Source organism: Salarias fasciatus, chromosome 23, assembly GCF_902148845.1.
Source record: "Salarias fasciatus chromosome 23, fSalaFa1.1, whole genome shotgun sequence".
Taxonomy (NCBI): domain Eukaryota; kingdom Metazoa; phylum Chordata; class Actinopteri; order Blenniiformes; family Blenniidae; genus Salarias; species Salarias fasciatus.
This window is the reverse complement of record NC_043766.1, coordinates 19,155,630-19,216,577: the sequence shown is the minus strand read 5'-3', so window position 1 is coordinate 19,216,577 and position 60,948 is coordinate 19,155,630. Positions and strand designations below refer to the sequence as shown.

At 39.8% G+C, this 60,948-nt stretch overlaps 1 protein-coding gene across 3 annotated transcripts; it reads left to right on the top strand.

Annotated features, from left to right (window-relative positions):
- Window positions 1–6,665: 6,665 nt before the first annotated feature.
- On the top strand, window positions 6,666–25,390 carry LOC115381682 (guanine nucleotide-binding protein subunit alpha-11-like). Of its 3 annotated transcripts, XM_030083234.1 has the most exons (9): window positions 6,666–6,814; window positions 7,120–7,311; window positions 13,213–13,397; window positions 14,708–14,862; window positions 16,730–16,858; window positions 19,320–19,449; window positions 20,060–20,213; window positions 24,017–24,236; window positions 25,008–25,390. In XM_030083234.1, the coding sequence occupies exons 2-8, from the start codon at window positions 7,161–7,163 to the stop codon at window positions 24,220–24,222; spliced, it is 1,110 nt and encodes a 369-aa protein (XP_029939094.1). In that variant the 5' UTR covers window positions 6,666–6,814; window positions 7,120–7,160; the 3' UTR covers window positions 24,223–24,236; window positions 25,008–25,390. The 3 variants fall into 3 exon arrangements, with proteins under 3 accessions (XP_029939094.1, XP_029939093.1, XP_029939095.1); XM_030083233.1 differs by having other exon boundaries at window positions 24,017–25,390; XM_030083235.1 differs by having other exon boundaries at window positions 6,678–6,814; window positions 7,123–7,311; window positions 24,017–25,390.
- Window positions 25,391–60,948: the final 35,558 nt, after the last annotated feature.

Here is a 60,948-nt window from a genome sequence, read left to right as displayed (position 1 = left end):
ATGCAATTTCAAGAGATACATCCACCCAGTGAGACACCCAGAGAGGAATCCCCCCCCCCCCCCCCCCACCTCCTATAACTAATTCGCAAAAACTTAAATATGAGAAACACGGTGAAGATGAGGGCAACATAAGCAAAATACATCCAACGATCTGACGGTAGGAACTATCAAAATACAACTGTCGCTTGCATCCCGTGAGAAGAGATGTGAGATCGCCATGTGACACCTTGTGGACATGTGGAGTACGTACACGAACAAATGGGAGTTTAAATCGAGTGAACTACCGCTATGTTTTTAATAGTATAAAAAAATAAAAATAAAAAAAGAACAATGCGTGATTTTCTTTTTTCATTTTCTAAGTCGTTTTCACTTACTGCAAATTCAAATAAATCACATCTTCAATTAAATATGGCTATTTAAATCTTAGAGGGGTACAACATGTGAGACCGCAGTTTAAATTTAGTCAATTCCTTAGTCAACCTTTAAATGTTTAAAATATTTATGTCTGTAGTTGATTTAATTGAGTTAAGTGGCTGGAGGTGTTGTCAAATGAGTTCTCCTGAAGCTGTCAAAAACAATTAATGTACCTCAAAAGAAAGTTCAACGTCAACACACTATGGCATGCTCATCTGGAAGGAAAATCTAAAGCATGAATCATGACATTACAGCCAGACCGGCCAGCCCACATGTCGCAACTCAAAAAGCCTCCACCCTCTGATATGACTGCATGGCATCTTTACTCGTTCATACTGGACACATTCAACGAGCCAAAATAATATCCGTAAGCAGTAAGACATCAGTCATTTTGTCTGTCTGTCTGTCCACATTTTCTACAGCTTTCAGACATTAAAAATCCATTTAAATGATCGACAAAGCATAAACACACACACACACACACACACACACACACACACACACACACACACACACACACACACACACACAGTAAGAACTGTTTAAGTGTGTAGCAGCTACAAAATTGGTTCCTGGTAATATGTCGGGCTCCTCTTCTGGGTCGGGGTGGGGCCCTGGCCCTTTCAACCCAGGGGCTCTGGGCCCTGTCTGTCTTGGCCTTGCAGCCTGTGAGGAGCCTGCTGGGATCCGGTGCCCCTTTTGCTTCTAGCTGGGTTCCTCCTGGCTAGGGGTGGTCTTCCTTGCGCTCTCTGCCCCCTGGCTGTGGGCGCAGCCCTCTGGCCCTCACAGAAGGTACTGACACTCAATAGTCCTGTACCTTTAGGGAGGCCTAGCTGGTGATGGCCGTAACAACTCTGATCTGAGATCTCAATATGATGGAAATGTGAAACTGAGGTGTGAAAAACAAAAACGGTTAAAGACATGTAACAGTAAAAGTTGTTTTTAATACTTTTTACCTGACGTGAACAGTGACACTGAACTGTGCTTGAACATTATTATTGCTGAATAGCACTTTCTGTAAACAAATTACTGTGAATTGAAGTGAACGGTATTGTAAATGAGAATCTGTTCACATAGAACTTACCTGTTAAAATATAGATTTTGTTTTTTTTTTTTTTAAGGAAGCTCCACAGTGGGCTGCATGTTCTTTAGTGTGCTAGTTGTCAGATTAATCATTGATTATCTTCTGTCGCTACAACAGCAGCACAGCAACGAAGTGCGGGTGACAGCAGCTGCTGCTGAACATATCAGAGACAATAAATCAGGACCTGCAGAACAGGCCTAATTATACTGTGTGTGTGTGTGTGTGTGTGTGTGTGTGTGTGTGTGTGTGTGTGTGTGTGTGTTACTACAGGAAGTGCTTTGAATTCACCTCCATAAGGAGGTCATCACTGCATGTTTGATTTCCCGTAAATGAAATATGAGGCTGACACTCTCCGTTTACCATTAGTCAACGCCCCGTCTCTATGAACTGCCTTGTCTGCATTTCTTTCATTTTCAAGAACTTTAATGATTTCCTTTGCTGCCTTTGTAATGTGTTGTGTAACACTTCTCAAATTCTGATTTGTTTAATTGTTCACAATTGATTCAATTTCAATTGATAACATGAAAAAACATTTCTGGGGCCAAATCATAAAGGAAAGCTAAAAGACCATAAGTACATTATAATAACAAAGCATTTTTGTAACAAACTTCTCAAGGTAATAAAATAATAACTAATATAAAGAATTACATTAGCATTATCATCCAGGTTGGCCTTTTGGTTTCTTTATGTGGGTTTGTAGCTTCTCCCTGTGCATGGGTTTTGTCTGGGTACTCTGTTTTTCTCCCACAGTACAAAAACCTGCCTTTGAGGATAATTTCTGATTAATGATTAAAGCTGTCACTAGCTGTGAATGTGAATGCTAGTGAAAGTATGTCTTTGTTTCACTTATCTGCAATAGAGTGGTAGTGAAGCAGGGGTACTCTGCCTTTGAATATGAGCAGCTGGGATGGTTTTGGGCTCCTTCGAAACCTCAATTTGTAAAAATCAGTACAGAAGATGGATGAAGATGCAGGACTGTGACTTTTAAAACAGATTAAAATCCCAAACACTTCCTCTAATTTGGTGGTGCGGGGTTAAATTAGCAACTACTGTTTGAGGCCATATTTTCACTCTTGTGCCCTCAGTCCGTATCCTCCACACAAGCACACAAATCAAAATAATGATATTACTTAATGGTCTTATTTCAACTGTAGGATCGAGCCACCTATTTTCCACAGGTCTGCTAAAAACTGAGAGTAAAATAAATAATTTATTTGGCTTAGCAGCACTGGTTAACTCTGTTACCCAACTGAATAAGGTGGACTACAGCACATTTGTCAAACTCCGGTCCTCAAGAGCCAGCATCCTGCATGCTTCATGTCTCTTCCAGCTGCAGCACAACTGATTGCAATTAGGGGTGCATTTTTAGGCTATTTTCCAAGCTTGACAACAGGTTGGCAGAATTTACATATTGCCAATGTGCCTGAATGGGATTTCTGTGGGTGCCCCATCTTCCTGCCATGGTTCAAAGACATTGATAGCTTTATGGTGACTAATGGAGTGCATGAGTGTGTGTCCCTTTATAGTCCTGTGTTGGCTATATGCCTTGGGAATATCCTTTTTTCTGTCATTTGCTGGAATAATCACCAGCTCATGAGCCTATGGTCTGGGTAAAATCCTAAGAAGAATGGACAGTAAAATCCAGGAAAATTTAGTTTTCCACATGAAGATGCCGCATCTTGCAGCATTTTTGTCCATGTGTGACTTTTTTTTGTAACAAGTTATAAAAAGCAAAAAAACAACAGAGACAAACATTTATTTATGTGAAGATTCACACAAATACAGCTCTTAATTTGAGAACAAAATAAAATTATTGTTCTTAATTCAGCAAAGGCAGCAGTACATGTTTTTATCGACTTGCCTCTGTGCTGTCCAATCTGCCGTAAATACTAAGATGAACAGAAAAATGCAACACTGGATATCAACAATGCAGTGCAACAATGCAATACATACAACATCAATGGTGAGAGTGGAAAAGTTGTGTGTTATGTATCTCCCTTGAGAAAGAATTAACCTATGAATTTAACCACTGTAATGCTATTATAACTTCAGTTCTCTTTGCTATTACATAACTACTTTCTTTTCACGAGATAAACATCTCCTCAAATATCAGTCACACAAAACTACAACAATCAAGAGGGGAATTTTTTTTCTTTTCTAAGTTTTATCAACTTTATGAAACTGTAACAGTAGTCGCTGTTTTTGTTTGATTTCCATACCTGCTTTCTAGTTTTGTATTGCATGTTTTTTCCTGCTCACTGTGCTGCAAAACACAAGCAGGTCCACTCACCATGCAGCCCTCCTTTGCTCTTTCACCTTACCTTGTTCCCATGGCAATGCAGGGCTCAGGTGATCTCAATATATCTGAAACCGCGGCAGGCTGAACAAACCGGTTCTGCTGCTCGGGACAAAAGAATGACATCCAGATCGCAGCCAAGAAGGAGTGACAGAATACCTACCGAACAGTTCATCTCTCCTCTGAAGCGCTGTCGCAATATTAAAAATCACTTTGAAATTACTGAGAGGATTTGTCGTGTTTGCTTGTTTCTTCAGATATGTTCACAAGTATTGTTTCGCAATCCATCATATGACCTGAATATGTTGAATTCATATTAAAGATTAATTCAATCAACACGATTAAGACGAACTGCTAAAAAAACATGCAGACTTAAGTTTCTAAAATCCACAGTAAAGCCACTGATTTATTCATTAGAAACTCAAGCATAAAACTGGAACATTCATTGTCTCCTTTATAACGTTTTATAAACTGTGCGTGAGGCTGTGATTTAACTCGAGCTCACCTGAAACATGAAGCAGGAGAAGCTGCACTGTGCCCAAAACAAGCAGAAACCTTATCCGCTTGCGAGACGCACTTTTCCAAACCTCCATCAACCAAACAGTGCAAGACGAGATCTACATCCGGAGTAGTCACTTCAAAATAATGTTTATTGTGCGCATTCAGACACATCCTCCCCCCAAAGCAAAAAACAAACAAACAAACAAACAAACAACAACAACAACAACATAAAAAAGAACTAATTTGAAAAATACTATAATGTAAGTAGTGTTTTGCGGATACTAGTAATTTTATTTATACACATACTCTACGTTGCTATCTAAAAATTACAAGTCACTGCTGACTACATCCAGATGTTTTATCCGAAGATGATCAGCATTTTTGTCTTTACTCTTTTAACAGAGGAATCCCCATATGATATTTGTTCACTAAGCAATTTGCCATTGGGTGTGTGGAGCAGTGGTGAGCAGTGGTTGAGCAAGACTTGGGATTGAAGGTTGAAAAGAAGTTTTTTTTTTTTTTTTTTTTTTAAATGCAGACAGGTTTCCATTCAGCTCTCCGTGCAAGATGTTTTAACCCCATCAGGTCCCCGGAGTGCCTCAGTCAGAGTGCCCACCTCATCTGACAAATAAGAAAAAGGGATTGCCTCAATGGGGTTCATAAATTATGAGTAGTTTTGTTACATATTCCTAATTATTTGTCATGTGTTTTAGTTATAGATATTTTATTTATGAAACACATTTCTGAGTACTCTTTTCACCTTTGCAATATAGCAAAGCAAACAAAATACTATATAAGAGAGAAATGCTATTCTGGACATTCTATTACAACAGACTTCGAGTCAAAATTTTGGATTTATGCTTCTCTGACCCAGTTTCATCTGCTTGCTGTATGCCTGTCATGCCACTAAAAGCTCTGTGTTTTGTCAATATATCAGCATACCTTTTGTTTTATACAAAGCATGATGAATGATAGTTGCAGTATGCTTCAACCTTCATTATGTGCAAATCCTTATTAAACCAAAAATATGAGGTATTACTTGTAAAATAGTGTTGTCTCATGCTGTGGTTTCGACTGTGCAAACATTGCTTTGTCCTACCAGATAATGTCAAACTTTGACTTAGTTACAAGACTCACGATTATTTTATTTACTTTGGAATAATACACACAAGGAATGTTTGGTGCTGTGTTACCAATGAATCACACACACTTGTCAGTAAACTATTGTTGTTGTGACATTCATGGATTAACCTCCTTAACATATTGTACCTTTTGTCAAAGTGTAATGAGCAGCATTGGATGACTTGAACAATGACAATGTGAGAGTTAGCAACAAAAAATGATTTGCTGTATGCTATTGGCCAGTCAGCTGTTAGATATGTGAAGGGAGGAAAGTCCAAAACAACAACAACCAATGTGCTTGAAATGTTTAAGTAAAGGTTCTGAATATGCTTTCCCCTTCTATTTATATTATGAACTTTTCTTTACTTTTTAGATTCAAACTGTCAACACGGTTCCCCGGATGCTTCGATGGCAGCCTGCTGCTCCTATAGAACTGGTCAAATGTGATAATTCCCTGTTAGTAGTGCTTTGCTCTGTTTTTATCATCCGTTTCATTCTTCCATGCTTATATTATTCAGAGTTAAGCCTTGTACATATTGTTATTGAATGTGTCACTTAGCATGTTTTATAATTGTTTTCAATTTATTATATATTCTATTCTATTCTATTCTATTCTATTCTATTCTATCAATGCTGTAAAAAAATCACTCTGTGATTACACAAAAAAATCTCTATTTTGTTCTAAAACCATAAGTACCAATGTACCAGCACGCATAAAGGGCTTCAGAAAACGTAGGTTTTCCCTCTGTAAACAACAGGGACTTGTTTCAACAGGAGAGTTTTCAGATCATGGACTTAAAATCCATCTGAAGGGAGCAAAGATCAACATCGTGGTTCTTAACACATAATATATTATTTTTTAATAATAGCATTTATCCGTCACAGATCTAGATTGAAGATGGATGGATGGGTGGAATATTTTCCTTTGCCTTTATAACGACCCTGCGCGCCTGACGTGGAAGCGCGCTCTTTTATTTTGTTAGCAGGGAGGCTGAACTTCCGTCGCGCACGCGGTATTTTGCCGCTGCTCTGCCGCCGGGGCGCCCAGAGCGCATTCCGGCCGGAGAGAGTTTCCAGCGGATCACGGCGACAGCACATTCCTGCGTGTAGGCGCGGCGGACGGCAGTTCGGTGCCGGAGAAGGAAGAGTCCGACCTCCGGGCCAGCGTGACCTAATGACGGCCGCCTGCCGGGGCGCGCTTCTGTAGCTGCTAGCCGTTAGCCGCAGGTGGAGCGGCGGACCGCGGAGGGGGGTGGGTGGGGGGTGGGGAGTGACTCTGTGGGAATAAATCAAAACAAACATGGGCCGTGAGGAGCGGCCGGAGCTCGTACCTGCCGAACTTCAGGGAGTGTGACACCCCGGGAGGAGGAGAACCGGAGCCGCGCTGCCTCCCGCAGGTAACCACCAAACTTCTGAGCCAACTTTAACTGTCGGAGCGACAGGTGCTGTTAGAAATCCCTTCGCTCTGTGAGGCGTGAGTGTTTTGAACACTGTAAATAATATATATATCAAAGTAGCGAAACAGCTTATTTTATTAACATATAGTTTTTTTTAACACGGTTTGCCTGAATCTTTAAGAATATTTTTTCTCAGACCTGAGAAGCCCATCAAGGATCGAATAGGAAGTCAGAACTACTGGACATCAAATGAAGGCAGAGCAGCCTGACATCCAGTTTTCCGTCTCCCATCATTATCAACACAGCAGATCCTTCTACAGAGGCGTGATTTGTGCGGGTCTGGGCCATGGCGGGCTGCTGGGGGTGGTGTCACCGCACCTGCGTGTGCTGTCTGTCCGAGGAGGAGAAGAAGAGCATCGCTGTGGACAAAGAGATCCGAAGAATCCTCAAGCAGCAGAAGAAGAAGGAGAGCAGCCAGGTGAAAGTCCTCCTGCTGGGTCAGTATCTGTGCTTCGTTACACACCACCTATGATGATAAGGGGGGCATAAAATCACACAAAAGCCTACAACTGAATCATTAAAAAAGGCAGATTAACACTATGACCGAAATCTGACAACACCCTGTAAACAGTACAAATCTGCCGGGCCAGTTTGGTAGCCTGCAGCCAAGTTACTAAACTATGAAAGGCATGTGTCACCCTGTGAATATGCAAAGAATGAACCACATTTGGGTTGGTTATACCTGACTAATGCACAGCCCAGAAACCTACAAGCCTACTTCAGAGGCTTGTCGACAACTTTGTCATGATCTGCAGCAGCATTCCCTCTCAAAGGATTTTTGCTGCTTCATGGTGAAGTTGGAACTGAAATCATTAGTTTTTTTTAATTAAATTTATATACCAACAATAAATCTTTAAGGTGTTCCTTAACCATGTTTTCATACATCCAAGCATAAAACTTTTCATTCAATTCACGGGCCCCAACTCTGGTTCTGTATGCAAATCACTGAATTAAAATCAATATTTTTATTTTTGGGCCACATTGTGGAACAATGATCAGCACTGATAAATCACAGCAAAAAGGTCTTGGGTTCAAATACTACCCAGGGCCTTTCTGAGTGGAGTTTGCTTGTTCTCCCCAGGTGGGTTCCTTCTGGGCACTCTGGCTTACACCCACAGTTGAAAAAGATGCAAATGAGGTTAATTGTTGACTGTAAACTGCTTTTCTACATGTGCTGTCCCTGTGACAGACTGGGAAATTGTCCAGTGCACCCCCCCCGTGATAGTGAAAAGGACAAGCAGGTTAGAAAATGGATATATGGATGGATCTTTATTGTCATCATACATATGATGAAAATATTAACAGCTGCTGCTGATCTGTACACCAACACAAGCCAGACCAAACAAGAATAAAAATCAAAATAAATGTGCATATAAAATGAGACGGTATCAAGAATTACAAATGCAAAAGAGATATGACACTTCATTCAAGCTTGTTGTTCTTTTGTCCTTTTCAAAATTTATTTTCTTTACGGTTATACTTATTAATGGTGAAGATTTCATATGAGCTCCTTCTTTCCTGTTCTTCACAGCCAGGTCTTATTTCTTGTAATTCTGTATCCATCCATCCATCCATCCATCCATCTGTCTTTTATACCATTGAATTCTGTGCAGAGTTGCGAGGAGCTGGAGAAAATCCCACCTTATTATAGGCAGTTTCAGAATACATCCTGGACAGGTGACCAGTCTATCACAGTTTAAACACAGAGAGACAGGCAACCACACATGACCACATTCACCCCTAGGCGCAATTTAGGGTCACTAATTAACCTTGCATGCATAGTTTGGACTCTGGGAGGAAACCGTAGTACCTGGAGAAAAACCACACACAGAACATGCAATCCCCACACAAAAAGGCCGGTCGATGTGGGGGCCCCGACTGGTATTTACACCCGGAAAATGTCGCTGTATGGCGTCTGAAGCAACACAATCAATTAAAACGCCTCTCACCCCGAAACCTTTAGACCATACTGATAAATGCAGCAAGAATTGGTCACAAGTTTATGAATGTATTTTACTCAGCATTTACCTGCTCTACATGTATCCAGTATGGTTTTTATAGTTTTTAGCATTGTTGCTTCACAGTGTATATGTTCCTTGTTCGAGCCTGCTTTTAAACAGAGCTTTTCCCTTGTGAAGCTTTGATGTGTTTTTTCTCGATGTACTCTGCATTCCTCCCTCACTCCAAGTACATAGATGATGGGTCATTGGTAACTCCAAAATTGATGTGATGAAATGGTGATCTCCTTGCTTTATCCAATCCGACTGGAATTTAACAGCTAAAAACTGGGAGGACGAATCCAGTAGAGGAACTTATACATTACACAGAAGAATTTTTTCCTGAAATTAATCAGAGAAATATTTGTTTATTTTTTGTACAGTGCAGTGTGGACTGCCTTTAACTGCATTTTCTCTGCGCTGATAGGCTTTACATTTAGCAGTTTTTTAAAGTAGTGCTGGAACAACAGTTTTAACTCATTGATTACTGTAATTATTGCTGTAATTAAGCGCTTAGTGGTTTTGATAAACCCAAAACCTCAAAATTCACAATAAATAAAACACAGAAAACAGTTCAAAATTTTCACTTGTACAGAAGTGAAAAAGACATTTTAACCTTCAAAGAATAATGTATCGGTGAACTTTTTAAGGGGCAGTGTAGTGTTTAGCACTGTCATGCCACACTGAGAATATCCCTGGTTCCTCTTTCAGGGTGTGACATAATAAATGTGAATTAACCAGTTATATGAGTGGCAATAGGATTTGCTGCAGTGCTTTAATGATACCTGGCTGAGCCACATATTCTCATTCCTAAAATGTAAAAAAAAATAATGTTTCACTGGTGATGGAGGGCGTAGAAAGATATCTTTATCCATATTTTAACCTCATACCAATTAATACGCTGTAATTGCTGGAAAAATACTAATATTTTAAGGTGTTTCATGTTGATGTAATACATTTAGCAGTGCAGAACTGCTTCATTTTGTTAAATTTTTAGCTCTTCTTATCATTTCTCCTTGAGTTTGAAGGGCTTTAATACAGTTGGTCCTGAGGTTTTCATGGCCCTTTTTTAATCAAGAGTTGCACATCTCTCATTCAAATATCAGTATGATTCCATTCACAATCAACTGTTTACATGCAGACAAAAGACAAACTGTAATATTTATTCAGCATGTGTTTTTTTTTCATCATTCATGAACTAAACAGATAAGACAGGATGTGTCAGGATGAGGGAAAACCCTGCAATTATGTCAAACTCCTGTAAACAACAATATCATATTATGGCCCTGACTTATTTCCTGCTTCACCATGTAGGAACAACAGGTGTGTGTGTGTGTGTGTGTGTGTGTGTGTGTGTGTGTGTGTGTGTGTGTGTGTGTGTGTGTGTGTGTGTGTGTGTGTGTGTGTGTGTGTGTGTGTGTGTGTGTGTGTGTGTGTGTGTGTGTGTGTGTGTGTGTGTGTGTGTGTGTGGAGACTGCCAATAAAACCCTCTCTACATAATTTTTAATGTCGATTGGTAGGAAAGGGAAATGCGGAGCTTGGGAATTAGTGCTGAGAGACTCCAAGTATCTTAGTATCTAAGTATTCTTAGTATCAAAGGCATTTCATGAATTTCTGGTCATGTGGGAGCAAAAAGAAAGATTAATTAGTTGAAGATAATCAGATTGTACTGTTCCTCAGTTACGATCGCAAGGGTGTATTTCCAATTTCTCCTCTCTTTCAATATATCATCAATACATCTTTGAGCTGGACACTGCAGACCAAGTTCCACCCAATCACATGATCGCACCTTGTATGGCAACTCTCAGCAGTGTTTCTTTTTGTAAGTGTGTGCATGAATAGGTGAACGTGACTGATCGCATGAAGCAACTTGAGACTGCTGAAGTGGTGAAATGTGCTTTATAAGAAAAGACCTTTTTCTAAACTGTGATAACCAGGTTCACATCTTATTGTGCCCTGACTGAACCTGGCGTACTGGGTTTTACTTGCTAAATAAATGTCATTTTGTGGGTGAAAACAGTGTTTTGTTAGAATAAAATGAAATATTAATGTCACGTGAAGTCAAAACCTTTCAAAAATATGAAAAGCACTAAACTGCTTGAGAGGATCTACATGCTTTACATAAAAACTGTGTTAGCCTCTCTCGCTGATATGAGGAGCTGGTTCCACACGAGAACAGCCATACAGGTGAAATCTTTTCCTCCCATTCTTCTTTAAGTAAACCTGGGAACCTGCAGTAAGTCAGCACTCTGAGAACAAAGCATTCTGCTGGGGTGATATGTGACGAATAGCTCTTTAAGATGTGACAGAGCCTAGTTTTTCAGAGTGTTACAGGTTAAAAGAACAATTTAATTTTTATTTTTATTCTAAATTTCAAAGGAAGCCAATGAAGAAAAGCTAATGTTGGACTGATATAATTTCCCCTGCTAGTTCCTCTCACTACTCTTGCTTCAGCAGTTTGTATCAATTGACAACTTCTTCGCCAGTTATTCAGACAACCTGATATTAGGGAAGTACAGTCGTCTACCCTGTAAGGAACAAATGCAGCGAGCAGTTTTTCAGCACCTCTGAATCAACATGTTCCTGATTTTATAGACATTACACAGAAGAAAGGAAAGAGTCCTACAGACTTCCTTAAAGTGGGAGTCAAAGGTTCTGGTTGAAACTTATTCCCAGATTCCTCACAGTGGTCCTGGAGGTCATACTGATATGATCCAGTATTACCATTTGGTGCCCTAATGTTAAACAGGCTTGTGTGCACCTGTGTATCCATGAATGAGTTGGTCCTGAAAGGAGTTGTGGTAGATTGACTTTCATCAAGGTATAACTGGTGAGAAAGTTTGTGCACCTGTCACAGTGGAATTTGTAGTTGAACACAGTGATTTGTATGTGTCTAGGTTCGGGGTTACATACTCTCAGTTGTGTTTTTTGTGATTATTTCTCTCCAAAAATACTATACAACGTAGATTTCAGTGTTTCCGTCACTCAAATCTTTTTTTGCCAATAATACCGTTGTAGACTTTGTGCCACATTAATACTCAGAGGCAATAAAGCAATATTGTCTTTAAATAGCTGAGACCAGGTGTGAAGTCAGTGACTCATTATTTTCTTGTTATTTAAAGAACATAGAGGACATATAGTGTCAGGCAAAAATAGACTTGAGGCTCACAATGCTGAGACACGCAAAACCTTTCTCTCAACATTGCCGGGATTTTTTTTTTTAAGCTGTAGCATTTTTTTTTCTTCAGAAAAACTATGTTAATTAAATGCAAGTAGCAGTACCTTTGTGTCACCGTTTCCACATTTAGCTCTCTGGTGGGTACAGGGCGGGTGTGAACGTGCATAATCAGCCTGAGGAGCAGAGTCAACCAACTCCTCTGTGTTTCAGGGTTTTTATTGAGTTGGACTCTGATTCTGAGCAGAAGGAACAACAGACAGGAGTTTTTAAAAGTTTTTTTTTACACAGTGACTGGCCATCCTAAACGCCAGCCGTTGCTTCTCTGCCGCATGTCAAATACACTAATAAAACACCATCATCCGCAAAAAACATTGAAGTCAAGGCCTGGAATAACAAGTAGAAATCAGTCAGAAATAACAGACAGTGGTACAGTGGTTCGAACCTCTCCCTCACAGTGAGACGGTCGTGGACTTGAAATGTGGGCCATGTCTTTCTGTGTAGTGTGTTTGATCTCCCCGTCACTACGTTCGTGTTCTGCAAGTGCTCCGGTTTCCTTCCACTGTCCTAAAACATGCAGATGTGCTTAAACCGGTGACCCGTCTTAGAAATTTAAAGCAGGAATAAACTTTAGTTTCCTAAAACTATGCCTGTAATATCAGGTGGAGACACTCGGCTGTGAAGTGGTGTTTTCATGATAATAAGATGTGGGAGTCACACACAGACTCAATTGCTTTGCTTGGTATATTTCCATATTTATGACACAGTGTATCAAATACTGATGATGTTCAACATTGCTTAATGATCCTCATTAGTTCTGAGACATTTTGATGACGGTGGTTATCTATCAAAAGTTGAAGATGTTCGGTAGTACATGGCATAAATATGATTCGCATTATAAATGACCACATCTTACTTTTCTTATTTATATAATGAAGTTGAAGAATTATCAAACTGTCAGAGTTTTTTTTTTTGTTGGTAAGTGGCATGCATGTTTTACCATTTTAAAAGCACTTTTAAACTTTTTTGAACTGAGGCAGCAAATGAGAGATTCTGTAAACTCCAGAATGAATCAAGAAAAATTCCAAAGCTGTCACGATTGGGCAGGTGGTTAGTTGTTTGTTGTTGGTAGGTATTGTTTTAATTCTTCCTATTTGCTGCGTCAGGAACTGGAGAGAGTGGAAAAACCACCTTTCTGAGACAGATGAGGATCATCCACGGACAAGGCTTCTCCGAAGAGGACAGGAAGGGATTCGCCAAATGTATCTACCAGAACATCTTCACTGCCATCAAGGCGATGACGGCAGCCATGACCATGCTCAAAATCCCCTACTCGAACCCAGAAAATGAGGTAATGTTACATACAGGCTGCACCGAATTCACAGCCTGTGTGAGATGAAGATGCCCTTATAAACATTCAGGTTGACGCAGGTGAGCAGGCGTCACATCGAGTGAAGTCGTATCAAATTCACTGTGTTCACACAGCAAGTTGTATGCTTTAAATAACTGTGAAACACAGAGTGAATCGCTGAGCCAGGAAAATGTCAGAGAAGTAACTGAAAGAAGAACTCCTTCATAGACAACAAATTTTGCTGGTTAGTAAATTCTGCAACTAATTATTGCCAATAGTGAACATTTGTTTGAGACCTAATTTATCGCTAATGTAATGAGAATTTATCGTAATGCATGTATAACCTGTCAAATGCTAATACATTTTATTTGTCATGTTTTATCATTAAAACTTTAATGTTAAGAAGTTTTAAAGAACTTTAAAAAAAATTCAGCAAACTGCTTGGTCCATGTTGATGGTTCCACTTTGCTCATTTGTTTTGAAGCTGAAATATTCCCACACAAAAATATACATAAAGGTGAGCTTGCAAAGTAAAGCAGCGGGAGAAATACTGAAGGCACTTCAGGCTGAAGAGAGATACTAATTGTTCAAAAAGAAAAAAAGAGTGTATCAAGAGAATTACATAGAAAATGGCTTCATAGAAGCAGTGTACAAACTTAATACCTGAATACCTCCTTTGCTCCGAAAAACTGGGGAATGAAGGTTTTACACTGTAAACTGAAGCAGTGCCAGTCCACCAAACACTCATCCTCAAAGAAAATTAACCGAACATTACAGAATATAACTAAGAAACTGTATTTCACATATTGTGTGTTATGAAGTCCCGCAAGCCTTTTCCTGTTGTTGTCACGTCTGCTTGGGTTTACAATTGTGAAAACTTGGGTCCCTCAAGAAAAAGGTTGAAACACTGCTCTCTTCCACCACAGACCATCAGCATGTTTTATTAACCAGTATGAGATGATATTGAAGCTTTACGTCATGATTATCCTGGCCAAAATAACTGCGATCAGCAATATTACCATGACAATCATCATAATGTATGTGCAACTGTGAAACTGTTAACCTGAGTAGCACTGTTTTCACAGGATTGCACTTCAACAAGTGAGGGCGACATGCAGCTCTCTGAACTCACACATATGAAGATTGTGACAAATTCCCAGATTAACAGTTATCCTGATGGTAGAAATTCCCTGTGATCAATTAATCTCTCATGTTTTCATCACAGTAGGCCTTGAAATTGTATATCGTCCCACCTCTACTCAGCACATGGTAAAGTCTCTTCCCATCAACCATCTCTTGCTGTTTTCCAGATGTATGCCAAGTGGGTGCATGAAGTGGAGACGGCGCAGGTCACCCACATGGAGCGCGGATTCGTCGACGCCATCAGGCGCCTCTGGGCAGACTCAGGGATGAGGGTCTGTTACAGCCGCCGCTGCGAGTACCAGCTGCTGGACTCCACAGAGTAGTAAGTGGCTCTGTTGTGTCGTTTGTTTACGTCTCTGATTAAGCAGCATCACATATTAAAGCACAGATATTAATTTAAAAAAAACTGATATATGATATAAACTTGTACTGCTAGTGAAAATATTTTTGAGCGGAGAAATTAAAGTTTCTAATAAAGATATGCTCCATGATAGAACTGAGACATTGATCACAATATTCTAGTATAGTGAAATATCAATAATTATACTAAGCAAGAAAAGACTGAAGAAATGTCATTTAAAATGTGTATTTAAAGTGTTTTTTTTATTTAAGACTAGCTGATTAAAAAAACGTCAAGCAGGTAAATTAAACAATGAAATATTTTAAAGAGGAAGGTAAATCCAATAAAAAAATCAACACTTTTTTCAATTAAATAACTATTAATTAAAAGACTAATTGTAGTACTGTATGTTTCGAGCTTTCCTTCAAATGTTAAACTATGCAGATTCAAATGTTAGATGATAATAGAATCAGTCAGAATCGATCAGTTTTGAATCATTCAGTAGTTTTCTCGTGCAGGCCAATAGAGAGAACTCTAGTTGGTCTCTGCTGTCCATACCTGACATATTCTGACATATTGAAGGATGGCTTTGGACGTTTTCAGAGAGCTCAGCAGTCTGTGGACCAAACAATCGAGGGCGCCTGTTCATATAACTGTTTAGAGCTAAACCACAAACACACACAGGCACACGAGACTTCAGTTTAATTCAGAGTAACCATTTAAACTACCAAACATGTCTTTACTTTATGCTGAAGTCAGAGTACCTGTAAAATAAAGGCCAGTGAAGTGCAGGACGCACTGGGATATTTTTCCAGCTTTAAAGGTGCCTTAAGGAGTTTGCACATTTTTTGCGAAACAGCGCCCCCTGCAGGCCTTGGGTGTAATGCAGCTTAGTGAAAAACTTGTCCCTGTGGCTTGCGTGCACGGAAGAGAAGAACTCCTTCCTCGCTCGTTTAGTAGCGCTCAAGTAAGATTTAAGTTTCTTTTACCTGGTGGAGTCTGTGCTGGAGCTGTGGCAGTGCTAGAAGCCAGTCTGTTCTTACTTTCTGGAAGCTCCTGCTCAGTTGTTTCACTAAGCATCTGGCGGAGTAATGGCGGACAAAGCGAAACTTATCCAGCCGGAGCGTGCATTACGTCATTCCTTTCAAATTCTCCCCAAAAAAATTCTGGTGACCGGCACTGCAACTTTCAAGTGACAATTTAGCGCTGTTAGAGGTACTTGTAATGAATATGTCAGGGCACATTGTACACATCATTAAAAATGTGTAACATATTTATGGTGGAAAATAAGTATTTTTAAGGTTGTAAAACTCCTTAATGCACCTTTAAACTGAAAAATTAAGTTTTTCCAGACCAATGGCAGCTTCAGTAATCACCACAATTCTCACTACAGAGTTTCCCCATTTCTCTGATTTGAATGTCAATGAACACATTTAAGGCGTGAGGTTTGAGATCCAGAGTAAGTTGCCACAGAATAAAGCATGGGCTCGTGCTGCCAGTTTCTCTTTTTTCTATCCGTGTCCTCTCCTGTGTTTACTCTGCAGCTCAGTCGTCAGTGTGTGTATGATAAGGGAAAGGCAGTCAACATTAGCTAATGACAGCTTTTATCCACCGGCCATAAAACTGGTCTGTGCGCAGGTTGATGTGGACTCACTTCTCTCCCTTGTTGTAGTTTTAATCACGGTTTTTCTTCCATCATCTCTAACTCATTGTGCTTCTTGTGTTTTACACCAGTGCGGCTCAGTTTGAAATAATGTGTTGTGTTTAAGGAAAGGTCTCCTGCCATGCCATGAACAGGTTGTTTTAAAACTTTTCTTTCTTTTTCCAACTGTTATTTCCTCTACCCCAGCTATATGAGCAATCTGGACCGCATCTCAGCCCAGGACTACATCCCCACCGAACAGGATGTTCTACGAGTTCGATTCCCCACCACGGGCATCCATGACTACTCCTTCACCATCCAGAATATCACACTAAGGTGACCACTTCTCAGATTACAGGGGAATACATCCAATGCCAGCACTATTCACCACTCTGCATCCAAACAAGTGCGAGCAGACAAAGCAAACACATTTCTGATTGCCATAGTGCAGAGAACCTGCAGGGTGTTTCAGTTTGGACACGCGGACAGGCCGCTAACTGCAGCATAATGCACTATGACTGCAATGTGACTTCCGAAGCACATTTTTAAATGAAAATGGACAACGGAAAACAATTTAAACTAATGAGAGAGCTTAATCGCCTTATTTTTGCAGTGATGTACACAAGTGTCAGGCTGGCGCAATGTAATTCTACTTATAAATCATCTAATACCAGAATTAATGTGTCTGATTGGTTTGAAATATATCCTACAGCACAGGGGAAAAACAAACACACAGCCAGTGTTTATGAACTGCTTTCTGTGTAAAAACAATAAGATCTCTTGTAAGTTAAGGTGTTCCCCCCCACAGAGCATCATAGAGTGTTTGTGGATTTATATGAAGAGCCTGAAGGATCCGAACCGGACCAGATTCTTCCGAAAACTGTGATCAGCTGTACTACTAATAATTGCTGCTATTTTGAAGGTGTTGGCTGCTCATATGGATACATTAGTTGTGGACGTATTTTCCTGATTCACACACAAGCCAAAAGCCTTTGATAAGTCCTGTATATGTTTTTCAATGTGAGAAAGTTTAATTTTCACATCATTTGTTGGAAGGTGCTTTTTGCTTTCTTTTGCCTTTATAAGGAGCTCATCCAGAAGTTACATGTATGTTTAGCTGGGATTTTTAAAACTTTGGAACAATTATTAACAGGCATGAAATAGTTCAATGACAGGATGCAATTATTTTTAAAGCTTATGAACTCACTTTCTTCAGGCCGCTCAGGAGTGAATTCCAGCTTGGTGTGATAGGATGCCACCTGTATAATACGTCTAGCCATGAGACCTACTCGCCACTAAATATTCCACAAACTAATCCAAAGTCCTCCTCATCAGTAACTTGGCATACTGTGTTTCAAATACTTTTGCTTGTCATGTAACTTCAAACCAGGACAATCAACTCCGCCATGAAGTGGTGACCATGAAAAATCACAGAGCGGCTGCTGAGGCGCATAGAGCCCAGAGGTCACCAACGTTCTGCAGGGTCAGTAGCTACAGGCCTCCAAACGTCACCTGATCTTCAGATTAGCTCAAGAATAGTGTGTAGAGAGCTTCGTGGAATGAGTTTATATGGTCGAGCAGCTGCATCCAAGCCTTACATTACCAAGTGCAATGCTACGTGTCGGCTGCAGTGGCGTGAAGCAAACCGCCACTGGACTCTGAAAGCTTCAGCACACCAAGAGTTTTTGGACAATTTCATGCTCCCAACTTTGTGGAAACAGTTTGGAGATGACCACTTCCAGCTATAACATGGCTGCGCACCAGTGATCGAAGCAGGATTCTTAAAGACATGGATGAGCTAGTTTGTTATTGATGAATCGGAGTAGCCTGCAGAGTCCTGACCTCGGCCCATTAGAACACATTCAGGGTAAAATGGGACAGAGACTGCGCACCAGACCATCTCTCAGTTGGAAGAATTGCCCAAACTCTTGTAAACTTACTTCTGATCCTTGTGGTAAGGTTTTCTACAGGAGTGGGAATTGTTAAAACAAAGGTAGATTGACATCTTTTTAAATCCTGTGGTTTAAGAATGAGATGTCAGTCAAGTCCATGTGTGTGAAGTTAGGTGAGCAAATACTTTTGCAAATAAAGTGTATGTTTTATTAATTTGCGATATAAATAACCAAATACAGGCTGTCTTTATATAACACGGTCATATGAGATCAGTAGAAGCTGTTCCACACAAATAGTTTATGGCTTTCTATGTGGTTCAAGAAGATTAAAATACATTGAAATATTTCATTTACATTTTTTTTCTCCTTTTTTACTTTTTTCCTTCACAAAATGGATTACACAAGTATTGTAATATAATTCTTGGTCAAGAAAAACTTAAAATAGGCCTTTTCCTGGCCTTTGAGATGAAGTTTAGAAACTTAAACAGATGATCATCTGCTGACCAGCCTGGCTTTTTTTATTGTCACTTTTTTTTCATGTTTTGAACTGTGTGAAAACCACTGAAAAACAGTTTCCATACTTTGCCCTTTGATGCACTGGTAGCCTGTGATCCTGACTTCGGTCATGTGGCTCAGTGTAATGTTTAGAAATCACCCAGTGTAGATATTATGAGTGGATGTGTAGCAGGCTGACCGCCTCCAATCTGCAGCTCCTCTGTCTCACTAATGTTTACAGTTTGTGAAATAAAATTTTGTACATGACGTGGTCTTTTTATTAAAAAGGCTCCAGACCACTGGGACAACCTTGAGTGAGGAGATTCACCTGTTGATGTTCTTAATCGCTGCTAATTTGGCAACAAACATGATGATTTTGTTGAAGTGTTCTGTCCTCCGGTCTGTGACAGGATTGTGGATGTTGGTGGTCAGAAGTCTGAACGTCGGAAGTGGATCCACTGCTTTGAAAATGTCACCTCGCTCATTTTCCTGGCCTCCCTCAGTGAATACGACCAGACGCTGGAGGAAAGGGAGAGAATCGTAAGAGCTGTTGTCTAATAAGATACATAAAATTTTTCTGTCTGCTTTTTTGATTTTTATGTTGGGAAAAATTGTTTCATATTCCATTATTGTCAAAGTCAAAACGTTGCAAAGAATCTCCTTGGTGGGTCTTCCATTCTTTACAGTAATTACATCCCTCCACCAGCAGGTATCACTCTTGTAGAACAAACCTTTGCTCGTCTCCTTCTCCCTCACACTCAGCCCCTGGAGCCCTCTGGCCCTCATCCTCCCACCCTTCCTGGCACTAAGCTGTTTATCTCCCTGAGCCACTTTTTGGTCTGCTGGCACATTCATTTACCTCCACAACAACCTGTGTGCTCCTGATCCACCATAAATGTCACCCTCCATCTCTTTAAGAGATGGTCTTTCAATTACCTCATCCTCAGCTCTCCTCAGCTTTCCAAAGCACCTTCAAATGCCTTAAAAGATTTAAGTGTTTACCCTTTTTAAACCCCTCAGATCTTTTGAAATCTTATCCTTATAATTATTTTGTCTTCAAAACAGTGCCTTCTTCCTCAGCTTGGTTTTGGCTTTGCACAACTCACAGCAGTCTCTGGTACAATCATCCTGTGCTGTTCTTCTTCATCAGAACCGCATGGAGGAGAGTCTGGCTCTGTTCTATACCACTATCCATTCTCCGTGGTTCCTCAAAACCTCCATCATTCTCTTCCTCAACAAGACTGACATCCTGGCTGACAAGATCCAAACTTCTGACCTGCAGAAATACTTTCCCAGTTTCACAGGTGAGCCGTCTACTTTCAAATAGAGCAAAATTAATAAGTAATTGTGCCGCATTAGAAGAGTAATCAATACAATGAATAAACTGTCAACGTATTCTGAAAATTTTAGAGTTTTCAGTGTTGGCCAGCATGAAAAAATAATCAGTCAAATGATGACTGTTTGGGATTTCAGTAGGTTTTCTAATCATCTAATCATCACCAGTAAAGTGCATTTAAAGGGTTTGTGGCAATAGAATAAAAATCAGTGTCTGCTAGCCTGTATTGACCTTTAGAGTAGTCTGCAGGGAATCTTCCAAAAGTAGTGGTGATTACAAACGGCTTGGTTTGAAATTGTAAACAAGTTTGTCAGTTTTTATTAAGCTACTGTAGAAGTACCTCTCATTGTCAGTGAGAACAGTGTCGGTTCTGCAGGACTGGAGGATGATAAGAAGTTGTTTTATCAGCTTTCTGTGATTTATCTATTAAATTAATCCCCAGTTGACTTTTTTATGCAAATTGTGAAATTTATCAGAGCGACTGATTGATCTGTACTTCAAAGACTGAACTTGGTTTCTGATTAATCTATAAAGTAGTTTGAAGCTTGCATGCCTGAATTTGGAACGAGCACACTTGAGCAATATTGACAATTGAGTTTTATCTGGACCTCACATGAAGAAGAGTAGAGAGACAAAAACTAATGCCTGAGCTGCAGGAAGTGTCCGGCAAACACAGAGAGGTTTAAGAGATGCTGATCAGAAAGGGGCCTGTCAGCTGGGTGGTGAGTGTAGCAGTGGAACTGTTCCAATGAAGCAGAGCTCAAACTTTCACACCTTCACCTGATGCTGCTTAACCTTTTCAAATCCTGACAGCCTTTTTGGTTTCATCTACACAGCTAATCTCTTATCAAAACTATCGCTATGATTCATGAACAGTTGTGGCAGTATTTTTGGTTGTAGCAGTCAGTGACTACTGGGAGTATGTGTAGTTTAAACATTTGGCTGGATTACCGTGGTCCACGTTTGTGTGCACAACCGTGCTCTTTTTTTCAGATACATTTGCACTCAAATATGGATGATAGCAATGCTAAAGGGCTACAGTTTTCAAACCATTCACATATGTAATGTAGTAAGTTGAGTGTGAGAAGTGATCCACAATGTGTTGATCGCCTCCTGGTGGCAGTTACAGAATGGGCCATAAATCCTGCCAACTTCATAGATGGGATATCAGTTCAACTAAAAAGCAACAAAACACACGAAATGCTCAATTTATGTGGGGATTTTTCACTTTTTCGTCTAATCATTTATCAAAGAAATATTTTTCAAACAAAGGATTCTGTTTGTCATTGAGTGCAATAGAAATGCTGGTAATATGAAGTAGCAGCAGTGCTGCTGATTGGGATATTTTCTCTGTTACAAACTTGGAGGGAGTGAAGGTGCATAGTAAATGTTTATTCAATTCACGATTAAACTATCCAGACAAGAGATCAGAATATTATTTAAAGCAAAGCCTGCTCAGTCGTTGCTTCCATCATCATCGCTGTGCAGCACTGCACCTGATTTGTTCTCCTACCTTTTTTCTGTCCTAACAGGACGTAATGATGTCTGAGACGAGATGTTGCGGTGTTGTTCTGATCTTATTAATTTGCTTTGAACATGTTGTTCTCACATCACACCGGCTGCAAAATTCTGAAAGTTTTTTTTTTTTTTTTTTTAAATGAGCAGTAGTGTTTCTCTATGGATCTGGAAAGGGTTTCCCTCGATTGCATTTCTTTCTCTTTCTGTCTTTCTCAGTTGCAAATGAATCACTTCAGGTACTTGCAGAGCTTCACGATTAGGCTGCTGCCTTTGAGCTGACAAGTGTTGCCCTACAGTCTCACCCCACCTCCTCCACCTTCACCTTTCTCTGCCTCTGTTACCCATGGCAACTACCGACAGACATTGTGCTTCCTGCATGCCGTACACCCCCCCTCAAAATGCCCCCAGGTGTGTGGGCGTGTGTGTAGAGAGGGGAGAGAGGGACAGAGAAAATCTTCATGAGTGTGTATCTGCTGTGTTTTATCATAAGCGTTACCAGGGTGAAACGATGCTGCACACAGGGTCAGGCTCCTTCATGGCATTATCATCCCCCATAACAGTCAAATCTTCAATGAATTTCTAATAAAATATAATTCTTTGAGAACTCATGATCAAAAAAAAAAAAGAAAAGAAAAAAAAAACTGTATCAACACTTTGCATGCAAGAGCTCATGAAATGATATCATAGACAGCGGAGTGGATTCAGAAAGTCATATGTCAAATGTAATGCACTCAATGTTAAAGGGATGAGCTAAATGGCCCCTCTGAGCCGCCCCTAACACTGACTGCTTATTGCTGTCAGTATCTGTGTGGAGACTGTTCTGCAACTCCTGCTCATAAATACTCCTGCAGTGTTTTTGAACAGTGAGAAACAGAATAATTTTTAGCAGTATGAGACAAAATATTTCAAAACGTTGTTGAGATTTTTTTTTTTTTTTTTTTACTACTGTCAGGTGTTCATTAAATTAAGGTTCCAAATATTTAGCTAAATTGGCATTTACTCACTGTCTGGCTGGCTGGCTGAATGTGTCAAAGTGTAACCGTCCTTGTTTCAGTCTCACACAGCACACAGTTAATAGCTACTTCAATTTGCCAGTCTAAACCCAGAAATAAAAATGTACTCCCATGCATTGGTAAGAATTGGATCAAATTTTGATGAATAAAAAGCAGCAAACATTTTCATGAAAGAAAAAAACAACAGCTAAACAGTTACCCACCTATTTAAGGACCCCAAAGTGCACTCAGTGGTGTTTGAGCACCCACATACAATCTACCCACACAATCGACCACTGTTGTTGACCAGAGAGCAATAGAGGACACTGTCCATCAACAACCCTGGAGTTGCTTTTTTTAGGTAAAAAAAAATTTCACTAAGTCCCTCAGGATGAAGTAAAATGGATACCTTAAGAACTTGTCTTCTATTGCTATTTTCAACATATTTTAATCATTGCATTAAGCTGAGGAGACACTGGAGAGATTTGGCCTTGTTGACACTGGGATGCATGGTTGAGGTTTCTCCCACGTAAACCCCACAAACTGCCATTTAGACCCAGTTCCCAAAACATGACAAATTTGAGCGTCTTAACATTGTCAACTGCTCTAAGAAATATCAGTCTGGGTTTAGGATGAACTGCAGTACTGATACAACCCTAATAAAATCTGATAATGACATCGGGGGTAATATGGATACTCAGAAACTTTCCATCTTGGTGACACAGGATCTGATTGCTGCCTTTGATACAGTCGATCACCACATTTTGCTAAATATACTTCGAAACCTGATCGGACTCTCCGGTACTGTCTAACTGATTTTCCTCCTGCGTCTCAGATCTTTGATTTTTCAAAAGTATGGATACTTGCTCCTCATGAAACCATGAAATTAAGTTTGGAGTTCCCCAAGGTTCACTTCTAGGTCCAGTACTTTTGAACCTCTGAATGCTTCCACTTGGGGACATCATCGGGAGACACAGCATCGGCTTTCACAGTTACACTGATGATGCTCAGCTGTACATTGCTGTGTATCCGGATGACCCAGGGCCAGCAGACAAGCTTTTTAAACTGTATTTCAGATTTAAAGTCATAGTTAATTTAATTTTACTTTTTTCACTGTTTTTCATTCTGTAATTATTGAATTACAGAATGATGTTTTCTATCCCATCCACCTTGACGTTCTTTCTGTGCCAGTCATGTCATTCAGATCAAATTTATCTCTTCTTGTTTCTCACTCTCAACCCTCACCTCTGCTCTGCAACAGGGAGGAGGCAAGACCCAGAGGATGCCAAGAACTACATCAAAAAGATGTACGAGCAGCAGGCCATCAACCGCGACAAGAAGAAAGCGTGGAAGACTCTGTACCCACACTTCACCTGTGCCACGGATACCCACAACATACGCACTGTCTTTAAGGACATCAAGGACACCGTGCTGATCAAGTCTCTGGAGGACTACGGAGTGATCTGACCTTTTACCAGGCGGTGAGATTCCAAAGACAGTTGTTTGAACGATTTACTGGTATGAGAGCAGACTCCAAAGAAGGCCAGAATGTGATTTTTTTTTTTTTTTTTTTTTTTTTTTTGTCACGGTAAAAATTAATTCCTTTCTATATGTGGACAGCCCAGACCTCTGGCCATGTTGAACTCTTCCTACCTTTCCCTCTTCCTCATGCTTTCCTGTCAGGTTTTAATAAGGACCCCTCATCAATGAAGACTCACTCAGCCTTTCTCCCCCGCTTGTCTTAATCTTTTTTGTTTTGTTTTGTTTTTTTTTGGAGATTGAGAGTTCAGTTTGAATCAGAGTTGAAGCAGCAGCAGAGATACTATAAAGTGCGACACTACCATTAGCAGAATGATGACCGCTATAAGTGGAGATGTTGTGGGCCGTGTGATGCATGGCTACTGTCACAGGTGTGTGAAATGCTTTAGGGGAACCTAAACCTCATTGTTCCAAAAGAGAAGAATACAACATGAGAGAGGATTTTATTGAACATCTTAATAATTTCAAGGTCAGTACAAGCAGTGAGTCACAAGGAATGAAGACCTGGTCAGAAGGAATGTCATGTGGATGAAAATAGAGTTAATGTTGTAAAAACTGAGATATTAGCCTTTAGATATGGTGGCCCTGAAGGGCAAACTTCAGAAAGTGAAAATCAACAAGCAAAAAAATAAATAAATAAAATAAAGGTTCTACTGGAAAAGGTACCTTCTGTGAAGAGGATGTGGATGCTGATTGGATTGTTTTTCTGACAGGTGGGGAAACCGGAAGTTTACATTTAAATATGGCACCGAAGAAATGGTCAGGGCTTGTTTTACTGCAGTTCATCCTTGTGAGACCGTCTCTGACACACTGTCGACTAAAAGCACCTGGCCTCCAACACGCTCCTCTTTCCTGGTGCTGAATAAGAGCAGGTAACTTTTAGTGTAGGTGAGAAGGAGGAACAGAGCCTCTGTCCAGTCAGCATCCAGACAACAGAACCTTTTCCGATCAGACCATCTCTTGTGTGCCTGTTATTCTTTTTAGTGTGTGTGTGTGTGTGTGTGTGTGTGTGTGTGTGTGTGTGTGTGTGTGTGTGTGTGTGTGCATTTTATTTTATTTTGTTTGTGTGATTTTCTTTTTGTTGTCTTATTTTTTCTTGTTTGTATTATTTGCTTTTTATTCAGTTTTTTTTTTTTCTTGTTAACGTGATTGTTTTCTTGTGTTTTCCTTTTTGTGTGATTTCCTTTTTTCTTGAATGTCTTTTTCTGGTGTGCTTTTGCGATTTTGTGGTTTGCCCCTCAGGCTCGCTGTATTTAAAGCACATTTTCCCTTCCTGTTCAACTTCTTTTTTTTTTTTTTTTTTTTTTTTTTTGCTTGTTTTGTTTTCGACAGATGAATTCGTTACTCCAAAACATTTATAAGTGCGCTACGAGGCAGCACAGCACTGAGTGAGAGGGAGATGCTGGTGCACTGATGGTTATACAGTGGTGGAAAAAGGTTTTCAGACACCCCATGCATTTGTGAAATAATGCAGAAAGAATCACTTGTAGGTCTTCTAGATCAATTAAATCCAATAAAGTCACAGCCACAATACTATCAGCCTATTTCAGATGCAGTCCTTCAGCTGTTTTATACACTCTTCACAAATACAAAGAATCACCAGCTTTAAAGACATGCCGAGAACTGAGTGTTCAAGGGTTTTCTTCAGTAAGAATTGATCACATCCTGATCTGCATGTGCAGGAAAACTATCAAATATGACAGGAGCTCCAGCAGCAGTGGTTTTGAACACATTGTCTGTTATCTGTTGACTTTGATATTGACAATGTTGAGAACTGACATATTGGAACTGTCAAGAAATTAATTTAAATCAATTTAATCAAAACTAGTTTTTCTGTAAACTGTAGGCAAAAAAACAAAAAAAGCATACTCTGGCTTTGTTTGTCTAATGCAGCCACATCTTTTGACAATCAAAGGTTTTTCCACAGATACTTCATGATAATATTTGGGATTGTGTAAAATTTGAAGGGTGTCCCAAAACTTTCCTCGACCACTGTAGAGTCTGTCCACTGAAGACACTGAATTCTGGCTCCTCTGGTGCTTTCAAGGTTTTTATACGGACAACTTTTCACCAACAGCAATGCCTTTCAATAATGTGTCCAAAGTTTTATTTCCCGTCACAAGAAAACCTCTTCGATAAATATGAGCTCTGTCTCAAATCATGTGCTTCCTCTAGACTGACATACATCTCAAAATGGATGCTATGTTCGATTTTGCTGCAGTTTATGACCTGATCATCATCCAAATTATATGCCAGTCTTTTTTGATGTTGGTTTTTTTGTGTCACATTATGTAAAAGTAACATCCTTGAGCGCTCGTCACGAAGCTCCCTCTTTTGGGTGTGTAAGATGCTAACCGTGTGTGGAAGCACGTGATTTCAGATACAGCCCTGGTGTGTAAAGGGTTTATCTTGTGCCTGTTTTTTTCTGTTTATATACATTTATGTTACTGTAACTTTACATCACATGTTGCAAAGCATCGGTAGCATGCGGAAACACTCCTTGAAGTTCTTCAGCATTACCTCTACTTATAGTACCCATAGAAATCTCTCAGGTCTGTGGCCTTGTTGCCAACATCATTCAGGATGCATTGATGTGTTAAAAAGTTCACATTGAAATACAAAAATAGGTTAATTTGGAAAACTTATGTTTCTTTGTCATCAGCCAAACGAGTCAGGAGCTGACAGAAGGTGCTCAAGATCCAGCCGGGGTTTTTGGGCTCCATAAAGATTTACATATTTGCTCTGTACACCATGAACAAACATGTTAGAAGAACTATAGCATAAAAATGTAAGCTTAGTAATGTAAAATACTTACACTAGTCAAAGGTTTACGTTTCGGTCTCTTCAGTGTTTTTTTTTTTTTTTTTCTACTCTCCAAGCTTCAGTTGCCAAATAGCAGTGCAGATCAGAACATCTCTAACTTGAAGTCGTCAGTTATGAATCCTAATTCAATATTTCTGACAACACAAAACACAATAAACAGTGTTTGTTAAAATCACTGCCATCAATCCCGTCGTGGTTTTGTAAGGTCACTGGTGAATCGACTGAGAGGAGACTCCTCAGTCAGTCCTTGTTCAGTCAGAGATGGTGGTGAGTCTGATCCACGGAGCGGACTACAGGTTGAGGATATTAATACGAGGTGGCAGGTGTGAGACCGGTCTCGATAGGTGAGGCAGGGAATATCATATTGATGAGAAGTGTGAGTCCTACCGCTGTGTGTCATTGAGTGTGAAGTGTGCGCCAAGTGGAAAAACCACATTGAAATTCATTAAGTCCAATTTGGACGTGAATCTAAAAATAGCTCACTGTGGTGGTTTCAACAGATGTTTATTTTATTTTTAATGATTTAATGTTTTGATTTTTACACGTGCTATACTTCACATTAAGATGTGGTAGCTATACTTTTTTAAATCTCTAACGCTATGTATTTTTACTGTAAAGAACAGAGGACTACTTTTTATTATTGATTTATAATTGTTGTATTGCGTGTGTGAATACTGTTGACCAACAGTGCATAAACTGAGGAGAGTGTGTTTGCTAGTTTTCAGCAATGGAAAACATGGTCTCATGGTGACAGTAAAATATGTTGTATGAGCTGCAGGTGGAGGAATTGGGCTATTTCTTTCGAGTTAGAATTAAAATATCCTGCATATGCACGGACTTGCTGTCATGTTTCTCATTTGTGTCTGTCACTAATAACACTAATACACTTTCACACAGTCGCTGATACCATCAGTTTACAGAAATGACAGGTTTTTTGAGGCGCAGGCAGGAAACCAAAGAAATGTGTCACATCCACAGGAGGTCTTGCACAGTTTTCTCAGGTTTAATAAATGCAGCTCTGACAGCTGGTGGGTGGATCAGGCCTCACACGCTCGTATGACATTTAGCGCCGCTGTCTTAAGAGCTGAAGAAAAGTGGTTCTTTATGAGCAGGTAATAAAGATTTCCCCCAAAATAAACATCAGCTGTACTTTCATATAACACGCTTTCACATAAGCAGTGACTGGAAGATGCACAGTGGAGCTTTCTGGAAAACTTCACTGCGGCGCAGAGACACACACTAGCATGTATCAGGGCTGCATAAGAACATTTGATTCATATTAAAGTGTGTGAGTTAAGAGTGTCAGAGTGTGTGTGAACACTCCTCAGCTGCTCACTATAAGTGACTGTTTCCCATAAATAATTTATACCACTTCACAAACATCCTAGACAAGGAGCATAATGACGTGATTCATCACACACCTGTGGGCAGACGACGGTACAGACAGAATACTGGGAATCAGTACAAAAAGGAAAATGATGCAAATAAACACATGATATAGGGAATTTATAATACACAGAATAATGAATATCATTATGAAAAGCTATGTTACAGAGCAAGCTATTTATGTCTTTTAAGATATTTATTTTAATAATAAGATAATTTAAACACAAAATTCTCCAGTATGTGACGTTAGTAGGAGGGCCTATATTAAAATAATCACATAAGAAACATTAGCATAAAATAACATTTCGGAATGAAGTATAAACTCATGAACAAAAAGAGCATGTGATGTATGGACAAAGTAAAAGTTTATCTTTCCCATCATTCAGTTGACCTTATTAATCATTGAGGCTGAGGCAGGCGTCTCTTCATGATGGATTTCAGCCATCCAGGAGAGACTCAAAGTTGAGTCTCTTCTCCTCCACATTGAGTGGAGTTCGTTGAGGTGGTTCAGGCATCTGGTTAGGATGCCTCCTGGTTTTCCTCCCTTTAGAGGTTTAGCCGGCTCGTCTGACTGGGAGGAGGGTCGGAGGTCGGCCCAGGACTCGCTGGAAAGACAACTGCTTTGTTGTGGGAGCAGCTTTGGAGTCCCTCCAGAAAAGCTGAAGTAAGTTATGGGGGACTGAAATATCTGAGCTTCTTTGCATCAAACTAAAAGGTTTGGAGAATAATGTAGAAATAAGGTAGAAACGGGGGTTCTTTTCTTCATCAGTGTCTTTCATGCATGGCAGACATAAAGGCCAAAGGCTGAAACAACTGGAGAGATAAAGTGTGTGTTGAATGTCTGTAACGGAAAATGAAGAGAATCACAGAAACGGCACTGAATAACAATGAAGAACAGAGTAGTTTCAGAGCAGCAGCAAAACACTCACCGTTCAAAATTTGTGGTTTCAAAAGCTGAGTTTGGGAAACAATAGTCAAAGTTGTAAACCTCAATGGTCCATTACAGCAACACTGAGTTAGATTACAAATCCCATAATCTTTCATCAATTAGTGTTCAATACATATTAATTGTTGTCTAGGGAGTTATTTGGGAGTTATTTGTGAACATAAATAACCTGAAAGGCTGCACAAAACACTTTCTTTATTTTTATGTGAATTTCTTGCTAAACTTCACCTTAAAAAAACATGGGAAAAAAAAAAATATATATATGTATACACACACACACACACACACACACACACACACACACACACATATGTATATATATATATATATATATATATATATATATATATATATATATATATACATATATATATGTTTTCAGTTGTATCTTAGAGAGAGAATGTCTATTTGTGTTGTTTCATTTTGACCCAGATGACTTTACCTTTTATAAAACAACCACAGAAACTTAGTTTCTTTACATACGTAAAACAAGTGTGCATTAGTTTTTGTGTGAACTGAATAATTGTTATTTGAGTATTCAGCAAACCGAGTGTGATGTTTAAACTGCAGTGGTGTGATGTTGCTGAGTCTGCAACTGTGCTGTCAACACAATTACGCTTAACATTTAATTTTTTTTTCTTTTCATTCTTTTTTTTTCAATATGCACACTATGTTGTTTTGTTATTTCTCTGTAAAAAGAAAGTAAGGATTAGTTATTTTTCTGCTTGGAGGAAGCTGCCCTGACTGATTTGTCTTCTCCCACAGACTGAGCTCCAGTTTGAAACCATTTTTGCTCGGTTGACATTTAAAATTATAGATTCCTTCGAGTCTGTGTGCAAGAGTCGCTCAAAAATTGTCTTTGCTGACAATGAAAGGATTTAGCAACAGGTGGGGAGCGCGGCCTCGCTACCCTTTCCTGATAATGAGAAATTTGTTCATGTAAATCTGAGATGACATTCATATTCTCTGTTTTACTCAGTTCAACTTTGCTGCTCTTCTGATCACACCGATCGGGAGACTCGCGCTCCCGGGTGCTGAGGGATGGGCGAGAAGCTGCCGTCACCGACGACCTCCTGAGCGGCAGCTGAGGGGAAATGTGCAGCACTCGCTTAGCCGCTGGATTTTTAGAACCTCTTTTGCTGCCTGGTTTGTTGCTATGGACTGCTCGTTACTGATAAGAGCTGGTCAGAGCCTTTCCATTTCTACCACTGGTCGTCAAAGCAGAGACACCCCTGCTGTGCTCTTATCAAACACATGCTCCACATCCACAGACATACAGATTCTTGTGAGGCTGAAATCACAACAATAACCTGTCAAGATTAGTGTATAAAAATAGCTGTAATAAAGTAAACACCTGTAGAGGAAAATGAAGCCCAACACAAAGCCCTGCTGCAAAGTGGAGTTCATAACGCTTTCTGATTGTCGGAGCAGTTATTTGTCACGTTGACGTGGATTGCACTGCAACATATATCAAGATGTTGCAGTTATTGTGTGTCCTTGCCTTTTCTTTTCGCCATGTTGAGGGAGATGTGTTTTATCAGCGGTTCTTTTCAAAGACATTGCGGCATAAGAGCACAAAGAAAAAAAGGTGCTTATCAGCACAAGAAAATGAATCAATTTGCCAGCGTGAATCACCACTCCGTTGCCAAAAAGAGCTCCACCATTTGTAGCAGCAGCTGGCCCTTTGTAGCCCGCCTCTCCCTCACTGTGTGCCGTTTCACGCGCATTGCTCAACTCACAGGAGGGAGAGTCTGTCGATAAATCCTGCAAGAGCTTGACCTGGTCTAATGAGGAGCATCTGAGTGTCAGATAGAGCTGAAGACAAAAGCATTTCACTGGGTGATAAAAATCCAAAATACCACATCTGCTCACAGCTATTCATCAGCAGCACATTGATGCCATCATTGTCTCCGTATGATGCTATTGTTGATATAATCACCGTCATAATTGCTAATATAGCTGCAAAGAATGATGTGGTGTTTAAAAAAAGGCAATGGAAGAAGACGGAGTGGAAGTAGTTTTTTTTTAAAGGTATTAAAGTGATTTTAATGCTGAAAATCTAGATTAATTATCAAATAACCATAAATTAAAAAAGTAAAGACAGAAAATATACACATATATTCTGAAATGAATACACCCATATATATGCACACATACGCATATACATATATATGTGCAAACATACATCATGCACACATTACAATACTAGAACTCATGTCAAGAACACAGAAAGATGTCCTCTGGTTTCCTCTGCTCAGAAACGCCTGAGGCCTGTACTACAGAGCTGGATTTTCTCCTGAGGATGTACCTTTAGGGTTAGCCCTGGTTTTTCCATACTGCAACGCTTGTTGACGTCTAACTGAGGTAGATCACCACGGTAACTTCTGCTGAATGGTTAACCTGCTCCGGAGCAGAGTATGTTCTGATCAGAGATCCACGAGAATAAAGACTCTGCTTTCTAACCAGTCAGATCTCCTGGAAGATCCTGGTTGGTGTGCAGATGGTAAGAGGAGTGCCTCGGAGAGAAAGAGCTTTTCAGGAGTCATGCAATCCTTTTGACATGATAAAATAAAACCTTGTCAGTGAGCTCTGTGAAGACGGTTTTGTTTTTGACGAACTGAAGGAAGCATACTGACGACTATGTCTGACATGTCTGTGCAGTAATAAAGTGAAAAAACTGGGTGATCAGAGCGCTGTCTGTTTATATTATCTGATGAATTAATATTATATAATCTCACAGAGTTACACAAAGAGTCTACAATTTTTTGAAGAATGATTGTCTTCTCCTCCATCGTGGCATAAGCTGCTCTCCGGGGTTTGTGATTGGTCAGACTCTGTCCCTTTCATGTGCACTGATGAAGATTGGAAAACCCCAGATTGAATTACCAAGTTAACCTGCTTCATGGTACCACTTGTCAGCATTGTGAATGTCTGGGTAAGTCCACCCAGGTAAAGGACAGATATCCTGGCTTCGCAGCCAAGGCCTCTGGACTAGTCTGGTTGTTATTGCATTATTTAGTTGCTGGGAAACTGCTCTCGGGCTTTGGTTCATTAACGCGAACACAAAATGTTCCCAATGAAAATGAAGATGTATTGCAGCAGCTTGTGTTGGGCCTTTCGTGGGTGTCTCTGAATCTCTCCCTTACAGACAGGTTATTAAGTACCAAAGGCTGCTTTGGTCCCGTGGCGTCGCAGCCTGAACACATCCCCATCACTCTCCGAGAGCTCGGCTCCACAGACAGACACAGAAAGACTGAACTTACCGGGAGGGTTTGATGTTGTGCACAGTTCAAGACGGACTTATTTTACTGAAGACCAAATGAGATTATAATCGAATACTCACAGAAGACTTTGGACTAAATAAATTAAATCTGGACATGATTGTTGGTGCTAATAGTCTTCAAATATTCAATGAACAGGAGGATGCGATCTTGCAGTATCAATGGGATATATATGGGATTTATTTCATCTGTGCACAGAAGCAGTGGCGACTAAAATGTGTTCAGTGAAGTGCATCAGAAATATTTATTCAGCCAGGTGTTCTCTGATTGATGAAACACTTTTTTTGATAGAGAAAAAGCCAATACTGACATTTTTAAGCCCTGTGTGCAAGTATTAAATTGAAGGAGAAACACTTGTTTCATAGTAAATCAATTTTTGTTTGAAATATTGTGCCGGCACCAATTGCTCTGTTACGTCACACTATACAGGTATATGTGACTTGTTCATATTCATTCGTTTTCTGAGCTGCTTGATTATGTTAAGGGTCCCAGGGTGCTGGAGCCAATCCCAGCCACGGATGAGCAGCAACCCTGCGCAGGTCCAGCAGAGCCAACAACCACACACACTCACATTCACACAATGGGGAAAATTAAAGTCACCAATGTTTTTGTGTTGTAATATTTTGAAGCCGGAGGGAACCCACTCACACGTGGGGAGAACATGAAACCAGGGAAGAGCGCTAATCACCGCGCGACCCTCACTTCCTGTTTCCTGATGGATGTCTGGTGATTTGTCCAGGGCGGTGGAACCTGCTAATGTCCTCCAGTGTCTGTGTGATGCTCTGTTTTATTCAATCTGCAAGACTGTTCTCTTCTAATAATCTGTGACTGCAGATCTTTGTGTTTGAGTAATAAATAATAATAAAAAAAACCTTTAACTACATGTTACGCCTATCAGATGTGCTTTATGGCTGCTGCCTTGCCTTTGCCAGATTTTTCACCAAGGACCGGATCCAACATGTTATGACTATAAGCTGGATATAGCAGATAGCCTGAGCAAACGCTAGAGGAGGTAATCAGAGTATTGTGACAGATTCCCAGTGGGCTACTTCAAATTTAGATCAGCTGTGAGTTACTTTGTAGAACAAGTTTCTCTCTCAGTTTTTAAGAAACGCCTGGTCACCAGATGTGTTGTCTCTTCTAAATGGTCGGTGTTGTTCAAATCAACTGTCTATAAAAGTAACCAACAAACAGGTGATAATTATCCCTGACAGCAGGGCTCTCAATTTAATCTGCTTTCAGATGTGCGCCATTCACTCAGTTTCTATTAATACTTAAATATCCTGCAGGTTTCTTGTGAGAGCAGCTCCTCAAACCCCAAAAAAGGTTTTTCCTAAGAGCAGATATGAGGCGCAATGACTGAGGAAAGATGAGACTTTCATGTGCACAGAAAAAGAAAAATGTTTATGTCCACTGACACTAACACAGCTATATATAAAATGCTGGCCGGCTTAGGTGATCATTACTGCTGAAGACAAGCTGCATGGTGATGCTTTTTATAGTTCTCAATATGAATCACAACTTATGAAGAAACTGCAGAATGCTTCTGTGAGACTGAAAGTCTACATTTTCATTCAACCAGTTTTACTTGCATTTTATCTTAACATTCTGTCAGCATCCATTAAGCTTTTGTAATATATTATCATTTGATAAAGAGATCTTTTGCTATTATTTATGAAATATTCTGAAACCTTTGCACTTGTTGAAACATTTAATTAATTGAAAATAATCTAAGGTAAGAGCTGAACTCAGTGTGTATGTCACCTAATAACATACTGAGAATAGTATTAATATCTATATTATTGCAAAAAAAAAAAATTAACAAATGCTCCTGCTGACGTGGCTGGTGTTCTTAATGTACAATTAAACTCTACAGTGGTAAAGCAAACATTTAATGTCTCAAACATGCAACATGCAACACAAGCCAAAAAGGAAGACATATAATGCAGATCATTAGGCACTCAAAGTCACATTACATGTCTTTAAAACCCAGTTGACTCATCTATCCCTAAATACTCACAAAGTTCCAAAAAGTTACCCTTTTTCCATCAACCACACACTCAGTAAGCCATCTGCTGTTTACCCCATTACTGTCTCTGCCCACTGACACCAAATCAAATGAGAAAGTATACACACACACACACACACACACACACACACACACACACACACACACATATATATATTTGTAGCTGAGAGGAGCCTCGTGCAAGATATGAGATCCTCATCAGGTCAGCGCTGCCTGGTGCTTTTAAATTGCGAGGCTTGGTCTGCGTGGCCTCAGCCCCATCCCTGAGGGGATGAATTGTCTGGCCCGGTCTGGTTTAGAGCAGCAGCTCAGTCAGTAAAATGCTTTAAAAGCTTAGAGTTGTAATAATTGTCCCGGTGTGGCCGCTGGCCACTACACCGCCGAGTGTGTGATGGAGCCGTGTGTATGTCAGTGCCAGACATCATTATGCGCCTGCATCGCCTTATCTGTAAGCTCATCATTATTTTTTGATTATTTCAAAAAGTAAAACCCTCTCAGCTCAGATGATGTTCAGAAGACATCCTGCTTTGGTTTCTATTTTATTTTTTCACATAGACCAGTGACGGTTCCCTGATTCTCCACCACTTGTTGCCACGCCTCAGGCTTTCCGCTCCTGCACACAGCAGACATGCAGTTTGTAAGATCAGCCATCCACACAAAATGGTTACAAAGCTCATTTTCAAAAACTGAACCTGTGTTTTCATGCAGAAGTAGACAAAAAGAAATTCCCTTTTCTTTCTACACTGAACAAGTCCGCTCCTGCAGACTTGCTGCTGGTTTCACCAGCGTCCAGTGGCTCCAGGATTTGGGCTCTAGTTTACTTTTTTTAGTGAATAAGAATCCAGTCATGTGAATTGTAATCTTCAGGTTTCTCTTATTGGACACATTAATGCTGTACAGCTTCTGTTTTTTTAATGAAATTTACAGTTATGGGTGAGTGGGCATTGGCCAAAAGGCAGAATGAGCCCTCAACAGATTGCCAGGAGCGTGAGAGACCAAACCCAAACAGAAGGACAGATATAGACACACCACTGGTATCATGCAGCAGATTTTCCTGTTTGTGAGGTGAATATGTTAGCAATTACACAACTGTGCATTATTTATCATATAAGTGTACCACCTTCTCTGAGTTTCTAATTTCTAAAGCCAGCAGCTCTGGTGATTGAATGACATGTTTGCATAAAATTAATGGGAAATTGTCCTTAGATGATGGTGCAGTGATTAATGCTGCTGGCCATGCATTAGATTGCTGTGCTGACACACAGCTGCAGCTTCCATTCTTTTATCTATTCTTTGCACAATAATTGTTATATAATAGTTGACCTGCTGTGCCTGGTTACATTCACTAAGCTATCATCTGTAAATTGGCAAGGGGTTTTAAAACGAGTAGCTGATCACATACCATCTCATTAATGTAAATTTCCCAGTCGTAAACTGGGGTTTCAGTCTTTCAAAGACTTAAAATGTCAATTTCAAACAGCATCTATTGATTAATTATTGCACTCGACTGCTGCGAGGTGAGTCCTGCACGGCTGCTTGAGAACATAATTAGAGAGACAGCACAAGTAAAAGAGAAGTAACAAAAAGTGCACACAGACAAAGGACGTCTTACATGGCTGTCGGTTGGTTTACAGCAGCAGAATGATAAAGCACTAATCTGTGGGTTCTTCAGCAGTACGAGAGTACCGGTACCTTCCCTCCTGCTTCAGGCATGCATGCACTGATGAGAGGTGAAACCTCTTCTTGTGTGGCTGCTGAAATATGACAGATGTAATTATGGCATTTAGTAAGATGAAATGAAGAAAATGTAGATAACATAGGCTGTCAGAGAAACTCCTCAACAATAATTGTATCTGTTTGCCCTGGACAATCACATCCTGAGGAGAGTGACAGTTGTTAATGTCAGGCTTTAATCAAATAGAAATACAGGTTTAGATCAGTTAAATAAAATAAAATAAAAATGCAGCTTACATGTTTTGTTTTCCTTGTATTATTGTACTTTCACAATCTTGCAAACCAGATTATTCTCAAACCTTTACAAATGTAACAACTCATAATTTTGCTCTCACACACATACATCTTCATGAATAAATGATACCTCATTAATTTTGGGGAAGATCCAGAGAGCTTTCAGCTGATGATCATTGCTCAAAGTTGATTAGAAATCCCTCTTTTATCAAACTCAAGAGCACTCGGTGCGGTAATTTCATGTTTCCTATGCTTACGGCCCAATAGTTCCTGATAACATTCAGGCTGCTGTTTGTGTCTGCAGGAGATACTACTGTCTGGTGCTGATTCCTCAGTACTAATTCAGGCTGTTCTTTTTATTAAGGAGGCTTATCTTACATGCGCAACTTGTGCGTCCTGCTCTCCCTCTTGCAAAAAAAATCTAATTATGCTCAGACTCTCGAAGAGATCTTCTTGCATTGGAAGTAGAACCAAAATGTAACAAACTGGGGAGAAAATGTTTTTGGTGAGGAAATGCATTTATTTTCTGTATTGCTTGGTCTAAAGTAAAATCACATTAGACAGATAGCCAGAGAGACTTTGTCTGCCCTAAATGATGACATAAATTATTTGACAAGGCTCCAACAATAAAACACAACATATTAAAACACACTTAAGACACAACCTCACAAAGTACACACATCTAAAGGAAATGTTATGATGGTAGTTTTTGTGGGTCCGTGGGACTTTGTGACGTCTGCCCAGTAGAAGTAACTGGAAGGAGCGATGGAAGGAGAGTTTTGTTTAGTGTTTTTAGAGATGAGGGAGTCAATGAGTTAAAATAAAAGTTCTCAGTCTCATCGGAAAATGAAGACACTGTTCTGCTTTTTTGTTCAAGGAATTTTTTATTGAAAAACTTGGATAAGTTGTTGCCTATCTGCTGTCTTATGTCATCTGCATCTTTATAAAAGAGTCACTCCTTCACTGTAACAGGAGATGTTGGTGTACACAGAGAGATTGGGAGATTAAACACCACCTTGAGGGACACACACCTTTATAATCAACTTGATGGACTTAAAATCAGTAGAAAAGTCTCTCAGAGGCTCACAGTTTCACAATAAAACAATTTGTTTTGACTGTCTGTGCTGTAATTTCATTGTGTTTGTTCAGCAGTGTTGTGAATCTGTAATAAAATAAGCAACACTGTCACCTGCACTACTTGTGTCAGTAGCATGACTTTAACTGATTAACACCTGACAGGATGAAATATATGGAGTCAGCAGTGAAAAAAATCCACAGGGAGGGGGGGTTTCAAAATAAAAATTAATGTCTAATTATTAATTATCCCTTTTGAGTTTCCTGAAATAGCAAAGTGATTAAGATGTAACGCTGCAGTTTGAAAACATTTACATTTTTTGAAGCAACACAATACTACTACTAATGTCCATAAACAGAGTAAATATTGTTGTCTATGATGCTGAATCAGTGACTTACCGGTACAATAGAAACCCTCAGAATACATAAACATCTTAGTGTTTGTACATTTTACATGAAGTGTCATGCCTGAGCTGAAGGAGTAAAAATAAAAATATATCTGAAAGGGAAAAGCATCCATTCACTCAAGGTGCTGTCTCCAATTTGATTTCTGTATTGACTTTAATACAGTAATGATTAAATAAGTCTATGAAATCCTTTTTTTGTTTACATTTGATGGAGGTTAAAGAAATAAACAAAAAAAAAAGCTGTAGAGCTACATTCATTCTCTGTGCTGCTCAACAAGCCCACTCTTAACATAAACATTAAAACTTGTCTTCTGAGGGGTCAGAGGTCATATATGCGTTATCACTCTCACATTTGCATGATCACGCTGATCTTTAATCACTCTTCATATTCTGCATGTGGACTCAGTTACTTTATTTTCTTGTGGTGGGTTAGACTAATGGTGATCTGTAGTAGACCTCTCCTGTTGCTCAGGTGTAATTTTATACCTGGATCCTCAGTTTGCACGCCCCAGTTCACTACCAGATATATTCTCCAACAAAAGTCCGTATGATGCCCTCTGTCATACGTTTATGCAGGTGCAGTAGCCGGTTGTCTGGAGTGTCGATATTAATTAAAGACTGTCATATCTTTGCACTCTCTTCCTTCTCTTCACTCCCCTTTTTTTTGTTGTTGTTGTTTGCTTGTCTGTTCACTTGTCTGTTTCTTTCACTTTCTGTCCCCCTGTCAGATCCAGCCATATCATGTATCAGTACTCAAAATAAGTAAAATAAAAAAAAGGCATAGCAGCAGCCAGACTTCCATTCTGCTGCTTTAATGCTGGACAGGACAGGTTAAAAAAACATTAACACTGTACACAGCTTTTGGTTGTGAGCAGTTTTGTCATTACTTCACTGAACTCCTGTTTACAGTAATGTAAGGACATCGTGGAACCCAGATCAGCTCAGTTTGATTGACACCAGAGGGTGCAGAACACTTGTGCTGCAACTTCTGTCTCACTATTACTACAACACTTTAATTGGTTTTGTGAGCAAAAATAATAACTACAGCATTGTGAGTTTTTTTTGTTTCCTTTTTTTTTTTTTTTTTTGCACATCCAGTCCTGCATTTATTGTGCATTTTCTTCTTTTCTTTTCTTTTCTTTGGTCAATAAAAAGTCACTTGAGGCAGTTTTGTGCATGGCTTAGAGCAACAGTATGTGATATGACATGTCTCAGATATTGAATAAATCAGTAAGATGACATCAACTATTAATTCTCAATGTGTTGTTTTCACAAGCCAGCCACAGTATGCATGTTTGCTCGTTTTGCCTGGAAGCTGCTGGCAGTTTGCAGGAGAACTGCGGATCCTTTCTGAGGGGAGTAATGACGATTTCAGAGACAGATGGTGTGTGTGTGCAGCGGCCAATGTTTCTAGCAGTGTCTTACACCACCTTGGAGCCAGACACAGCCTGAGAGCCACACACTTTGAATCCCCGGGTAACTATCTTCCTAAGCATCATAATATTGCTCTGTGCCAACGCTCGGTGATTTATAGACACTAAAATGATTCACTTGCTCTTAATGCACAACACTCACACAGTGTCAGCAGAGAGGAGGACTTTTATTTTTAATGAGAGCCAGCTGCTCAAACGTTTAACATGTTCTCATTTTGATGCTTCCTCCTGCCCTTGTTGTTTCTTCATATTCAATTGTTGTTATTCGTTTTTTTTTTTTTTTACTGTAAAAAAAACCTATCTATTTTTATTTTATGAATTCCAGCTGCATCATGTTGACCCCTATTGGAGGTCTCAGTGAACTTGATGTTTGGACTTGGCTGCATCAACTGATTACTCATTTGTAATTATTGTTGACGCTATTAAAACCATGATTTTATATCTAGAATGCCCTGTAGGAAAATTATTAGAATTATTGAAACTGTTGCAAACCACTTTTATGTTTTTTTCACAAAGAAAAACGATATTGGTGACATGAGAGAAAACACAAGGTATTATGTTTTCTTATAGGAAATGTATTTTTATTTTACATTACAAGATTAAACCATGAAATATGAATGAAATAAAAACTTTAGAACAATGTTAAAATGATATTTTGACAAATCTGGCCCAAAATAACCTCCCCTCAAAAAAGTAGCAAAACAGAGTCTTTTGTAAGATCACAACTGCATTTGCAATGAATAAACTGCTGAGTGTACATACCTAGTCAGTGCTTAGTTTTGCCTCGATACTTCTGTGGCGACCTAAAGGTTAGAGCAGGAAGTGTTTCCTCAAATCCCTCTGAGGGTGGAATCAGGAAGAAGTCGAACATGTGGATCACTTTTCCCTGGGGTGACCCAGGAGCAGAGCAACCAAGAGGCAATCTCTTCACAAAAATACAATTTTTACAGGAGGATAGAAAAAAATTACAAATATAACAGAAATAAAACAGACATACTTCCTTCAGCACTCAGACATGACATTTTCAGTTTCCATGACAATGACCACTGTCGTGTTACATGACCTTTTTGATCATTGGAATCAGATGTAGTGATAAATGACGATTGATCCGAGACACTTCATTCTTTGCCTCAAAGAAAACTTGAGTGAATATTGTCGATTACTCTTATCAACCTCTTGATTGTTCAAACAAAAATTAAGCGATTAGATGCAGAACTGTTGTCACCTTTGTGAGCTACCGAAGTAAGAAGTCTTTCATTACAAAAACAGATGGCAAATCTGTTAATTGCATGTCATGTCACGTCACACTGTTTTACTCATCCCACAAACACGACCCTGCAAGAGAGCGGGAAGAGGAATCATCAGCTTCCGATCACCTGTTATTGTTCTGGGCCTGAGGGTAGACCCCTAATCTGATGCCCGTTTGCCTTCAGAATAATCGGCTGCACCCACACACACCTTTTGTTCTTGTCCTTTGTTTGTGTCCACTGACGGAGGAGGAAGTGGGAATAATGGCGCTCTCCGGTGTGACTTCACCCGTCACAGCCGCAGTACAGCGCACTAAATGATGTGTCATTATAGCGATTCCATAATGGCGTTCTAATTGGGCCCGGGCGGCACGGCAGGAGCATTTTATGTCAGTGATTTCTCTTTGTGGCACTCTCTGTCTTTCCTGTGCTCCTTCAGTGGTTATCCTCTCACTCTTTCCATACCCGCTCATCTCTGAGGTTTTCCTTCATGTGTATGTTTGTCTCAAGATTTTTTTCTGACCGCCATGCATGCTCTCCTTCCATCGTTTTAATCCACCTCCTCTTTACTTGTCATGAATGAGGATGAGAGATACAGCGAAGAGCAATGAATGTGCCATTCAGTACAGGCCAGACTAGTGAAGTTAGCCTAGTGAAGCCCAGTGAAGTTTTCGCTTGTGGGTGTGCTCCTCTCTCCGCCGTCCTCTGTCTGCGCTGTCTGCTCGTCCTCAGCCTGACTGGCCTTTCAGAATGGAAAATCGCATCCAGCAGTCCTCCTCATAGCAGAGCCATGCCTGCAGGGATCTCTCTTCTTCTTTGCATTCTCCTCTCTGCCATTTAGAGCTTCTGTGTTTTAATTTCAGGATATTTATTTGAATTAACAAATAGGCTTGTGGTAGTTTGTGTTGTGAGGTGTGGACACAGCTAAGTCAAGATACACCTCATATTTTCATTCACCTTGTTTGCCTTTGTGTGAACACTCAAGGCTATTGGGCTGGTGCCATTTTTCTGCTTAGTTTTTCTTTAAGTTTGTTTTTTGCTCCATAAATGTTTCAGGCTTGAGTTTTGTTTTCTAAGTTGAGACAGTGGGGCCTGGTTTTATTGTACTGGTATAATTTTGTTTGGCCCAGCCCCCTTGTCCCAACCCAACCCAGTTTTGTTTCATGAACCTTTTTTTTTATGTCACATCCACTCTGATTTATCTTATTTTTGATTGTCGTGTTGATGTCTCCTTTTCACCTTACCACTGAAGGAGATGTAACAAGGAGGCTCGGACAGAGCTCACTGTGCTTCTAAATCACAGATCCCGCACTGCTCGCCCCCTGGCAATGAAGGGAAAGGGTCAGTAACATAATGAAACAGGTGTACAGTGACAATTACCCAGCTCTATTTGTACTGACCCACCCACACAGTGTGATGCATATTTACTCAAGAGGTGAGTCAAAGGATAGAAAACAGCACTGGGTAACATGAATCCCTCTGAACCCTGAGTCAACCTTTTGTCCATTGTGTATAAGTGAAGAGCAGAGCAGCTCTGATATTATCAGCTTTTCAACCAGCGCAACACCAGTGTGGATCAAAGCTGAGAAGATAAAGTGAGGCAGCTGCACCAGAGGGCCTACTCTCCTGTGTGTCAAATATCATACAGGAGTCACAGTTAATAATCACTAACGATCATTAATAACTTAGAAACTCATGAATGAAATGAATTTCATCAATGAAACTTAGTGGAGAGGTGGGTCTTGGGCTAACTTAGAATCACTGTCTGGATCCAGGAATTTTTTAAAGGATTCTTTATCATTGAGAGATAGGGCAGTCTTTGACATAGTTGGGCATAACTCAACAATAAATGACAAGGGGGCTTAGCAAAAAATTACAGTTTAAGTTCTTCAATGACTCTAAGAGATATCAGCTGCTGATCCAGATCACGGAAGGCCGGATACCAGGATCCAGAACAGACAAAAATAGGGGGATTCCGGAGTGTCAGTCACTGTGAGGAAACACACTGAGATATGAACATGCAACAAACAGCTTTCTCCCATACATTGTTTGTGTCAGGGAGAAATAAAATGTTTTTTTTTTTATTATATATGGTGTTCTTACGGTTGTTGGTGACTGATTTGAGCTGTGGCGGAGGTCTGCGCTCTCTGAGCGCCAAATTCTAGTTCTGACTACAATTCTTCTCACGTCTCCTCAGTGATCACTATGCAAAGTTCGGTTCCAGAGCTCGAGTCCTGACATTTCAACAATCACACAGGACATCATAGAAAGAACTCATAGAAGAGTCACCAACATTACAAAACACTTTTTTCTTTTTTGTTGTTTTCATATTGACGAGCAGTGATGCATCGTTCTTTATAAAGCCACTGATCGGAAAATAGCAAAAACAATCTCTTCTTGGTATTTCTTTTTTCTCCACAACCTGGTTAAAAGACATAAGGACAGTGCCATCAAAGATGAATTCCCTTATCTCTCCTGCATTTGAAACCTGGGTTTGAGACCCCTGGAGGAAAGTCGGGGTTACCAGTTAACCAAGGTAAAGATAGATGTAAGCAACAATCTCAATCTTTGTCCTATATGCAGCACGATCCTCTGTGCCTGGAGGACTGGATTTTTACTAGTGTTGTCATGCGATCAAAAAAATTAATCTAATTAATTACAGGATTTGTAATTAATTAATCTAATTAATCACATTTTAATCTCATATCTGCTTTAGGTCCCCAAGTGAAGAATTCAATTTCAGGGACGTTACAGAATTGTAGTGTATGACTCATCAAATGAATACACCGAGAAGAGATTTGAAATCCACATTTTTACTGATGATGAATGAAAGGTAAGTCAGGACGTCTTGTCCAAAATAAATTCTGAGCCCAATCAGCCAACTCAAATAACACTTTCAGTGTGTTTCATTAAAGAAATTCAAAAGAAGAAAAAGTTTAAGTACATCCCAGCAAACCAATTCGGCCTGGCGCACTATTCAAAAATGCAGTACAAATATTGTAAAATTCTGAAATAAAATAAGGCTGAGTCTCAAATAGCCACTTAAGCAAACTAAAATTCAAAATGAATACTAAAGCTAACTCAATACAGCAATTTAAAATGAATACTACAAGTATAGCATGCCTCTAAATAAGACAGTTCCATTCACATTGAATTGCCACTCAAGTGTGCTATAATTAATCTTAAATTATTTTTTTTTAGTGCACTAATTTAATTAATCTAATTAATGCATTAAACTGTCAGCCCTAATTTTCACACTGTTCTTTGATGAACTTTGATTTATCAAGAAAACGTTTTTTTAATGTCAAGCCAAATTGAAGATACACAATTTTTAATCCAATCAGCTATATACATCTTAAATGGGAGCTTAGTTAATATCTTCTATCTGGAAGTTCCAGTCCACTCAAAGATTGAAGGCACCTCAGTGTCAGCGTTCCGCAAAAAGTAGACATCAGTACCCACTTAGTGACGTAGTTCTGGTGGAATTATGCAAAAAATATCAGTTTCATGGTGTGAAACATAAGGAAGTCAACCACCCTCTATGCCTTTATATTTTCCATCTATTAAAGTTAATGCATCATATCAATCAGGCTTTTTTACAGACTGATATCGACGCCCTTTGCGTGGAACTGGGCTTCATTGAGAGAAAGAAATTGTTCTCTATTTATCATAGGATGGAAGCAGGTCAAAGACTTACCATCACAACGAGCTGAATGACATGTTTCTCACTCATGTGGCAAACTAACGATAAAGCATATATAGCAGTGATCAAACTGACCTGCGAAGGGAAAATGGTAAATTTATTTAAAAAAAAAAAATCAGCACTATGCGTCAGTCATGCATGCATTCTCCCTTTCTTTTGTTTCAGTCGTGCTCTAGATCAGGGGTCTCAAACTCTGTGCCTCACGAGCTGGTGTCCCGCATGTTTTAGGGCAGGGGTCTGAAACTCAGATCCTGAAGGGCCGACGTCCTGCATGTTTTCCATTTGTCCCTGTTTGAACACACCTGAATCTCACGAAGGTTCCATCACCAGGTTCAGCAGAAAGCCTGATTGCAATCAGCTGTGTTGAAGCAGGGAGACATGGAAAAGATGTAGGGTACGGCCCTCCAGGAATAGAGTTTGAGACCCCTGTTGTAAGGTCTCTCTCCTTCAATGCCTCAGTTCAATGTTAGTGTCATGATCAAGCTTGCATAAAAACCCAGTAAAGTCCTCATTGGAATCGGGTGTACTCCAACTGAAGCCAGCTGATAGGAGAGGAGACCATGGATAGACCAATGCTGATTTTGTCCATTTCTTTACTACTCCATATAACACTCAGACAAATATCGTTGCCCTGTGACGACTAACCCAATGTTAAATTTGCACTTAATATATCAGTGTCACAGTTTTGCTCATGCTAATGTGCCTTCTTCTTTTTTCCTCCTCTTCTAATGTTCCTGCGGAGCATCAAATTTACTCCAACACCCTGGGATTCTTGGGTGGTGCATCATGGGCCATCTTGGTCACCAGGATTTTTCCAATTTATGCAAACATTGATGCGGCAACCCCGGTGATCACATTCTTCAAGCTTAACATCATGTGGTGAGATCTTCTTCTGTTCTGGTGTCACAAGAAGAAAACATGAGATTATAGCAATACAAACGGCTGCAGTAATGTCATGTCTGTTGATAATAGTAGAGAAGATGAATTTCCACTGTGAGAATGTGTGTGACTGCTTGACAAAAGGAGCCAATAAAGACCAGTAGTGTTGTGTGTGTTCCAGGAACCGGTAAGCCCCGATCTGCCTGAGGATAGACGGCAACTTTAACCTACCTTTCTGGATTGCCATGGATGTTCCTGACCTCTACAGGGACTACTGATGGTTTATTTATGCTGCATCGTTGGTATTTTAGACATTTTTATAACACTGGTTTAACTCCAGGTTTGTCAAAAACATCTTGATTTGATTTTTTTGGGGAACTTTTCTGTCATAATAATCCTCCATCTTCCCCAGCATCAATTAATAGTTGAATTGAGCAATGCATCATTTTATTGCACGTTTCACAATAAGCAAGCACACATACAAAGCATTAATTTCCCTCTTCCACCTAGCCTTATCAGGTTAGTCAGAGATGGTCATTTCCAATCTCAATGAATGCTTTATGTTTGCACTTGAAGTCCACAGTATGAGCGACAGCTTCTTTCTGGAGCGGAGGTTATTTAAATGTGTTCACAGACTCTGTCCTTCTTCCTGACTGACAAAGACGATACTCCTCATTCAAGGGCTGAAGGTGTAACTGTCGGCCTTTCAAACCGCAGCACCTCCGTCCGGACTGTCTTTTACTGTGTGCTCTGAGAAGACCCCGATGAGAGAATGCCCCCTCAACCTCCAGTCAGACCAGATTTATTTATATTTTCAAGTAAAAATGCAGCCTCTCAACCAACTTTGAGGCTACAATATCTCTGTCCAAGTTCTATAAGAGACCTGTAAAATGTGATTTCCCTCCAACTCGCTTTACATGGTTAATTATATTCACACACCAGTGAAGACAGCTATAATTTAAAGGGGACATATTATGCTATTTTTCAGTCACGTCATATAGGTCTCAGAAGCCCAAAAACATAGTATTTAAGTTTGCTTAAAGTTAGCTGTTAATTAAGGTTTTTCTGGGTTTTTTTGTTTTTGTTTTTTTTCTGTGGAGCAGAAGATAAAGTACTTTTTTAAGCCAACAAATGGAAAAGATGGTCTGCAAAGGTCAGGAAAGGGCCGTTCAAAAGTGTGGTGGAACTTCATCAGGAGTGAACTCAGGCTGGAGTAGCTGCTTCAAGAGAAACGGCATGCAGGCGGACGCTGGACATGGGCTTCAAATGTCGAATTCCTGTCAAAGCTGGGCTTGAGAAAAGAAAGACTGGACTGTTGCCCAGTGGTTGAAGTCATGTTTTCTGATGAGAGCAAGTTTTGCACCTGAGTCTGGAGGAAGACAGGAGAGGCACAAAATGTACATGAGGTCCAGTGTTAAGTTTCCCCTGTCGATGATGAGTTGAGGATCCTTGTCAGCTGCTGGTGTTGGTCCTCCGTGCTTTATGAAGTCCGGCATCAAAGCAGCCGTCTACCGGGACATTTTAGAGCACTTCATGCTTGCTTCCCACAAACTCACCTGATCTGAACCTCATAGAAAAGCTATGGGGCATTGGGAAGAAAGCAGAACAGTAAGAGACCAAATAATAAAGAATAGTTCAAGTTCAAATAGTTCAATTTCAGAGGCCTGTCATTTTTGTATTCAAAATCCTTTTTTTACTGATATCAAGCAATAGTCCAATTTTCTGAGTTTTTGAAATTGAGGTTTTCTGAAGCTGCAAGTCCTAATCAGCAAAATCAAAATAAATAAATGCTTTAAATATATTGATTTGCATACTATTTGTCTATGTAATAAGTAGGTTTCAACTTTAAAGTTGAGTTACAGAAATGCATGCTCTTTTTCAGGATATTCTAATTTTTTGAGTAGTACCTGCATTTTCTTCTAATGTTCGGCTGTGGCCAGTTGGTAGAGTGGTCATCTCTCATTCGGAAGGTTGCAGGTTCAATCCTACCATCTACCCACACGTCACAGTGTCCTTGGGCAAGACACACTGAACATTAAACTACTCCCAATGGATGAATTGAGCGCCTTACATGGCGGACGCCTCCATTGTGAATGTATGGGTGAATGCTATTAACAATGTCAAGTGCTCTGGGGGCTGCTCAAGCAGTTGAAAAGCGCTATATAATTTAAATCCATTTACCATGTAATGAGTACTTCAGAAAAGAGTAGGAATAATTATATGCAGTTCTATCTGTATGGTGCCTGTCAGCATTAGGAGAAAGATTGAAGCACACAAACAATATCAGTGTATTGCGGTCTTCATTGTTAAGTTATTTTAATATTTTTTCAAGGATTCCTTTATACAAGGAATATATATGGCTCTGAAAATATCGTGTGACCCGACAGGAACTCTACAATTGTGAATTTTGACCAGAGTAGATAATAATCTTCCATCAGTCCATTTATTCCAACAAGTTAGCTTTATCAAAGTTATAGCCACAAGTGGAGAGGAGAGTTTTGAGTTTTCCTGACCAAGTGACAAAATGCAATACACATTCTAAACATCTGGGAGCAAACACACAGTCAGACAGTAATGAACACATTCACCCCTCTTCACAAATCAGAGTAACCAGCTAATTTAACCTTAGATTGAGGACAGGAGCCACAGAGTGATACTCCTCCAATCCAAAATAAATTCATAAATCCTGCTCTCCAGGGTTGCCAGATATATTAGATTCACTGATTCAGAGGTCCTCTGCTCAACTGTAGGAGCACCGGGGAAGAAGCTGAGCATATAATTACAGAGATAGATGAATATAAGGGTACAATTATAAGAGAGTAACAGAGTCCCAACAAAGTGTGTGTGTGTGTGTGTGTGTGTGTGTGTGTGTGTGTGTGTGTGTGTGTGTGTGTGTGTGTGTGTGTGTGTGTGTGTGTGTGTGTGTGTGTGTGTGTGTGTGTGTGTGTTAAAGGGCTGTGAATGTGAATGAGGGGCTGTAGGCTGAATGCATCAGCATGCATGCAGAGTTGAATGGCCAATTTGCATATTGTACACTAATGGTTGTTTGATTAGACAAGGTGATGAGTTTGACCTTCCTTCCTTGTTTGACACCTGGACGAACCTGTTATTATACTGAGAAGGGGTTATAAACTATGAATATACAAATTTCTCTATATATCTACACAGAACACAATTGGTGTGTGTGAGTGTACGGGGTGGGGGGTTTGAGGATACACACATTTTTTTTTTTATTGGTTATTTATCGTCATCTCACAGATAGACAGTTGTTTTTGATAGGCGCCATCATGATGCAGATTCCCATGGACCAATGAGTGAAGCTCATCTGAAAGACCCAGCATTGGAATCTGTAGAAACTTCAGCTGTCTGTCAATAACACATCGGCATCTGATTGGCTGATGATACTGCCACTCAGTGCTACACAACCTAATGGCAGCACCCAGCTTTGATCCAACGCTAGCTGATGAAACTACTGCTGCCCCAGCAGAGGGACAGAGCTGTGATGCCTTTAAACACGCAGGACACTTGAGCTCTACCAAGCATAATCATTCATTTTCTGCATGAAGTTGTGAACTGAACAATTAATTGACCCCAGGAACATTTCAGAATGACCTTTCAATAATTGAGAAAAAGAATGGTAATTTTTGACAGGGCTGCTGCCGCTGCCTGCAAGCCACTGTGCACACCTGGTTTACCTGACCTGTCTAAGTGGCACACTGTCCAGTTCATTTTCACTTTACTGCTGTTATAATGGTAGATTAAACATACTGGAAAGAACCTGCCTGCCTAACAGTGATGTTATCCATGACACTTTGATGTACTTATTCATGCTTTCTCTTTGCAAGCTGCAAGACGTTTTGAAGCACTTGCTTGGAACATTCTGGAACTTATATTGAAGTATGAATCTGCAGTTTCAGGCTTAGGAGCCAATGTCATCAAAAGAACAACCCCTCCCCAACCCACTGCAACTACCAAACAAAAATAAGAGATGAAACTCATAATTTCTACACAAAGTTAAACAGAAGCAGGGTCTTTTTTTAAAATAATGCCAATTGAAGGTTGTTCCTTAATGAAAACTTTATAAAACGAATACACACTCATGTATACGTGAGTGCAAATTTAATCAGTGAGGGTTTTTGCAGACCTGCTCTGACAGTAGCTCAGAGATTGTGAGAAGAGAATAGATGTGAAGCTTTACTGAGAATCATTAAGACAACTTAAACCACAAATGTAGGCACGCCAACACATCTTGAAAGTAATCCTTTACTTCAGCCACTAAGGATTTTTGGGACAAAGGATTCTCTGCACAGGTTCTCGGCACAGGAATGTTGTCTTTGTGGGTTAATCCTGGTTGGAATACATCACGACCTCTTGCAAAAGCTTACCAGAATTTGTATAACTTTTTGTTTTTTTTCACAGTGTCTTTAGGCTCATCTGAAACGTGACTTAAACTTCAACCTCATCTGGAGGGTGCCACAGTGAGAAGGAACAGTTTGGAACAATTGTGGAGGTTGCATCACTCTGAGCTTTGATGTTTTTGTCAGTAGGTGTATCAGTGTCAATTGTGGTGTCTGCTAGGAGGGGGAATTCCTCACATTAGAAGGGGCAGGGTTTGGTGATGTGGGGAGGTGTGGTGCACTGACGGTGGGGGTTAAAAAGGCGGGAGTGACCTGTCAGGTGGTGCCTCCTGGAATGACAGCTGTCACGCGTGTGTGTGGGTAATAAACTACACTCAATCCTACTCCCTCGTCCTTCTACTCTTTCCGCAACCCCCACAATTAATTGGCTGAATGCTACCAGTTGAAGATTTTCAAGGTATGACAATGTCATTTTCTGTGTGATTGCCCAAGGGGACAGCTGCATGAGGAAATGTAGCTGCCTGTATCTTGAGAAGGCCTTTTCCTACATCTAGCTGATGAAGCTATACACTTTGTTCCTCAGGCTCAGACAGCACCAAAGAGTCAGATGGGTCAAGTTGAGAGGGTACTCTACACTTTACCCAGGTTGCACTGCCTGGAGGAATGGATTTCTCTCTAGCCTTGAATTACTAGGCCTCCGTAAGCTGGAATGCTGTTGCTGTTGCTGCTGTTGTTGTGCTGTACAAAGTGTCCAACGTTCTGCACTTTATCTCTAGAAATAGACATGGAACCACCCAGTAGCTTGGGAGCTGCTCTGTATGGTTTCCCCCTAATTTAGCAGTTGTAACACCTTTAACCCTATTTAGGGCACCTCAAGGAGAGCAGAGCTCACACTCGAATAATTAATAAGCTTGGATCCTCATTATTGAGAAAGTTCACAGTTAAAATGACCCACCTATCAAAGACTATGCGCTACAGTCACTGCACACACTTCCAAGTTTTTTGCTTTGTTTTGTTTTTGTTTCGTCCCTAATGAGTTCCACCAGTTCAAACAATGGATGGAAGTCCAGGTCGGTAAGGTTTTTATTTATTTATTTTTTTTCCAGGACTGGCCTAGGGGCAGCTGTGGCTCATCCGTCAGCATCACTGATGAATGTTAACATTATTCCAAGTTATTATTCTGCTCATATCAAATCTGTTTGTAGAGAGTAATGTAGGAGCCAGTTTCTGTATTTGCATTTTTTATAGCATGAATTAGTCATTTTCTCTATGGTGTGGTATGTGTGATGGTTAATTTGTGTTTTAGTGTACTCCCTCTGCAGGTGGACAGCTCCATTACCTTAAAGAAAGTGCAGAGGCCGAACAGCAGGCTTTTGGCTGGGAGAAGCACACAGTGTTTAGACCTGAACGCCCTGTTCATCTGCAACTGGTGGTGCATTGTCAATATCTGCTTACAAGGCTGCCTTATAAGTTTGATTATCCTGTATCAGTTCCCTCACATTTTTGGATATCATTTTGTGAAACTATAAACCCAAGATGATCTTTCTTATTAATATCATTCTCATCTTTATTTGTTCAGTGTTTATAGCCCACCCAGCCAGAACCAGAGTGAGTCAGACAATAGGAGATCTTGAAGTCACTACATTAGTCTAAAGACTCACTTGGGGAACGTGAATCACTGTGCTTTCCAAGGAAACGTGGAGTTTGGAGGAACAGCACGGCACCAAACAAAGAGGAATTAGCAGAGAAAATGCAGTTGATACCAAATCCAGGAGAGGAGCAGTATGTAACCTGCAAGTTTCATAATTCCTCAAATGAAAGTGTACACCAAAATGGCAAAATGGTTTAGCATCCTACACATGACAAGAGCCTCCCGACTTGGTGTAAGTGTTTACAGGCATCGAGAATGTAAACGAACACAAGAGGGGTGTGGAGGAATATGAACTAAGCTAAAGCCATAACTTTATATTAGGTGGTGTAATCCCTACCCTGGTCTACCCTCCACTACACAGCTGGCGAGCTGCAGCACATTATTATGTTGGGTGTATAACTGAAGTTATTGTTTATTCGAGGGTTAGCATGCACATCATGACGTTACTTTCCAACATCTCCCACAGGTACAGAACGATAATGATCACGAACAGCATCAAGTAACAGTATGCATTGAATATTAATCTCAATCTTACCTTTAGAATTTCATTTGATTTTGTTGAGCACTGTCTTTCATTCACAGATTTTCACCGGATGTAGGAAGAACCAGTTGCGTGAGAAAGTGGAGGTTGAGCGACGTCCTTGTGGAAAGAATCTATTCCAGCGAACACCAGGAGAGAGTCACTAAGAGCCCAATGGATCAAGATCCAAATGGGAAAAGGAAAATTGTTGGGGGGAAACATAGAGATTTCAAATGCATGTGCAGTAAAGGAGGTTGGGGCAAGTCTTTGAATGTGCTCTCAACCTTTCGCAACAAGACATTATGGAGCACTTACCTGTGCCAAACAGCACAGTAATGACATTTTCCAGATGGCTCAGGCTGACCTGCAGGGATGTGCAATTGCCTTGTTGTATGTTCTCCTTAAAGCAAAGGTTCCCTGATGGTAAGTAACATAACAGAACAAACTAGAAAAGCACTCAGCGCAGACCTGAACCAAATAGCTCAGTCTCCCATCAAACCTCCATTTAATCTGGATCACTCCCAAAATCTATTGACTTCCGATTCCCATTTCGGAAGTTTCCTGAAAATTTAAAAATAATCCATCCATAACATTTGGAGTTACGTATGTTGCTAATAGACAAACAAACACACCCTGCCAAAAACAAGAACATTTTTTCTAGCATCATCATTTTAGAGACAACTCGTTTGCTATGTATCTGAAAAGATGTGTGAATATATGTGAAATGCATCCACCTCTTAATGAACAAATAGTTCATTGTTTATCTCATTATTATGATAACTGTGCATCCTCCCCTACCTCCCACGAGCTGCAAGCCAAACTAACAATGGCACATTTTAATTAACTGAGTGAAGCGTGTATCCTTGGCTGATAAATTATGACAATGTGAGTCCTCTTTATTTTACAAATGTTTGTTAATGAACCTTGGGTCATGTTTATGCTGCTCTGAATATCTAGTGTTTTGGGGGGTTGTTGCTGTGAACTTGCTTGCAATCTTAACACTGAAAGCTGGACTGCAGAGAATTCAAACTGAAGTGTAATCCCTTAAAATCCACAAACAACCACTGAGGTAGCTTGCCATCACACAGGATCCAGAAACCATTTCATCCCCAGACTTTGTCATGGCTGAAGGAATTACTTGATTCACCTTACAGCAAAGTATCAGATGGCTCCTCTGGTCCCTGTCCAGCTGCATCAGCCCTGCAACAAACCTGGGTAGGCCTATTAAAGGAAATATCATGGCTCTGATTGGATCATTGAGCTTTACTGTGACAAGAGCGAGCGCGTGTCAAAATACAGTCATGTGTAAAAGACAGTTTTCAAATGCATAATTCTAACATTTGAAATTTAAATGACGAGACATCAGCATGTGAACTTATACTCATAGTATCGAGCTGCTATTAAAAATAGAAAAAGATTTGGTAACGCTTTATTTGAAGCCCCCCTGTATAACACATTATAGCTACATTTATAAAGCATTATAATGCCACTATAACACGTGTAGCTATAGTTATAAACATTCATAAATGATCATCATGCCAGGATCTAACCCTAACCCTATGCTGTATAGTGAGTTATAAAGCATTGTGATCATTTATGAGTGTTTATAACTACTTACAATGTGTTATACCGGGTGCTTCAAGTAAAGTGTCACCAAAGATTTTTATTGAAACTACTTTGATCTGCAGTGATCAATAACGAACAGCCTGAACCATTAAACAGGGTAAAGGAAAAGCAATGTTATGGTAGCCTCAGCCAGAAATGGCAAGTTAACAACCAGAGGTTAAATTGCGTAAAATATCTGAGTATCTTCAGAAAAAATGGGAAATTATCCATCCAGAAGAACGAGAGGTTGCTGGATACCCGTCAGAAAGGTTGTTTCATTTGGTCCATTTACGAGTGTATGATCTTTTGTAATGTGTCAGGAACCCACGAGGGAACTGAATATCATCGATGACAGAATGTCACCTTCATCGCTGAAAGATTGTCTGTAAAGTTGGGATTCCTATTTGAAATTAAAAAAAAAAAAAAATTAAGACTTCAAGTTGAGATTTTGATGTCTGTGTGCAGCATGTTAGCTTCATTCATGCTTAGAAACTGATAGCACAAGAATTGTCTCTTAATTACCTTCATTTTGATAGTAAAATGTTAAGCTTTTTGCTGATGTATTGAATATTAAGCACCACACTTATGACTTCTGTCTTGTAGATAATATTTTATTATGTAGTTTCACCTTACTTTATGGTAAAATGGTGGCACTGGAAAACACAGTTGGCTTAATCTTGGTTTAAACCTGGTATAATCCTCATAGTGAGCAGCTGCTGCTCCAAACTGAATGACATTAGGCTTTTAGCGATAACAAGGTTTCCTCCTACTCTCCTCCATCATTTGCAGTTTAATTAGACACATAATGGAGAGAAGAGCAGCTCTGGGCCAATCCTACTTAAAAGAACCATAGCAAAAGAGCCATCTCAATGCAAATATTGACCCATTGTTGGCTTAGAATCCCCAAAGACAGACACTATTTCAACTTCTGAAGCAGAGAATTATCAGACCACAGCAGAGCTGCCAAATTCCCACAGTGATAAAGGTGATGATATGCAGTTCTTAATTCACAGGAGGAGGGACGTTATGGGTCGCGTAAAATTGGTAATGAAATTGTGAGAGCATAATAAAGCTTTGTCTTCTCTCAGCACCCACCTCATACCCACTTCTGCCCACATCCTCGAATGCCTGTCAACCCACTTCTTTCTTATGATACAACACGGATCATGTCTGTGTCTGTCCTGTCAAATGACACTTTCAGTCTCTCGTCATTATTCATTCCCCTTCACTCTTTCTCTCTTTTTTTCTCACCTTCGTCTTTTTCTGTTCCTCCGCTCCTTTCTCAGAGGCTTTTGTCAGTCTCACACTTTCTCCTTATCAGACAGGCAGTGAAGCATAGGAAAGCTGTCTGTGGCCAAGACAACACCAGGGGAGTGCAGGGCAGTGAAATGCAGGGAACTGAGACGTCAAAGACTACAGACCTGAAGCTAACTGAATTAAGGGCTCCAAGCTTTAATATAGGGTCATATTTAGACTTAAGTTGTGAAAATGGACAATAGTCAGTGTGATTTTAGAGTGCTGCAGCCTCTTGTCTTCAATTTCTGGTGAAATACATTGTGTAAATGAAAACAAGGAAGAAATGCAACAGCGCAGCTCAATAAGTGATACCCAAACTATCACTATGGTCACACTTAAAAGTCACTGTCTAATCTGCTGAATGTGATTAGTGCCACTGGTCAAAGTCAGAGGACTTAAACATTTCCTGCACAAGAAAATGTTAAACTACTTTAATTAAACCTTTACATCACTGTAAATTACCAAAAACAGTTGATCATTTGCAGGAATATAAGGTCACTTCCAGAGCAGACTATCACAACCATGATACATAGTATCATGAATAACATATCATCACATTATCTTATATAAAAAAAATTAAATAGGATTGTGTGTAGATTTTCATTGCTTTGTGCTCAGCGTTGCTTATTCACAAAACGTGATCTGAAAGATATACGCACACCATTTCCCACATAAACATTGTGATTAAGAAAAATATACTTCATAGGCCAGTCTATGCATCTGTTCATCAGCTTTGTCCATTGCACTTTTCTACAATGTCTACAAGGTTGTTAACAGGAGCTGAAGGCAGAGCTGGCATGTCAGTGAATTTCTGGGTTAAGAATGTGATTGATTTCATCAGTGAGATGTGTTTCTCTCCCACTGCAGTCAGCTGAGTTGAAGACTTTAAACGAAACAAATTAAGAATCAGAAACAAACACATCTTTCATAAACAACCTAAAAAAATGTTCAGACCTTTGGAAATAACCAAGTCTAAAATATGTCCCTTGTGTGTGGAATTTGCCACATGAAGTCCCTTAATAAAGTTATAGCTTGAAGTATCACAAACAATATCAAAATCACCCATTACAGTAATGGAGTCACAATCATGAACAATACACAATGTTGGGGTTACATGTTACTGAAACAATACTACTCTTTGGGGTAACAAAGTATGGTAACACATTCAACACACTTGAAATATCTGTAACCAAATTACTGGGCTATAGTAATGCACTTTTTTGTGTTACTTAACCTGTATTTGCCTGTAAATAAAGTTCCGATCTGTTCAAGTGGTGAAGGGCATCATGTGACCACAATTATTGTTTCATCTCGCTCCAACCTTCCTTTACCATACGATCTTCAGTTCATTAAAAAGATCTCTTTTCACTCATCTAAATGTCAAAAGTCCTCCAAGTGGAATCCCACACAACGCCTGTGAACGCATTTGTAAATCGGCACTATTACATTCTGAGCGCACCTTCAAGTCATGAAAGAAATTTGCATTGTGCTCTAGTGGTCTGTAGATGGATACTATCAAAAGTCACATGTCTGACAGAGGTCTCACATTTCATAAACTAAACTGTCGCCCATCTTTTTCTGCATGAGATTCTCAGGTCACATCTGGCACTGGTCTTCCCTCACCTGGGAGCCAAGAGAACCAGGCAATGATTCTGGTGGCCAAGTATGAACAACGACATCCAGGAGTACATGACCGCTTGACCTGTCTGAGCCAAACACAAGTCTCCTGAACTCCCTGCCTGTTCCTCGACGACCCTGTTCAGACATCGTTTTGGAGTTTGTCACCGGCTCACATGATTATCAAGGTAACAGCATGATTCTCACCGTATTCGACTGGTTCTCCAAAATGACGCATTGCATTGCTTTGCAAAGTCCAACACAGCTCATGGTTTGTTTCATGCGAAGTTGTTTATGGTAGAATTTCTGACATAGAAAGATTTCCCTATTGTGAGACACAGTTCTTAATCTCTTCTGGAAATGCATAGCTATTCATGTTAATTAGTATTTTAGGTCATTGTTGTTGTAACTGGGACACTTCTAGAAACTTAATCAAAAATGTGTTTTTGAAAGTGAAATTAAAAAAAATGTAATCTGTATCTATTTCTCAAAAATGAAGAGGTATAAAGAAGAACCAAATGAAAGGCATCCCCAACCCACAGATTTTCACTCCCTGTTCTCTTCGGTGCACTCTAGAAGAGACCTACCGTATAAAACATGTTATTCTGCACAGTTGGGAAGGTTATGTATTTCAAGACAGCATTGTTAGTGGTGGTGGTTACAGTAATCCAGACAAATGAACAATTTGCCAGAGAGGGGTTCACACTGTTTATTAGCATAGTAAATCATTTCCGCTTGCTACAAGGTGTGAACGGAGGTGAAGTGTCCTAGAGAGAAATGCTCAGACTGCACTTCATCTAGGTGTGAGGTGGTAGTGCATTGCTCCTCTTTAGGTTCAATGTGTATTTTCAAGAAGAATAAACTTTCTTTCCACAAAGGAAACAGTATTGAATGGCAAATTATTCATGAAGGCACACTGGAGGGTGGAACCATTCCAGACAACACACTGGTAACAGGAGGACCAAGCCATTTGATGTTTGAGCACAAGTCACATAAGGAAGGGTGATTGGTAGTTGCAAGGAAAAAGGAGGTAATTAATTGAAAAGACAGCAATTCTTTGTCTTCCTTGCAGTTCTTTGAGAAGATAGATGCAAAATTTATTCAGTGAGACATACTTTTAAGGAATTCAGTCATTTGGTCAAAATTATAACAAACATCTAACTCAAGGTTTGTCTTTCAAATCAACAGTTGTCAAGTCAAACTGCTTGTTTTGATTTGTCATTAAAATAATGAAAGAAGCAGATCATGAGTCAATCTGAAGGCAAGACAAACATCATTCAGTCCCAAACTAGTGCAACAGATGAGGAACCTTCCTGCAACTGCCTGTGCTAAAGGGACAGAAGATGGAGAGACACAGCGCTCCACAGCTGCTGACCAAGTGGTTTAACCGGCTCTCACCAAACCAAGCTGTGCTACGCAGTGAACCTGTACAAATTCTTCTTTAAAAACTGAGAGGCAGCCGGTAAAGACTCTCTGCTGGGGAACTTTGCTGCTCCTGAACTGTTTGAATTGATGATTACCTGTGAATAAGAATGTGTGCTGATAGTCCTACTCTGACCCCGATGGTTATGATTTCTCTTCGTCAATTGTAATTGCATTTAAAAGTCTTGATTCAAGTGTAAAGAAAATAATAAAAGGCTGCTCATTTAAGGATACAACCTGAATGTATTATGACATAGAGTGTAAGAAATTTAATAATTTAATAGATTGAATGCAAAATTTGTCTTTATTTAAAATGGCATTTAAGGTTAAAGCATAAATATGTTTTTGTTGAAATAAAATTGTATCCAATGCTTGCTTAATTTCAACCTATTATTTGATGCAAAGACTCTTGTCATGGATGTACCATCTCTACATATGAGTTTGCATGTGTTATATTCACATATATGTAGAGTTACTGTAATCATTTAGCTTTATTATGATTTATTATGATTATGATTGTGATTATTATGACACCACCATAACGCCCTTGTGACCTATAAATAAATTTAAGAAAAGGAAATGATTTTAAGTCACTGACTCGAGTTCAGTTGACAAGTTAAGTAGATGCTTCAATCCCTTTCAAGCGAGAAAGCTCCAAAAACTAATTGCTGAACTGAAAAGTAGAAAAACACCAACTAGAGTGTGGTACTGGACCAAGAAAGCACCAGTAAGACATGTCAACCTTCACACAAATATGATGGGAAGACTAATAGTAAAAGTGGATTGTGCTATTGGAAAGTTATTTTAACAGCTGAAAGTGGAGAAAACGACAAGCAAATGATTATTCTCTCCTCTAGTAGACACTATAATTCAGACATACGAAGACATAACCGGAGAGGAGCTCACAGAGAGTTTCACCAAGCTCACGATGGAAGGCGAAAACGTCTTGGGAGCAAGTTATAACCAATTAAAACTGACCAACATCGTTAATTAAGAAGCTTCGAACATTGCTATACCGTCATCTTTGCCTTTGCCTCTTGACGACAGTCAAACAACATAAGCTCATAACTGAGCTGGTAAAACTTTTTGAGCCAGAAAACGCATGAGCGGTGTGTGGGAGTGTGAGTCTCAAATTAAATGCTCATGAGTTGGCAGTCGTGCAGAGACAGAGGGTGAGAAAGACAGAGGCCATGCGGTTCATACCAGGAACATCCCGGCTGTCGGGCCACAGTCCTCACCACTGTCCACTCACCTGCACTCATACATCAACACAGACTTAATGGGGAATCTCATATTTGAATGCAATTTTACATTACAGGTCGAAACAATGTTTAGAAACTTGTCGCTGGAGTATTTTAACAATCAGGAATCATTGTGCTGCTTCAGAGGAAGATGCAGCTTCTCAACGAAATGTTGAGCCGTCATTTCTCTCTGGGCCTGTTTGTGAGATTGTTTCTGGTTTTATTTAGATTCATCTCATGGAGGCACATACTGTCATTTTACAGCGAGGCCTGTCAAAGTCCAAATTAAACTTTCAACATTGTTTTCCAGTTTTCTCTAAGTATAATGCCCATTTTGCCTTCATATGCAGACAACAACCTGATCCCCAACAAAACAAAAACGACGGTCAAGGCCTGCTGGGGGAGGAAATCTGTCCTTCAGCTGGTTAGATCATCCGTGGCAACTGCATGGAGAGGCCCTCCAATTTTTGGTTATTCAGCATCCAAATGCAAGATGACCTGATCTGGCTCACCGCAGCGATGTCAAGGAGACACAGCAAAGATCATATTCCTGAGAGACTTTCCAAGAATAAAAAAACCTTTTACAGGGAATGGTCTTGTCACTCTGTCGCTGAGGCATTGAATGAATATTGATAAACTGTATATGCTCCTACAAAAAACACTGTCCTCTGGTAAATGCTGTGTTAAAATTTGATTATAAACTTAATTAAGTGCTATGTTGGCATCAGTCCTTGGACAAAAGAAAGTACCATGTAATTTCAGCACAACGCAGCTACAATGCAGCCATGATACAATTCAGGATCTGTGTGTGTCTACATGCTTCAGTCATCTTTTTAGGATGCTTAATGTTGCAAACTTTGACCTTTTCAGGACTAATAATGCTCATGGGGATTGATTGCTAATCCGAATGAGGACGGGCATTTTTTCAATGGTCCTGGGATGGGTAAAGTTTAAAGCAGGGTTATCAGACATACTGTCCAATCAAAAATACATCCCATCCAGCCCACAGGATAACGAAAGTGTGAAAATAATAATAATAATCAAAAAACAGTTTCAATATATCTGCCTTTTCTAGCTTGTCCAGTAATCGTCACACTGTTTATTGTGAGACCATCAACGTTTTTATTAGTAAAATTACATTTCCTTTACCTGTTACCTGTCACGTGTATAAACTGAAATTTGAATCTGCATTTGACCATTTTGAGTGGTCAGTCACTGCGCAATGACCGCGGAGAACCTGCAACCAATCACAGTACCAAGTTTGAGTTCTTGAAACATTCGAACACTGAAGGCTGCAGAGATCATTCAGCTTGAGAAGTGACAGACTTTCAAATTTCTATTATTATTTTTTTTCTCATGAAAGATTTTCAGGTTGATTATCAAAGGTTTTTTAAACAATTTTTAAACAGTGAGAGTTGTCAGTATTGATAAGCTATATTGTTATATTGTTTTTACTGGTCTGGCATGCATGCGTGTGTGCAGGCAACGGTGTGTGTGTGCATGTGAGTGTGTGTGTTTGTCAGTGGACTAGAGGTGAAATTAAAGATGGTATTGGGAGAGGAGATAAAGGAGGGTTTGGGTTGAGGAAGCAGAGCGATAAAGCTTGCTGTTGGGGAGAGCAGAAAGATCAGTTAGTGCCTGAAGAGAGGTGACTATTAGATTCTTTAAAAAAAAAAAATTGCCTCTGGGTATTCAATGTTCCTGCAGACAGCATTTTACAGGAAACAGAAATGTTGATGCATTTAGGGTATTTGTTTTTAATACATTA

Coding starts and splice junctions, on each gene's coding strand:
- LOC115381682 (XM_030083234.1), top strand. CDS start 7,161: ATGGCGGGCTGCTGGGGGTGGTGTCACCGCACCTGCGTGTGCTGTCTG. Junction 14,863..16,729: donor CTGCTGGACTCCACAGAGTA/GTAAGTGGCTCT, acceptor CCTCTACCCCAG/CTATATGAGCAATCTGGACC. Junction 19,450..20,059: donor TGGAGGAAAGGGAGAGAATC/GTAAGAGCTGTT, acceptor CTTCTTCATCAG/AACCGCATGGAGGAGAGTCT.